Source organism: Heptranchias perlo, chromosome 29 (genome assembly GCF_035084215.1).
Source record: "Heptranchias perlo isolate sHepPer1 chromosome 29, sHepPer1.hap1, whole genome shotgun sequence".
Taxonomy (NCBI): Eukaryota; Metazoa; Chordata; class Chondrichthyes; order Hexanchiformes; family Hexanchidae; genus Heptranchias; species Heptranchias perlo.
The window spans coordinates 37,805,490-37,877,089 of NC_090353.1; the positions used below are offsets into that span (position 1 = coordinate 37,805,490).

The 71,600-nt window shown below is 51.4% G+C and overlaps 1 protein-coding gene across 2 annotated transcripts; it reads right to left on the reverse strand.

The window, feature by feature from the left end:
* Positions 1-12,007: 12,007 nt before the first annotated feature.
* LOC137299671 (protein S100-A1-like) lies at positions 12,008-41,819 on the reverse strand. Of its 2 annotated transcripts, none has more exons than XM_067968607.1 (3): positions 41,670-41,819; positions 30,033-30,231; positions 12,008-12,308 (listed from the first exon to the last, which is right to left on the reverse strand). In XM_067968607.1, the coding sequence occupies exons 1-3, from the start codon at positions 41,684-41,686 to the stop codon at positions 12,147-12,149; spliced, it is 378 nt and encodes a 125-aa protein (XP_067824708.1). In that variant the 5' UTR covers positions 41,687-41,819; the 3' UTR covers positions 12,008-12,146. The 2 variants fall into 2 exon arrangements, with proteins under 2 accessions (XP_067824708.1, XP_067824707.1); XM_067968606.1 differs by lacking the exon at positions 41,670-41,819 and adding an exon at positions 30,952-31,019.
* Between the last annotated feature and the right edge of the window lie 29,781 nt (positions 41,820-71,600).

The window sequence follows — 71,600 nt, forward strand, 5'->3', positions numbered from 1 at the left end:
CCCCCTCCACTCTCACCCCCCTCCCCCTCCACTCTCACCCCCCTCCCCCTCCACTCTCACCCCCCTCCCCCTCCACTCTCACCCCCCTCCCCCTCCACTCTCACCCCCCTCCCCCTCCACTCTCACCCCCCTCCCCCTCCACTCTCACCCCCCTCCCCCTCCACTCTCACCCCCCTCCCCCTCCACTCTCACCCCCCTCCCCTCCACTCTCACCCCCCTCCCCCTCCACTCTCACCCCCCTCCCCTCCACTCTCACCCCCCTCCCCCTCCACTCTCACCCCCCTCCCCCTCCACTCTCACCCCCTCCCCCTCCACTCTCACCCCCCTCCCCCATCCTCTCTCACCCCCCTCCCCCATCCTCTCTCACCCCCCTCCCCCATCCTCTCTCACCCCCTCCCCCATCCTCTCTCACCCCCCTCCCCATCCTCTCTCACCCCCCCTCCTCTCTCACCCACCCTCTCTCACCCACCCTCCCCCTCCTCTCTCTCACCCCCCCTCCCCCTCCTCTCTCTCACCCCCCCTCCCCCTCCTCTCTCTCACCCCATCCATCCCCATTCCACCCCATCCCTCCCCATTCCACCCCATCCCTCCCTCTCACCCACCCTCCCTCCCTCTCACCCACCCTCCCCTACCCTCTCTCTAAACCCCCTCCTCTCCCTCTAAACCCCCTCCCCCACCCTCCCTCTCACCCCCTCCCCCACCCTCCCTCTCACCCCCCCTCTCACCCCCTCCCCCACCCTCCCTCTCACCCCCTCCCCCACCCTCCCTCTCACCCCCTCCCCCACCCTCCCTCTCACCCCCTCCCCCACCCTCCCTCTCACCCCCTCCCCCACCCTCCCTCTCACCCCCTCCCCACCCTCCCTCTCACCCCCTCCCCCACCCTCCCTCTCACCCCCTCCCCCACCCTCCCTCTCACCCCCTCCCCCACCCTCCCCCTCCCCCTCCTCTCTCTCCCCCTCCTCTCTCTCCCCCTCCTCTCTCCCCCCCTCCTCTCTCTCCCCATCCTCTCTCTCCCCATCCTCTCGCCCCCCATCCTCTCGCCCCCCCCATCCTCTCTCGCCCCCCCCATCCTCTCGCCCCCCCCATCCTCTCTCGCCCCCCCCATCCTCTCTCGCCCCCCCCATCCTCTCTCGCCCCCCCCATCCTCTCGCCCCCCCCATCCTCTCTCGCCCCCCCCATCCTCTCGCCCCCCCCATCCTCTCGCCCCCCCCATCCTCTCTCGCCCCCCCCATCCTCTCTCGCCCCCCCCATCCTCTCGCCCCCCCCATCCTCTCTCGCCCCCCCCCATCCTCTCTCGCCCCCCCCCCATCCTCTCTCGCCCCCCCCCATCCTCTCTCGCCCCCCCCCCATCCTCTCTCGCCCCCCCCCCTCCTCTCTCGCCCCCCCCCATCCTCTCTCGCCCCCCCCCATCCTCTCTCGCCCCCCCCCATCCTCTCTCGCCCCCCCCCATCCTCTCTCGCCCCCCCCCTCCTCTCTCGCCCCCCCCCTCCTCTCTCGCCCCCCTCCTCCTCCTCTCACCCTCCTCCTCCTCTCTCACCCCCTCTCCTCCTCCTCCTCTCCTCCTCCTCCTCTCCCCCTCCCCCTCCCCCTCCCCCCCCTCCCCCTCCCCCCCTCCCCCCCCTCCTCTCCTCTCCCCCCCTCCCCCTCCCCCTCCCCCTCCCCCCCTCCTCTCCTCTCCCCCCCCTCCTCTCCTCTCCCCCCCTCCCCCCCCTCCTCTCCCCCCCTCCCCCCCTCCTCTCCCCCCCCTCCCCCCCTCCTCTCCTCTCCCCCCCTCCTCTCCTCTCCCCCCCCTCCTCCTCTCCTCTCCCCCCCCTCCTCCTCTCCTCTCCCCCCCCTCCTCCTCTCCTCTCCCCCCCCTCCTCCTCTCCTCTCCCCCCCCTCCTCCTCTCCTCTCCCCCCCCTCCTCCTCTCCTCTCCCCCCCCTCCCCCTCCTCTCCCCCTCCCCCCCCCTCCTCTCCCCCTCCCCCCCCTCCTCTCCCTCTCCCCCCCCTCCTCTCCCCCTCCCCCCCCTCCTCTCCCCCTCCCCCCCCTCCTCTCCCCCTCCCCTCCCCCCCCCCTCCCCCTCCTCTCCCCCCTCCCCTCCCCCTCCCCTCCCCCTCCCCCCCCTCCTCCCCTCTCCCCTCCTCTCCCCCTCCCCCCCCTCCTCTCCCCCTCCCCCCCCTCCTCTCCTCCCCCCTCCCCCCCCTCCCCCTCCCCCCCCCCCCCTCCCCCTCCCCCTCCCCCCCCCCCCCTCCCCCTCCCCCCCCTCCCCCTCCCTCCCTCCCTCCTCTCCCCCCTCCTCCCTCCCTCCCTCCCTCCCTCCCTCCCTCCTCTCCCCCTCCTCCCTCCCTCCTCTCCCCCTCCTCCTCTCCTCTCCCCCTCCCTCCTCTCCCCCTCCCTCCTCTCCTCTCCCCCTCCCTCCTCTCCTCTCCCCCCTCCCTCCTCTCATATATTTAAAAGGGAATTGAATAAATACTTGAAAAAGAAAAATTTGCAGGGCTCTGGGGAAAAAGCAGGGGAGTGCGACTAATTGGACAGCTCTTTCAAAGAGCCGGCACAGGCACGATGGGCAGAATGGCCTCCTGCGCTGTGAGATTCTATGAGAGGGTCAGACGGCTCCTATTTACCCTTCTCATCGCCAGCTGAAACTGCCCCACCTCATCCACTGAATATTCCCGAGTCTCCCATTAAAGGCTCAGCCAAGTAACCGCAGACTTTCCCCGTGTTCTTACATCGATTAAAAATGGCAGCTGCGACTCGATCAGGAGGCGGAGTTCCTCGCGGTTCAGGGTCGACGCGTCATGGTCTTTAGTGGCAGCTGCTTCTTTAAACACCTTTAGCAGGGCGGCCAAAGCAGCGTTCACGTGTGAGAGGTCAGAGGACATGGTGGGAGGTCGCAGCTGTTTCACAGGATTGGGAGAGAAAGAATTGAGACAGTGAACACACATAAAAGCAGACGATCCAGCGCCGGTCAGAAACCCCCGGGAAACAGAGGAGGTCAAAAGGGCGGAGAGAGAGAGAGAGAGAGAGAGAAGTTAAAATAAACTAGCACAGACAGGAACTGAGCAGACAGCAGCGCAAACTAGCCTCAGGAAATAAAAGATTTCGATTAAAATAGTTAATAGCCAAGGAAAAGAACAAGCTAATCAGCCAATGGAAGCCTCATCCTCTGGTCCCCCAACCCCTCCTGGAATTCCCATTCCCACTTTACTCACCTGAAAGGTGTTCAGGAGATGAGAAACTTGAAAGCAGCTGCTGGGAGCTGGAATATATACATGATGTCGTACAGTCATTGCACCACCCACCTCCTGTCAATCACATCACATTGTCCCACAGATTGGTTCGTTAGTCTCACAGCCAGGATTTAATGGCTGGATTTGGGGCCAGTTTGGAAGGGATTTGTTGTCAGTGAGTCAGAATCTGCCATTCATCAGGAACCAGATCACCAGACCCAACCCTCTGTCTCCCACACACTGACTCAACCTGTTCTACCTCTCTGGCCCTCTTCCCTTCCCTGACACTCGACAGCACTTTAAAACAACACCTGATCCACGTTTACTGATTTACCTCAATACTGATTCTGTTCAGCCTTGGTGCAGTCCTGCTGCGTGGGCCTGGGGCCTTCTTGGAGTTGGCGACTTGTGAAAGTCTCTGCCGGGTTGGTTGTGGAAAGCAGGAAGTGTTCACATTTCTGTAACACATTTCATGACCGCAGGACGTCCCAAAGTGCTTCCCAGCCACTGAATTACTCTCGAAGTGTAGACACAGTTGCACACAGCAAGATCCCACAAACTACAAGTGAATGTCTAACCAATTTATCTGTTTTAATGATGTTGGTTGACAGAGGAATGTTGGCCCAGGATATCGTGAGAACTCCCCTGCTCTTCCAATGCGATCTTTTAACATTCAGCTAAACAAGCAGATGGCCCCTCTGCCAGTGCAGCGCTCCCTCAGCACTGCCCCTCCGACAGTGCAGCGCTCCCTCAGTACTGACCCTCTGCCAGTGCAGCACTCCCTCAGCACTGCCCCTCTGCCAGTGCAGCACTCCCTCAGTACTGCCCCTCTGCCAGTGCAGCACTCCCTCAGTACTGATCCTCCGACAGTGCAGCGCTCCCTCAGTACTGACCCTCTGCCAGTGCAGCACTCCCTCAGCACTGCCCCTCTGCCAGTGCAGCGCTCCCTCAGCACTGCCCCTCTGCCAGTGCAGCACTCCCTCAGCACTGCCCCTCTGCCAGTGCAGCACTCCCTCAGTACTGCCCCTCTGCCAGTGCAGCACTCCCTCAGTACTGATCCTCCGACAGTGCAGCGCTCCCTCAGTACTGACCCTCTGCCAGTGCAGCACTCCCTCAGCACTGCCCCTCTGCCAGTGCAGCGCTCCCTCAGCACTGCCCCTCTGCCAGTGCAGCACTCCCTCAGTACTGACCCTCCGACAGTGCAGCGCTCCCTCAGTACTGACCCTCTGCCAGTGCAGCACTCCCTCAGCACTGCCCCTCTGCCAGTGCAGCACTCCCTCAGTACTGACCCTCCGACAGTGCAGCGCTCCCTCAGTACTGACCCTCTGCCAGTGCAGCACTCCCTCAGCACTGCCCCTCTGCCAGTGCAGCACTCCCTCAGTACTGCCCCTCTGCCAGTGCAGCACTCCCTCAGTACTGACCCTCTGCCAGTGCAGCGCTCCCTCAGCACTGCCCCTCTGCCAGTGCAGCACTCCCTCAGTACTGCCCCTCTGCCAGTGCAGCGCTCCCTCAGTACTGACCCTCCGACAGTGCAGCGCTCCCTCAGTACTGACCCTCTGACAGTGCGGCGCTCCCTCAGTACTGACCCTCCGACAGTGCGGCGCTCCCTCAGTACTGACCCTCCGACAGTGTGGCGCTCCCTCAGTACTGACCCTCCGACAGTGTGGCGCTCCCTCAGTACTGACCCTCCGACAGTGCGGCGCTTCCTCAGTACTGCACTGGAGTGTCAGCCTGGATTATGGGTTCAATGGAGTGGGTTCAGTCAGTCCCTGGGACTCGTCATCCCAGAGGCCACTTAATTTGGACTTGCTGAAGATACAGATTCAGTTGAAAGGAGCTGTGAAATATGTTTGTCTTTAGCGGGAGGTGCAGAGTGAGATGATGGTCCTTGTTAATCTGAGTGGGTTTTGTTCTGCTGGGATTGACGGTGTGATTCCCACAGCCTGTTCCAATATTGGACGTTCTCTGACTAATGGTGCGTTAGTGCACCGGGTGTGAATCAGATCTCGACTGGCAGGATGAAAGTGGCCGTGTGTTTCTGCGAGGAGTCGGAGAAAATCTCAACTCAGGTCTCAGTGAACTTGGGCCCACAGCACAAAACTGACCCCTTGTGGAAATCCTCAGCCTGGCTGTGATTGGTGCGTTCTTCAGGCAGGGTAGGGGGCTGTCCATAAATATTCCCATATTCGTAGAAAACCTAAGTTTCCATGGCCCTCGCCCCTCTCTATCTCTGTAACCTCCTCCAGCCCTACAACCCTCTGAGATCTCTGCGCTCCTCCAATTCTGGCCTCTTGCTCGTCCCCGATTTCCATCACTCCGCCATTGGCGGCCGTGCCTTCAGCTGCCTGGGCCCTAAGCTCTGGAATTCCCTCCCTAAACCTCTCCGCCTCTCTCTCCTCCTTTAAGGCGCTTCTTAAAACCTACCTCTTTGACCAAGTTTTTGGTCACCTGTCCTAATATCTCCTTATGTGGCTCGGTGTCAAATTTTATTTGATAATCGCTCCTGTGAAGCACCTTGGGAGGTTTTCTTATGTTAAAGGCGCTATATAAATGCAAGTTGTTGCTGTATATAAAAGCAAGTTGTTGTCGTTATCATTGAACTTCAATCAATTAGAAAACACCAAATTAACAAATGAAATCAGAAAAACCAGGCAGTGTGATTATCACCTTTATTGAAGCTACAGGAAGAATGTCCAGAGTTTGTGGATTTAAGGAGAGGATTCTCCACTCACCTGCTCACTCCCTAACCCCAAACCCCGTACTCAGGCCTCGACTGGCTGGTTCATTTCACTCTTCACAACTTTCCCTGTTTTTTGAGAAGCTCAATAAAGAAGTCGTTGCAGGCAATGGTGAGTGCTGTCACCAGGTGAACAAACTCCTGGAAATCCACCTGCCCATCACAGTTCACGTCCAGGTCTCTCAGGATGACATCCACGGAATTGGGATCTTTCTGACTCTGTGGGAAGAGAACAGATTAAATAAAACCTACACATCGTAAATTCTCCGCTTTCTGCCATTCAGCAGTTATTTAGAGGGAAATCGCTCCACACAGGATTGACTGTCCTGGGAAGGTGTCGTCTCCAGTGTAGAAAGGGAACGTGAGCTGTCCATTGTTCTCAATCCAAAGGTTGTCCATCAGCGGCCAATATTCAGATACTTGGTTTGGTAAAATCACAAATACAAACATCGCCTGTTCAAATTAAGCTGTTAAAGAAAGCAGTTGATTTATAAACTGTCTTTCACCACCTCAGGATGTCCCAAAGAGCTTTACAGCCAGTGAAGTACTTTTGAAGTGTAGTCACTGTTGTAATGTAGGAAACACGGCAGCCAATTTGCACACAGCAAGATCCCACAAACAGCAATGTGGTAATGACCGGATAAATTTTTTTTTCATGATGTTGTTTGAGGGATAAATATTGGCCCAGGACACTGGGGAGAACTCCCCTGCTCTTCTTCGAATAGTGGCCGTGGGCTCTTTTACAGCCACCTGAGAGGACAGATGGGGCCTCGGTTTAATGTCTCATCCAAAAGTTGTCTCCTCCGCCAGTGCAGCGCTCCCTCAGCACTGCCCCTCCGACAGTGCAGCGCTCCCTCAGCACTGCCCCTCCGACAGTGCAGCGCTCCCTCAGCACTGCCCCTCCGACAGTGCGGCGCTCCCTCAGCACTGCCCCTCCGCCAGTGCAGCGCTCCCTCAGCACTGCCCCTCCGACAGTGCCGCGCTCCCTCAGCACTGCCCCTCCGACAGTGCAGCGCTCCCTCAGCACTGCCCCTCCGACAGTGCAGCGCTCCCTCAGCACTGCACTGGAGTGTCAGCCTGGATTATGGGTTCAATTGAGTGGGGCTTGAACCCACAAACTCCTGACTCGGAGGGAGATTTACGCACTGAGCCAAACTTCCCATATTTGTGATGGCGGTTCTTATTTTAGATTTTATTCCACCCATCGCTTGTAAGTAAGCTCAGCTCTTGAAGATGATTAAACCCCACAAGGCCCATCACTGTTTGATTACAGCCTGTGTTTCTATCCCAGGGAGAGCTCACACACCTCACTGATCTCGGGCCCTGCTTCAGGCAATGAGGGGGGTCACAGGATGAAGTTTATCATTTTCCTAACAGGAACTGCTGACGTGTTTGTGAGTGTGCGTGTGTCTCTGTGTGTCTGCGTGTGTCTCTGTGTGTCTCTGGATGTGTTTTTCTGAGTGTGTCTGTGTAACTCTGGGTGTAACTCTGTTTCTGTGTGTGTGACACGACTTGATGTTGATGCTCCCCCAGCCTGTTGGGTTCAGATACAGGAGAGACCAGGAGAAAATTGGGATCGAACATCTGGCAGGTGAAATCCTGTCATTTGAAACCTCGTTCCAGTTTGCCCAAACTAGGCCTGACACCCAACGCAGCCGAGCACAAAGAGGCTCAGTGTCCCACCTACCCGCTACATCCCTCCCCCCCACCTACCCACTACATCCCTCCCCCCCCACCTACCCACTACATCCCTCCCCCCCACCTACCCGCTACATCCCTCCACCCCACCTACCCACTACATCCCTCCACCCCACCTACCCACTACATCCCTCCCCCCCCACCTACCCGCTACATCCCTCCCCCCCACCTACCCACTACATCCCTCAATCCCTTCTCTCTCCAGAATCACATCCAATGTCCCCTTGACCCCATCACACTCACCGTTTCAATGACCCTCCCTGGTAACTTACTCCCCTCAATTCCCCTTTGGGTAAAGATGCTCCATCCGTCTTCCCATCTTCCTGCTAACTTCTGCCTTTTAAATGCGTGTCCTTCTCGGGGGCGATGGTGACCCGGCCTCAGACTGAGGCCTTTGCAGGTCCCTCTAGTTGCTATTTTGAGGGGGGGTGATGGGAGGTGGCACTTTGAACGGATTCTCCATCGAAGCCCAGTCTGAGGTTAGTTCTGAGACTTTGACTGAAGACAAATTGCCTTTTTGTGACCAGGTTTGGTTCAAAGCTGCTAACGAGACTTGTGTAAATATCTATTGTTCCGAGATAATCACTCCGTATACTGAGTTGGAGGCAAATATTTGCCAGAAGACAAGAGTGCAAAGAGCTGAGCTCCACATGGTCAGGCCGGGTGTATCCTGTATTGAGTTGCAGGAATGGGTGGAACTTCAGAGAAAGGCACTGAATTCAACTCATTCACTCCGAAGATTCAGGTTTCTAATCGGTAAGCGACCGTTCCACAGAAAGTTTCACCTGTCACAAATCGCCCGCATTTGGTCAATGATCAGGAGCCGGGACCCCGGGGAACTGAAACCAACAGTAACACTCCAGCTGAGATCAGCTCAGACTCCAACCGGAAGGCAGCACTGACCTGGTCTGTGTGCCTCGGTCCCGCACTGACCTGGTCTGTGTGCCTCGGTCCCGCACTGCCCTGGTCTGTGTGCCTCGGTCCCGCACTGACCTGGTCTGTGTGCATCGGTCCCGCACTGACCTGGTCTGTGTGCCTCGGCCCCACACTGACCTGGTCTGTGTGCCTCGGTCCCGCACTGACCTGGTCTGTGTGCCTCGGTCCCGCACTGACCTGGTCTGTGTGCCTCGGTCCCGCACTGACCTGGTCTGTGTGCCTCGGTCCCGCACTGACCTGGTCTGTGTGCCTCGGTCCCGCACTGACCTGGTCTGTGTGCCTCGGTCCCGCACTGACCTGGTCTGTGTGCCTCGGTCCCGCACTGCCCTGGTCTGTGTGCCTCGGTCCCGCACTGACCTGGTCTGTGTGCCTCGGTCCCGCACCGAGCAGTAGATTTCTCTCCCCTTTGTGCAAAAACTAGTTTCCTGAAGCGGTGCCTGGAATCACAGGACTCGCTGTCACTGAAGATTCCCTCCCTGGATTGTGGGCAGTGGAGCCGCAGAGAAGGTTTGTTCCACCGTCCAGCGACACTGGTCCATCGACAGCTGCCCCAAGATCTGCTCGATGCCATTCAGCGTTTCACAGCCTCGACCTGATTGCTGCAAAGGGGACCCTCAGCTTGTGTTCCCCGTGCTTGTTATGGGAGAGACCCCTGGCCCCTCCAACCCTCAAGTATTCCCACCGAGAGTCGTTTGTTTGAGATAAATTACTTTTGAGTGGATGATGTGTAATTACATAGAATTACATAGAACGTACAGCACAGAAACAGGCCATTCGGCCCAACAGGTCTATGCCAGTGTTTATGCTCCACACGAGCCTCCTCCCTCCCTACTTCATCTCACCCTATCAGCATATCCTTCTATTCCTTTCTCCCTCATGTGTTTATCCAGCTTCCCCTTAAATACATCGATGTTATTCACCTCAACTAATTCTTGTGGGAGTGAGTTCCACATTCTCACCACTCTCTGGGTAAAGAAGTTTCTCCTGAATTCCCGATTGGATTTATTAGTGACTATCTTATATTTATGGCCCCTAGTTCTGGTCTCCCCCACAAGTGGAAACATCTTCTCTACATCTACCCTATCAAACTCCTTCATAATTTTAAAGACCTTTATCAGGTCACCCCTCAGTCTTCTCATTTCTAGAGTTTAAGTATTAACACCCGCAAACCAACCGAGAATCTGGGAGCCCAGATTGCAACGTTACAAAAGCATTTCGCGGCCACGTCTAACGCTCTTGCTCAACTCTCGAATCCTGAAGCAATAAGTGACTGGAAGCCCAGCCCCCGGATCGAGGGATCTGGATTGCAACACGTTGCCGGCAGGTTTCAGCTCGTTTGCTTTTCACAAATATAAAATTACCATGTTTAGAACATTCCCAAAAGCTGCAGCAAGCAGGGAGGGTGTGTCTGTGTCTCCGTCTCCGTCTGTGTCTGTACAGCTCACATATCTACACAGCACCTGGTACATTCCCCAGACAGCTGGTTCCTTTTTGTGGGGGTAATTATTGAACTAAAGGCGGGTACTGTAGTGCAGTGATTCTGTTACTGGACTAATAATCCAGAGAACCTGAGTTCAAATCCAGGACAGTTTGAGAATTTGAATTAAGTTTAAAAAATGTGGAAAGAAAAGTCAGGTCTCAGTAAAAGTGAGTGTGAAGCTGTCGGATTGTCGTAAAAACCCAACTGGTTCACTGATATCCTTTAGGGAAGGAAACCTGCCGTCCTTACCCGTTCTGGGCCTATAGGTGACTCCAGTCCCAATGTGGTTGACTCTTAACTGCCCTCTGAAGTGGCCCAGCGATGCCCAGTTGTATCAAACCTTCTTGGAAACAAAGGGATGGGCAATAAATGCCGGCCTCGCCAGCGATGCCCACATCCCGAGAATGAATTTTAAAAACCCTAAATTTCTGGGGTTCAGTCAGTCCCTGGGACTCGTCATCCCAGAGGCCACTTAATTTGGACTTGCTGAAGATACAGATTCAGTTGAAAGGAGCTGTGAAATATGTTTGTCTTTAGCGGGAGGTGCAGAGTGAGATGATGGTCCTTGTTAATCTGAGTGGGTTTTGTTCTGCTGGGATTGACGGTGTGATTCCCACAGCCTGTCCCAATATTGGACGTTCTCTGACTAATGGTGCGTTAGTGCACCGGGTGTGAATCAGATCTCGACTGGCAGGATGAAAGTGGCCGTGTGTTTCTGCGAGGAGTCGGAGAAAATCTCAACTCAGGTCTCAGTGAACTTGGGCCCACAGCACAAAACTGACCCCTTGTGGAAATCCTCAGACTGGCCGTGATTGGTGCGTTCTTCAGGCAGGGTAGGGGGCTGTGACCGTGTCACACCATAAATATTCCTGCTCTTCTTCAAATAGTGCCCTAGCATCTTTTACATCCACCTGAGAGTGCGGCACTCCCTCAGTACTGACCCTCCGACAGTGTGGCGCTCCCTCAGTACTGACCCTCCGACAGTGCGGCGCTTCCTCAGTACTGCACTGGAGTGTCAGCCTGGATTATGGGTTCAATGGAGTGGGTTCAGTCAGTCCCTGGGACTCGTCATCCCAGAGGCCACTTAATTTGGACTTGCTGAAGATACAGATTCAGTTGAAAGGAGCTGTGAAATATGTTTGTCTTTAGCGGGAGGTGCAGAGTGAGATGATGGTCCTTGTTAATCTGAGTGCGTTTTGTTCTGCTGGGATTGACGGTGTGATTCCCACAGCCTGTCCCAATATTGGACGTTCTCTGACTAATGGTGCGTTAGTGCACCGGGTGTGAATCAGATCTCGACTGGCAGGATGAAAGTGGCCGTGTGTTTCTGCGAGGAGTCGGAGAAAATCTCAACTCAGGTCTCAGTGAACTTGGGCCCACAGCACAAAACTGACCCCTTGTGGAAATCCTCAGACTGGCCGTGATTGGTGCGTTCTTCAGGCAGGGTAGGGGGCTGTCCATAAATATTCCCATATTCGTAGAAAACCTAAGTTTCCATGGCGCTCGCCCCTCCCTATCTCTGTAACCTCCTCCAGCCCTACAACCCTCTGAGATCTCTGCATTCCTCCAATTCTGGCCTCTTGCTCATCCCCGATTTCCATCGCTCCACCATTGGCGGCCGTGCCTTCAGCTGCCTGGGCCCTAAGCTCTGGAATTCCCTCCCTAAACCTCTCCGCCTCTCTCTCCTCCTTTAAGGCGCTTCTTAAAACCTACCTCTTTGACCAAGTTTTTGGTCACCTGTCCTAATATCTCCTTATGTGGCTCGGTGTTAAATTTTATTTGATAATCGCTCCTGTGAAGCACCGTGGGAGGTTTTCTTATGTTAAAGGCGCTATATAAATGCAAGTTGTTGCTGTATATAAAAGCAAGTTGTTGTCGTTATCATTGAACTTCAATCAATTAGAAAACACCAAATTAACAAATGAAATCAGAAAAACCAGGCAGTGTGATTATCACCTTTATTGAAGCTACAGGAAGAATGTCCAGAGTTTGTGGATTTAAGGAGAGGATTCTCCACTCACCTGCTCACTCCCTAACCCCAAACCCCGTACTCAGGCCTCGACTGGCTGGTTCATTTCACTCTTCACAACTTTCCCTGTTTTTTGAGAAGCTCAATAAAGAAGTCGTTGCAGGCAATGGTGAGTGCTGTCACCAGGTGAACAAACTCCTGGAAATCCACCTGCCCATCACAGTTCACGTCCAGGTCTCTCAGGATGACATCCACGGAATTGGGATCTTTCTGACTCTGTGGGAAGAGAACAGATTAAATAAAACCTACACATCGTAAATTCTCCGCTTTCTGCCATTCAGCAGTTATTGAGAGGGAAATCGCTCCACACAGGATTGACTGTCCTGGGAAGGTGTCGTCTCCAGTGTAGAAAGGGAACGTGAGCTGTCCATTGTTCTCAATCCAAAGGTTGTCCATCAGCGGCCAATATTCAGATACTTGGTTTGGTAAAATCACAAATACAAACATCGCCTGTTCAAATTAAGCTGTTAAAGAAAGCAGTTGATTTATAAACTGTCTTTCACCACCTCAGGATGTCCCAAAGAGCTTTACAGCCAGTGAAGTACTTTTGAAGTGTAGTCACTGTTGTAATGTAGGAAACACGGCAGCCAATTTGCACACAGCAAGATCCCACAAACAGCAATGTGGTAATGACCGGATAAATTTTTTTTTCATGATGTTGTTTGAGGGATAAATATTGGCCCAGGACACTGGGGAGAACTCCCCTGCTCTTCTTCGAATAGTGGCCGTGGGCTCTTTTACAGCCACCTGAGAGGACAGATGGGGCCTCGGTTTAATGTCTCATCCAAAAGTTGTCTCCTCCGACAGTGCAGCGCTCCCTCAGCACTGCCCCTCCGACAGTGCAGCGCTCCCTCAGCACTGCCCCTCCGACAGTGCGGCGCTCCCTCAGCATTGCCCCTCCGACAGTGCGGCGCTCCCTCAGCACTGCCCCTCCGACAGTGCGGCGCTCCCTCAGCACTGCCCCTCCGACAGTGCGGCGCTCCCTCAGCACTGCCCCTCCGACAGTGCGGCGCTCCCTCAGCACTGCCCCTCCGACAGTGCGGCACTCCCTCAGCACTGCCCCTCCGACAGTGCAGCGCTCCCTCAGCACTGCCCCTCCGACAGTGCAGCACTCCCTCAGTACTGACCCTCCGACAGTGCAGCGCTCCCTCAGCACTGCCCCTCCGACAGTGCAGCGCTCCCTCAGCACTGCCCCTCCGACAGTGCAGCGCTCCCTCAGCACTGCCCCTCTGACAGTGCAGCACTCCCTCAGTACTGCCCCTCCGACAGTGCAGCGCTCCCTCAGCACTGCCCCTCCGACAGTGCAGCGCTCCCTCAGTACTGACCCTCCGACAGTGCAGCGCTCCCTCAGCACTGCCCCTCCGACAGTGCAGCACTCCCTCAGTACTGCCCCTCCGACAGTGCAGCACTCCCTCAGCACTGCCCCTCCGACAGTGCAGCGCTCCCTCAGCACTGCACTGGAGTGTCAGCCTGGATTATGGGTTCAATGGAGTGGGGCTTGAACCCACAAACTCCTGACTCGGAGGGAGATTTACGCACTGAGCCAAACTTCCCATATCTGTGATGGCGGTTCTTATTTTAGATTTTATTCCACCCATCGCTTGTAAGTAAGCTCAGCTCTTGAAGATGATTAAACCCCACAAGGCCCATCACTGTTTGATTACAGCCTGTGTTTCTATCCCAGGGAGAGCTCACACACCTCACTGATCTCGGGCCCTGCTTCAGGCAATGAGGGGGGTCACAGGATGAAGTTTATCATTTTCCTAACAGGAACTGCTGACGTGTTTGTGAGTGTGCGTGTGTCTCTGTGTGTCTGTGTGTGTCTCTGTGTGTCTCTGGATGTGTTTTTCTGAGTGTGTCTGTGTAACTCTGGGTGTAACTCTGTTTCTGTGTGTGTGACACGACTTGATGTTGATGCTCCCCCAGCCTGTTGGGTTCAGATACAGGAGAGACCAGGAGAAAATTGGGATCGAACATCTGGCAGGTGAAATCCTGTCATTTGAAACCTCGTTCCAGTTTGCCCAAACTAGGCCTGACACCCAACGCAGCCGAGCACAAAGAGGCTCAGTGTCCCACCTACCCGCTACATCCCTCCCCCCCACCTACCCACTACATCCCTCCCCCCCACCTACCCACTACATCCCTCCCCCCCCACCTACCCACTACATCCCTCCCCCCCACCTACCCACTACATCCCTCCCCCCCACCTACCCACTACATCCCTCCCCCCCACCTACCCACTACATCCCTCCCCCCCCACCTACCCACTACATCCCTCCCCCCCCACCTACCCGCTACATCCCTCCCCCCCACCTACCCACTACATCCCTCCACCCCACCTACCCACTACATCCCTCCCCCCCCACCTACCCACTACATCCCTCCCCCCCACCTACCCGCTACATCCCTCCCCCCCACCTACCCACTACATCCCTCCCCCCCCACCTACCCGCTACATCCCTCCCCCCCACCTACCCACTACATCCCTCCCCCCCACCTACCCACTACATCCCTCAATCCCTTCTCTCTCCAGAATCACATCCAATGTCCCCTTGACCCCATCACACTCACCGTTTCAATGACCCTCCCTGGTAACTTACTCCCCTCAATTCCCCTTTGGGTAAAGATGCTCCATCCGTCTTCCCATCTTCCTGCTAACTTCTGCCTTTTAAATGCGTGTCCTTCTCGGGGGCGATGGTGACCCGGCCTCAGACTGAGGCCTTTGCAGGTCCCTCTAGTTGCTATTTTGAGGGGGGGTGATGGGAGGTGGCACTTTGAACGGATTCTCCATCGAAGCCCAGTCTGAGGTTAGTTCTGAGACTTTGACTGAAGACAAATTGCCTTTTTGTGACCAGGTTTGGTTCAAAGCTGCTAACGAGACTTGTGTAAATATCTATTGTTCCGAGATAATCACTCCGTATACTGAGTTGGAGGCAAATATTTGCCAGAAGACAAGAGTGCAAAGAGCTGAGCTCCACATGGTCAGGCCGGGTGTATCCTGTATTGAGTTGCAGGAATGGGTGGAACTTCAGAGAAAGGCACTGAATTCAACTCATTCACTCCGAAGATTCAGGTTTCTAATCGGTAAGCGACCGTTCCACAGAAAGTTTCACCTGTCACAAATCGCCCGCATTTGGTCAATGATCAGGAGCCGGGACCCTAGGGAACTGAAACCAACAGTAACACTCCAGCTGAGATCAGCTCAGACTCCAACCGGAAGGCAGCACTGACCTGGTCTGTGTGCCTCGGTCCCGCACTGACCTGGTCTGTGTGCCTCGGTCCCGCACTGACCTGGTCTGTGTGCCTCGGTCCCGCACTGACCTGGTCTGTGTGCCTCGGTCCCGCACTGACCTGGTCTGTGTGCCTCGGTCCCGCACCGAGCAGTAGATTTCTCTACCCTTTGTGCAAAAACTAGTTTCCTGAAGCAGTGCCCGGAATCACAGGACTCGCTGTCACTGAAGATTCCCTCCCTGGATTGTGGGCAGTGGAGCCGCAGAGAAGGTTTGTTCCACCGTCCAGCGACACTGGTCCATCGACAGCTGCCCCAAGATCTGCTCGTTTTGTGAGAGGAAAATCATGTCTCACGAATTTGATTGAGTTTTTTGAAGGGGTAACCAAGAAGATAGATGAGGGCTGTGCAGTAGACGTGGTCTACATGGACTTCAGCAAAGCCTTTGACAAGGTACCGCATGGTAGGTTGTTACATAAGGTTAAATCTCACGGGATCCAAGGTGAGGTAGCCAATTGGATACAACATTGGCTTGAAGACAGAAGACAGAGGGTGGTTGTAGAGGGTTGTTTTTCAGACTGGAGGCCTGTGACCAGCGGTGTGCCTCAGGGATCGGTGCTGGGTCCGCTGTTATTTGTTATTTATATTAATGATTTGGATGAGAATTTAGGAGGCATGGTTAGTAAGTTTGCAGATGACACCAAGATTGGTGGCATTGTGGACAGTGAAGAAGGTTATCTAGGATTGCAACGGGATCTTGATAAATTGGGCCAGTGGGCCGATGAATGGCAGATGGAGTTTAATTTAGATAAATGTGAGGTGATGCATTTTGGTAGATCGAATCGGGCCAGGACCTACTCCGTTAATGGTAGGGCGTTGGGGAGAGTTATAGAACAAAGAGATCTAGGAGTACAGGTTCATAGCTCCTTGAAAGTGGAGTCACAGGTGGATAGGGTGGTGAAGAAGGCATTCAGCATGCTTGGTTTCATTGGTCAGAACATTGAATACAGGAGTTGGGATGTCTTGTTGAAGTTGTACAAGACATTAGTTAGGCCACACTTGGAATACTGTGTACAGTTCTGGTCACCCTATTATAGAAAGGATATTATTAAACTAGAAAGAGTGCAGAAAAGATTTACTAGGATGCTACCGGGACTTGATGGTTTGACTTATAGGGAGAGGTTGGATAGGCTGAGACTTTTTTCCCTGGAGAGTAGGAGGTTTTGGGGTGATCTTATAGAAGTCTATAAAATAATGAGGGGCATAGATAAGGTCGATAGTCAAAATCTTTTCCCAAAGGTAGGGGAGTCTATAACGAGGGGACATAGATTTAAGTTGAGAGGGGAGAGATACAAAAGGGTCCAGAGGGGCAATTGTTTCACTCAAAGGGTGGTGAGTGTCTGGAACGAGCTGCCAGAGGCAGTAGTAGAGGCGGGTACAATTTTGTCTTTTAAAAAGCATTTGGACAGTTACATGGGTAAGATGGGTATAGAGGGATATGGGCCAAGTGCAGGCAATTGGGACTAGCTTAGTGGTATAAACTGGGCGACATGGACATGTTGGGCCGAAGGGCCTGTTTCCATGTTGTAAACTTCTATGATTGTATGATTCTATGATTCTATGATGCCATTCAGCGTTTCACAGCCTCGACCTGATTGCTGCAAAGGGGACCCTCAGCTTGTGTTCCCCGTGCTTGTTATGGGAGAGACCCCTGGTCCCTCCAACCCTCAAGTATTCCCACCGAGAGTCGTTTGTTTGGGATAAATTACTTTTGAGTGGATGATGTGTAATTACATAGAATTACATAGAACGTACAGCACAGAAACAGGCCATTCGGCCCAACAGGTCTATGCCGGTGTTTATGCTCCACACGAGCCTGCTCCCTCCCTACTTCATCTCACCCTATCAGCATATCCTTCTATTCCTTTCTCCCTCATGTGTTTATCCAGCTTCCCCTTAAATACATCGATGTTATTCACCTCAACTAATTCTTGTGGGAGTGAGTTCCACATTCTCACCACTCTCTGGGTAAAGAAGTTTCTCCTGAATTCCCGATTGGATTTATTAGTGACTATCTTATATTTATGGCCCCTAGTTCTGGTCTCCCCCACAAGTGGAAACATCTTCTCTACATCTACCCTATCAAACTCCTTCATAATTTTAAAGACCTTTATCTGGTCACCCCTCAGTCTTCTCATTTCTAGAGTTTAAGTATTAACACCCGCAAACCAACCGAGAATCTGGGAGCCCAGATTGCAACGTTACAAAAGCATTTCGCGGCCACGTCTAACGCTCTTGCTCAACTCTCGAATCCTGAAGCAATAAGTGACTGGAAGCCCAGCCCCCGGATCGAGGGATCTGGATTGCAACACGTTGCCGGCAGGTTTCAGCTCGTTTGCTTTTCACAAATATAAAATTACCATGTTTAGAACATTCCCAAAAGCTGCAGCAAGCAGGGAGGGTGTGTCTGTGTCTCCGTCTCCGTCTGTGTCTGTACAGCTCACATATCTACACAGCACCTGGTACATTCCCCAGACAGCTGGTTCCTTTTTGTGGGGGTAATTATTGAACCAAAGGCGGGTACTGTAGTGCAGTGATTCTGTTACTGGACTAATAATCCAGAGAACCTGAGTTCAAATCCAGGACAGTTTGAGAATTTGAATTAAGTTTAAAAAATGTGGAAAGAAAAGTCAGGTCTCAGTAAAAGTGAGTGTGAAGCTGTCGGATTGTCGTAAAAACCCAACTGGTTCACTGATATCCTTTAGGGAAGGAAACCTGCCGTCCTTACCCGTTCTGGGCCTATAGGTGACTCCAGTCCCAACGTGGTTGACTCTTAACTGCCATCTGAAGTGGCCCAGCGATGCCCAGTTGTATCAAACCTTCTTGGGAACAAAGGGATGGGCAATAAATGCCGGCCTCGCCAGCGATGCCCACATCCCGAGAATGAATTTTAAAAACCCTAAATTTCTGGGGTTCAGTCAGTCCCTGGGACTCGTCATCCCAGAGGCCACTTAATTTGGACTTGCTGAAGATACAGATTCAGTTGAAAGGAGCTGTGAAATATGTTTGTCTTTAGCGGGAGGTGCAGAGTGAGATGATGGTCCTTGTTAATCTGAGTGGGTTTTGTTCTGCTGGGATTGACGGTGTGATTCCCACAGCCTGTCCCAATATTGGACGTTCTCTGACTAATGGTGCGTTAGTGCACCGGGTGTGAATCAGATCTCGACTGGCAGGATGAAAGTGGCCGTGTGTTTCTGCGAGGAGTCGGAGAAAATCTCAACTCAGGTCTCAGTGAACTTGGGCCCACAGCACAAAACTGACCCCTTGTGGAAATCCTCAGACTGGCCGTGATTGGTGCGTTCTTCAGGCAGGGTAGGGGGCTGTGACCGTGTCACACCATAAATATTCCTGCTCTTCTTCAAATAGTGCCCTAGCATCTTTTACATCCACCTGAGAGTGCGGCACTCCCTCAGTACTGACCCTCCGACAGTGCGGCGCTCCCTCAGTACTGACCCTCCGACAGTGCGGCGCTCCCTCAGTACTGACCCTCCGACAGTGCGGCGCTCCCTCAGTTCTGACCCTCCGACAGTGCGGCGCTCCCTCAGTACTGACCCTCCGACAGTGCGGCGCTCCCTCAGTACCGACCCTCCGACAGTGCGGCGCTCCCTCAGTACTGACCCTCCGACAGTGCGGCGCTCCCTCAGTACTGACCCTCCGACAGTGCGGCGCTCCCTCAGTACTGACCCTCCGACAGTGCAGCGCTCCCTCAGTACTGACCCTCCAACAGTGCGGCGCTCCCTCAGTACTGACCCTCCGACAGTGCGGCGCTCCCTCAGTACTGACCCTCCGACAGCACGGTGCTCCCTCAGTACTGACCCTCCGACAGGGCGGTGCTCCCTCAGTACTGACCCTCCGACAGCGCGGTGCTCCCTCAGTACTGACCCTCCGACAGTGCAGCCCTCCCTCAGTACTGACCCTCCGACAGTGCAGCCCTCCCTCAGTACTGACCCTCCGACAGTGCTGCACTCCCTCAGTACTGACCCTCCGACAGTGCAGCCCTCCCCCAGTACTGACCCTCCGACAGTGCAGCCCTCCCTCAGTACTGACCCTCCGACAGTGCTGCACTCCCTCAGTACTGACCCTCCGACAGTGCTGCACTCCCTCAGTACTGACCCTCCGACAGTGCGGCACTCCCTCAGTACTGACCCTCCGACAGTGCTGCACTCCCTCAGTACTGACCCTCCGACAGTGCGGCCCTCCCTCAGTACTGCAGTGGGAGTGTGGGTCTGGATTTTGTGCTCATGTCCCTGGAGCAGGACTTGAACCCACGACCTTCTGACTCAGAGGTGAGAGTGTGAGCCACGGCTGCCACCCAATCAGTTGCATACAGATTTCGGAGATAGACGGAGACATTAATGTCGGAGTTAATTGGAGGATGAGTATTGTGGTGGGAATGCTGGTCAGAGGAGAGCTGTAACTCTGCCGCTGTGAGATTGGTCAGTAAACGTACACCAGGGTGACGAGAGGGACAGTCTAACTCGACTGAGCCCTGTTGTGGATTGTGCCGTGTTTAATGTGTAATCAGCTTCATAGTTCAGCTCCACATTCAGTTTCAGACCCTGTGCTGGTGACACCAGGTCTTCCCAGCCAGTGAATCCCTGCCCACATCACCACCAGTCTCTCTCCCCCAACCTTCCCCATCTAGTCCCAGTGCAACTCGTGGGAAGGAGATAGAGGAGCAAATTTGCAGGGAAATTACAGAGAGGTGCAAGAACTATAGAGTAGTGATAATGGGGGACTTCAACTATCCTAATATAGACTGGGATAGTAATAGTGAAAAGGGCAAAGAGAGGGAGGAATTTCTGAAGTGTGTTCAGGAGAACTTTCTCGATCAGTATGTTTCTGGCCCAACGAGGAAGGAGGCAATGCTGGATCTGGTTCTGGGGAATGAGGTGGGTCAAGTGGAGCAAGTGTCAGTGGGGGAACATTTAGGGAACAGCGATCATAATATCATAAGGTTTAGATTAGTTATAGAAAAGGACCAGCAGCACTTTAAAGTATAAATACTTGATTACAGGAGGGCCAATTTCGGCGGGTCTGGCCCGGGTAAATTAGAATCAAAGATTGGCAGGCAAAACAATAATTGATCATTGGGCGGCCTTTAAAGAGGAGATGGTTTGGGTACAGTCCAGGTACATTCCCATGAGGGAGAAAGGAGGGCAACTAAAGCCAGAGCTCCCTGGGTGATGAAAGAGATAGAGAATAAGATGAAGCAGAAAAGGGGGCGTATGATAGATGTCAGGTTGAGAACACAAGTGAGAACCAGGCTGAATATAGAAAGTTCAGAGGAGAAGTGAAAAAGGAAATAAGAGGGGCAAAGAGAGAGTCTGAGAACAGACTGGGGGCCAATATAAAAGGGAATCCAAACGTCTTCTACAGGCAAATAAACAGTAAATATGCAAGTAATCAGGGTACAGTAGCATAGTGGTTATGTTACTGGACTAGTAATCCAGGGGCCTAGCCGAATAATCCAAAGTCATGAGTTTAAATCCCACCATGGCAGCTGGGGAATTTAAATTCAATTAATTAAATAAAATCTGGAATTTAAAAAAAACTAGTATCAGTAATGGTGGCCATGAAACTACCGGATTGTTGTAAAAAACCATCTGGTTCACGAATGCCCCTTAGGGAAGGAAACCTGCCGTCCTTACCCAGTCTGGGCCTATATGTGACTCCAGACCCACAACAATGTGGCTGATTCTTAATCGCCCTCTGAAATGGCCTAGCAAAACCACTCAGTTGTCAAGAAGGCGGCTCACCACCACCCTCTCAAGGACAATAAATGCTGGCCTTGCCAGTGACGCCCACATCCCATAGACAAATAAAAAAAACAGGTAGTAAGAGGAGGGGTGGGGCTGATTAGGGACCATAAAGGAGATCTACTCATGGAGGCAGAGGGGATGGCCGAGGTACTAAATGAGGACTTTGCATCTGTCTTTACCAAGGAAGAAGATGCTGCCAGAGTCACAGTAAAAGGGGAGGCAGTTGAGATACTGGATGGGGTGAAAATTTATAAAGAGGAGGTACTAGAAAGGCTGGCTGTACTTAATGTAGATCAGTCACCCGGTCCGGATGGGATGCATCCTCAGGTGCTGAGGGAAGTAAGGGTGGAAATTGCGGAGCTGCTGGCCATAATCTTCCAAACATTCTTAGATACATGGGTGGTGCCAGAGGACTGGAGAATTGCAAATGTTACACCCTTGTTCAAAAAAGGTGTAAGGATAAACCCAGCAACTACAGGCCAGTCAGTTTAATCTCGGTGGTGGGGAAACTTTTAGAAATGATAATCCGGGACAGAATTAACTGTCACTTGGACAAGGGTGGATTGATTAGGGAAAGCCAGCACGGATTTGTTAAAGGCAAATCGTGGTTAACGTGATTGACTTTTTTGATGAGGTAACAGAGAGGGTCGATGCGATTGATGTGGTGTATATGGACTTTCAAAAGGCGTTTGATAAAGTGCCACATAATAGACTTGTCAGCAAAATTGAAGCCCATGGAATAAAGGGCAGTGGCAGCATGGATACAGAATTGCCTGAGAGACAGAAAACAGAGAGTAGTGATGAACGGTTGTTTTTTGGACTGGAGGGAGGTGTACAGTGGTGTTCCCCAGGGGTCGGTGCTGGGACCACTGCTTTTCTTGATATATATTAATGACTTATACACCCAAATTCAAAATTTGCAGATATCACAAAACTTGGAAGTGTAGTAAACAGTGAGGAGGATAGTGATAGACTTCAAGAGGATATAGACAGGCTGGTGAAATGGGCGGACACATGGCAGAAGAAATTTAATGCAGAGAAGTGGGAAGTGATACATTTTGACAGGAAGAATAAGGAGAGGCAATATAAACTAAAGGGTACAATTCTAAAAGGGGTGCAGGAACAGAGAGATCTGGGGGTATATGTGCACAAATCATTAAAGGAGGCAGGGCAGGTTGTGAAAGTAGTTAAAAAAGCATACGGGATCCTGGGCTTTATAAATAGAGGCATAGAGTACAAAAGCAAGGAAGTTATGATGACCCTTTATAAAACACTGGTTCGGCCACAACTGGAGAATTGTGTTAAATTCTGGGCACCGCACTTTAGGAAAGATGTAAAGGCCTTAGAGAGGGTGCAGAAAAGATTTACTAAAATGGTTCCAGGGATGAGGGACTTCAGTTACGTGGAGAGACTGGAGATTCTGGGGTTAATCTCCTTAGAGCAGAGAAGGTAGTCATGATGTGGAGATGCCGGTGATGGACTGGGGTTGACAATTGTAAACAATTTTACAACACCAAGTTATAGTCCAGCAATTTTATTTTAAATTCACAAGCTTTCGGTGAATTTAAAATAAAATTGCTGGACTATAACTTGGTGTTGTAAAATTGTTTACAATAGAGCAGAGAAGGTTGCGAGGAGTTTTGATAGAGGTGTTCAAAATCATAAAGGGTTTAGATAAAATAAATAAAGAGAAACTGTTCCCATTGGTGGAAGGGTCAAGAACCAGAGGACACAGATTTAAGGTGATTGGCAAAAGAACCAAAGGCGACATGAGGAAAAACTTTTTTCCACAGCGAATAGTTATGATCTGGAATGCACTGCCTGAAAGGGTGATGGAGGCAGATTCAATCATGGCCATCAAAAATTGGATAAATACTTGAAGGGAAAAAATTTGGAGGGCTACGGGGAAAGGGCGGGGGATGGGATTAACTGGATTGCTCTTACAGAGAGCTGGCACGGGCTCAGTGGGCCGAATGGCCTCCTTCTGTGCTGTAATGATTCTATGATTCTAATTGGTAATTAATGGAGCTCACAGACTTGGCTTAAGCCTGGGGTACGAGTTCCACAGATACTGACTCGCACCCGAGTCTCACCTTGCTGTCGAGGGTGAAATCCTTAATCCCACCAATATCAGCACAGTGGGATCGAGGAGGTGGGTGTCAGATGCTCTGGACTCGGAGGCTAATGCCGACATCACAGCCCACCCAGGAATCGGGGTCGTGAACCCTCCCGGGCTCTGCTGCTCGTAACCCTGGGGGAAATGCCTTCACATTCACACTTCCACCCTGTGCTTCCCCTCCTCGGGCTGCTTCCAGGGCGGGGGGTGGGGTTCCCATCTGTAATTAGGGGATTTAAAACAATTGAAATGTTTTTTAAAAAAAACATACGGTAGCAAACAGATCAGGTGACGAATCGGGGAGAGGAAGCAGGAGACAATGAAGGAGTTGGAGAGTGAGTGAGAACAGTAGGAGGGAAGAGCAGTGGGGGTGGGGGAGAGAAGATCATTGGACTAGAATAGACTTTCCAATCAAACGCTGGCAAGCGGGAGGGGCCCCTGAAATGCCCGGATTGGGCACCGATAATCTCATCAGCGCCCGACTGTAATCTTAACCCCAGGCGTGGGAGGAAGGGGATCCATCGTGGGTTCCCTAATCCTCCCTCCCCCCTCTCCCCGCTCAACCCCCCTCCCCCCCTCTCCCCCACTCTCCGCTCAACGCCCCCCTCCCCGCTCAACTCCCCCTCCCTGCTCAACCCCCCTCCCCCTCCCCGCTCAACTCCCCCTCCCTGCTCAACCCCCCTCCCCCTCCCCGCTCAACCCCCCCTCCCCCTCCCCACTCAACCCCCTTTCTCTGCTCAACGCCCCCCTCCCTGCTCAACGCCCCCTCCCACCTCAACCCCCCCCCCGCTCAACCCCCACTCCCCCACCCCGCTCAACCCCCCCTCCCCCTCCCCGCTCAACGCCCCCATCCCCCTCCCCGCTCAACGCCCCCCTCCCCCTCCCCGCTCAACCCCCCTCTCTCTGCTCAACGCCCCCCTCCCCCCCTCCCTGCTCAACGCCCCCTCCCCCGCTCAATCCCTCCTCCCCCTCCCCGCTCAACCCCCCCTCCCCCTCCCCGCTCAACCCCCTCTCTCTGCTCAACGCCCCCTCCCCCGCTCAACCCCCCCTCCCCCTCCTCGCTGAACCCCCCTCCCCCTCCCCGCTGAACCCCCCTCCCCCTCCCCGCTCAACCCCCCTCCCCCTCCCCGCTCAACGCCCCCCTCCCCCTCCCCCGCTCAACGCCCCCCTCCCCCGCTCAATCCCCCCTCCCCCTCCCCCGCTCAATCCCCCCTCCCCCTCCCCGCTCAATCCCCCCTCCCCCTCCCCCGCTCAATCCCCCCTCCCCCTCCCCGCTCAATCCCCCCTCCCCCTCCCCGCTCAACCCCCTCTCTCTGCTCAACGCCCCCTCCCCCCTCAACGCCCCCTCCCCCGCTCAACCCCCTCTCTCTGCTCAACGCCCCCTCCCCCCCTCCCCGCTCAACGCCCCTTCCCCCGCTCAACCCCCCCCCGCTCAACCCCCCCTCCCCCTCCCCGCTCAACCCCCCCTCCCCCTCCCCGCTCAACCCCCCCTCCCCCTCCCCGCTCAACTCCCCCTCCCCCTCCCCGCTCAACACCCCCCTCCCCCTCCCCGCTCAACGCCCCCCTCCCCGCTCAACTCCCCCTCCCCCTCCCCGCTCTCTACCCCCCCCCCTCCCCACCCCCCTCCCCACCCCCCTCCCCACCCCCCCTCTCCACCCCCCCTCTCCACCCCCCCTCTCCACCCCCCCTCTCCACCCCCCCTCTCCACCCCCCCTCTCCGTTCTAACAAAACTGCGTTTGACAGGTTCCATTGATGACTCCTTCCTGCGAGAATCCAGCTCCCAGACTGTAAATCACCTCAAACATTCATTAAAATCTCATCTAGTAAATTATCTCACATTTTTGGAGGAGTTTTCACCCATAACTCCGCCTCGGGACAGTAACGGAGTAACGATGAGTGTTGGTCCACAGGCCACAGTGCGATTGGTGTAAACAGTGAACCTGGGAGCACAATGTACATTTACCCTCATCGAATAATGTCACCGCCGGTAAACGGGGTCTCGTATTGACAGAGAATAATTCCACCCTTTACAGGTCATTATTCACCTGAATCTGGTGAACAATGTTTCACAGAACAGACACGTCCTGAGATTTCACCGTTCCCCCCTGGTGAACCTGGAGAGACCTGGGCCCATTCCCAGAGTCAGCAGTCAGTCGGCCCCCTGGTCCCAGATCCCTGGTATTTAGCAGGTCAGATTAACAAAGTGATTCCTCCCACTCTCCAGTGGGAGTTCATCCCATGGGGACAACATGGAAACACAATTAAAACAATTACTTCAAACAACCAGTCAACATGGCAGGAATGAGTCAGACTTTTAGCGAAAGGTGAGACTCTGATTTCCCCCCTCCCCCGTCCTCTCCCGTCCCCTCCCCCCTCCCCTCCCCTCCCCATCACTTCCCTGAATGGGAGGGTGATCACAGCTCGGTTCTGCTGCCTGGGGATCAGGAACGACCCCTGGTCTCAGAGCCAAACAAGGGGCAGAGCTCCACAGCCCACACAACATTCACAGAGGATTGTGGGAGAATCGGGGCCCGGACCTCGTCAAACCATGAACCCCGATTCTAATTCGGGACGAGGGAGGGGATCGGGGCAGGAGGAGGGGGGAGAAGGTCCCACGAGGGGGCCAGTGTGAGTCTCAGGCCCACTGTAACTCCTAATGATCCAATATTTCCCCTCCACCTGATCCCAGCGGGAATGAAGAGGAGGCCGGTGGACGGGAGTGGGATTTCGGGCGGCTGGACCTGAGGGAACGGAATCCGGCACAGGGTAAGTGATCGGGTGAAGGGGAGGGGTCTGTGACCCCACTAGGATTTACTCCCAAACCCTCTATTGAAATCAACGGAGAGTAAATTCGCGCAGGGTTTAAATCAGGCGCTGACCCTGTGCCCCCGGGCGGTTTAGGTTAAAATTGGGCCCTACGTTTTCGAAAGTGTACATTTTAAAAATAGTGTAAAGTTCCTTTTTTGAAAAGAAAGAATCCTTCGATGTACTTTACCCGAAATTTTGAGCCTTAAACTTGTGAAAGTTGGTGCTTTAAGTGAGTTTTTTCAATAGCTCCAGACCTGCAGGGTCTCATTACATCGAATTTACAGCACAGAAACAGGCCATTCGGCCCAACAGGTCCATGCTGGTGTTTATGCTCCACACGAGCCTCCTCCCTCCCTACTTCATCTCACCCAATCAGCATATCCTTCTATTCCTTTCTCCCTCATGTGTTTATCCAGCTTCTCCTTAAATGTATCTACACTATTCACCTCAACTACTCCTTGTGGGAGCGAGTTCCACATTCTCACCACTCTCTGAGTAAAGAAGTTTCTCCTGAATTCCCGATTGGATTTATTAGTGACTATCTTATATTTATGGCCCCTAGTTTTGGTCTCCCCCACAAGTAGAAACATCTTCTCTACATCTACCCCGTCAAACCCTTTCATAATCTTAAAGATCACCTCTCAGTTCTGGTATCAGCCTTGTGAATCTTTTTTGCACCTTCTCCAGTGCCTCCATATCCTTTTTATAAAATGGAGACCAGAACTGTGCACAGTTCTCCAAGTGTGGTCTAACTAAGGTCCTATACAAGCTGTTCCAGTACAGCTACAACACTGGCATCTACCCGACAATGTGGAAAATTGCCCGGGTGTATCCTGTCCACAAAAAGCAGGACAATCCAATCCAGCCAATTACCGCCCCATCAGTCTACTCTCAATCATCAGCAAAGTGATGGAAGGTGTTGTCGACAGTGCTATCAAGCGGCACTTACTCACCAATAACCTGCTCACCGATGCTCAGTTTGGGTTCCGCCAGGACCACTCGGCTCCAGACCTCATTACAGCCTTGGTCCAAACATGGACAAAAGAGCTGAATTCCAGAGGTGAGGTGAGAGTGACTGCCCTTGACATCAAGGCAGCATTTGACCGAGTGTGGCACCAAGGAGCCAGAGTAAAATTGAAGTCAATGGGAATCAGGGGGAAAACTCTCCAGTGGCTGGAGTCATACCCAGCACAAAGGAAGATGGTAGTGGTTGTTGGAGGCCAATCATATCAGCCCCAGGACATTGCTGCAGGAGTTCCTCAGGGCAGTGTTCCAGGCCCAACCATCTTCAGCTGCTTCATCAATGACCTTCCCTCCATCATAAGGTCAGAAATGGGGATGTTCGCTGATGACTGTACAGTGTTCAGTTGCATTCGCAACCCCTCAAATAATGAAGCAGTCCGAGCCCACATGCAGCAAGACCTGGACAACATCCAGGCTGATAAGTGGCAAGTAACATTCGTGCCAGATAAGTGCCAGGCAATGACCATCTCCAACAAGAGAGAGTCTAACCACCTCCCCTTGACATTCAACGGCATTACCATCGCCGAATCCCCCACCATCAACATCCTGGGGGTCACCATTGACCAGAAACTTAACTGGACCAGCCATATAAATACTGTGGCTGCAAGAGCAGGTCAGAGGCTGGGTATTCTGCGGCGAGTGACTCACCTCCTGACTCCCCAAAGCCTTTCCACCATCTACAAGGCACAAGTCAGGAGTGTGATGGAATACTCTCCACTTGCTTGGATGAGTGCAGCTCCAACAACACTCAAGAAGCTCGACACCATCCAGGACAAAGCAGCCCGCTTGATTGGCACCCCATCCACCACCCTAAACATTCACTCCCTTCACCACCGGCGCACAGTGGCTGCAGTGTGCACCATCCACAGGATGCACTGCAGCAACTCGCCAAGGCTTCTTCGACAGCACCTCCCAAACCCACGACCTCTACCACCTAGAAGGACAAGAGCAGCAGGTACATGGGAACAACACCACCTGCATGTTCCCCTCCAAGTCACACACCATCCCGACTTGGAAATATATCGCCGTTCCTTCATCGTCGCTGGGTCAAAATCCTGGAACTCCCTTCCTAACAGCACTGGGGGAGAACCGTCACCACACGGACTGCAGCGGTTCAAGGCAGCGGCTCACCACCACCTTCTCAAGGGCAATTAGTGATGGGCAATAAATGCCGGCCTCGCCAGCGACGCCCACATCCCAAGAACGAATAAAAAAAATGTAATTTCTCTGCTTTTCAATTCTTTCCAGAAATGAACCCCAGTGCTTGGTTTCCCTTTTTTATGGCCTTATTAACCTGCGTCACTACTTTTAGTGATTTGTGAATCTCTACCCCCAGATCCCTCTGCTCCTCTACCCCATTTTGGGGCATTTTATTTTTCAGCCGGTGACTGCAGAGAGCTCACCCAGTCTAAACCCCCTCTCCCCGTACCCTTTAATATCCCACCCAGTCTAATCCCCCTCTCCCCCTCACTCCGCGTACCCTTTAATATCCCACCCAGTCGAATCCCACCCTGACCCTCGCTCCCCGTACCCTTTAATATCCCACCCAGTCTAATCCCTCACTCCCCCTCGCTCCCCGTACCCTTTAATATCCCACCCAGTCTAATCCCACTCTCCCCCTCACTCCCCGTACCCTTTAATATCCCACCCAGTCTAATCCCACTCTCCCCCTCACTCCCCGTACCCTTTAATATCCCACCCAGTCTAATCCCACTCGCTTTTCATGTTTAAGAAGGATGGAATGCAGTTCTCGTGTTGGATTGAACAGCTGTAACTGGTATAAAGGAACCCTTCACATGACACTGCCAGCAACGTGTGGACAATGGAAATGTTCCTGTGAAGGAGCCTCTCCAACTCTCTGTTGCTCCAGCCAAGAAGAAGGAAAGGTGATTGGCTGAGGCCTCTGTTGATGCTGATTCTTTTCCCCTATGAGAGCAGGGTCTCTGCTCAGTGCTGTTCCCCGATAGGACAGTGGGATTCAGCACTGGCTCACCAGACAAGTGGGAGCCCAGTCCCACGGAGAGACTCATCCAGGCTGACACTTCACTGCAATACTGAGGGAGTGCTGCACTGTTGGAGGGTCAGTACTGAGGGAGCGCCGCACTGTCGGAGGGTCAGTACTGAGGGAGGGCCGCACTGTCGGAGGGTCAGCACTGAGGGAGCGCCGCACTGTCGGAGGGTCAGCACTGAGGGAGCGCCGCACTGTCGGAGGGTCAGCACTGAGGGAGCGCCGCACTGTCGGAGGGTCAGCACTGAGGGAGCGCCGCACTGTCGGAGGGTCAGCACTGAGGGAGCGCCGCACTGTCGGAGGGTCAGCACTGAGGGAGCGCCGCACTGTCGGAGGGGTTCTCCCCGGTGTCCTGGGGCCAATATTTATCCCTCAACCAACATCACTAAAAAACTGATTATCGGGTCATTTATCTCATTGCTGTTTGTGGGATCTTGCTGTGCGTAAATTGGCTGCCGTGTTTCCTACATTACAACAGTGACTACACTTCAGCTGTACTTTATTGGCTGTAATGCACTCTGGGATGTCCTGAGGTTGTGAAATGCAAATCTTTCTTCCTCTAATCCTGCCCCAAGTTTCCTGGTTGATCATTCCTGCAACTCACTCCATCTCCTCCTAAAAACAGGAGTTTGGACCCAATCGGTGTCTCTCTGGACAACCAATGGGAACCCACTCTGCACCTCAAACAGGCCACAGAACCTCCTCCTCCCTCAACTCTTCCACCCTCCAAATCAGTTCAAAAAGTAACTGCCCTCCATCCCACTCCAACTCTGGGTTTCCAGCTGTGAATTCCAACCATTACCGTCAAAGATCCAAACTCAGCACTGGATACAGAGTCTCTCCACAGCTGGATACCTGCAGCTGGATTCACTGCACCAGTTTGCAGATTCTCAGTTTTACAAAATCCGAACGCAACATTTTATAGGAAATTACCTTCAAGAAGGCTCCGAGCTCCCCCATCAGCAGGTCCTTGAGCTCCGCCTTGGTCAGCGTGTATTTATTCCCCTCCTTCCCCGAGTATTTGTAGAAAACTTTGATGATTGAATCCATGGCGCCTTCCAGTTGGGAGATCATGGTGGGAAAAGGGGGGTCAGTGCGGTCAGAGGGGGGACTGAGGGCGAAGAGAATTTGGCTGAAAGTTCAATGTGAGAGAAAAGCAGAGATTTTTCACCATCGCACAAATCAAGATTCCGAATAAAAGCAACACTCACCCCCCAAACTCCCCCCCTCAAACTCCCCAACCCCCCGACCCCCCAAACCCCGGGATTCACAGCTTCAAACCCCCAACACCCCCAAACTCCCCCCCAACCCCCTGACCCCCCCCAAACTCCCCAACCCCCCGACCCCCCCCCCAAACCCCGGGATTCACAGCTTCAAACCCCCAACACCCCCAAACTCTCCCCTAACCCCCCAAACTCCCCCCCAACCCCCTGACCCCCCCCAAACTCCCCAACCCCCTGACCCCCCCCAAACCCCGGGATTCACAGCTTCAAACCCCCAACACCCCCAAACTCTCCCCTAACCCCCCCAAACCTTCCCCCAAACTCCCCCCCGAACCCTCAAACTCCCCCAACTCCCCAAACTCCCCTCCAAACCCCTAACCCCCTCCAAACTCCCCCCACAACTCCCCAAACTAACCCCCAAACTCCCCCCGAACCCCGCGATTCACAGCTTCAAACCCCCATCGCACAAACTCCGGCACCAATTCATCACTCCGACAATTTCCAGTTACTTTCTCCCCTCAACAAAGTCCTTAACATCGAAATAAAGAATAATAATAATAATAATAATAATAATAATAAACAGTTTGCCGGGGGGGGGGGGCCGCTGTTCCCGACCCTCCGCCACTCACCGATCAGCAGTTTCCCGCGGACCGAGAGCCCGGTTAACGGGACCTGTCATTTATACCGAGCACCTGTCAATCACCGCGCCCCGCCCCGCCCCTCGCACACCATTGGCTGAGCGGCCCGCCGCTCCCGTCAATCACAGCAGGCAGACCCCGTTATTGGTGGAACAATGGGACCCGCCCCCTCGCCCAGGACCCGGCAAATCATTAACCAATTATGACGCCTCCAGCTCCCGGGGGAATCCCTGCTCCCGGGGGAATCCCTGCTCCCCGGGAATCCCTGCTCCCCGGGAATCCCTGCTCTCTGGGGGAATCCCTGCTCTCTGGGGGAATCCCTGCTCCCCGGGAATCCCTGCTCTCTGGGGGAATCCCTGCTCCCCGGGAATCCCTGCTCTCTGGGGGAATCCCTGCTCTCTGGGGGAATCCCTGCTCCCCGGGAATCCCTGCTCTCTGGGGGAATCCCTGCTCCCCGGGAATCCCTGCTCTCTGGGGGAATCCCTGCTCCCCGGGAATCCCTGCTCCCGGGGGAATCCCTGCTCCCCGGGAATCCCTGCTCTCTGGGGGAATCCCTGCTCTCTGGGGGAATCCCTGCTCCCCGGGAATCCCTGCTCTCTGGGGGAATCCCTGCTCCCCGGGAATCCCTGCTCTCTGGGGGAATCCCTGCTCTCTGGGGGAATCCCTGCTCCCCGGGAATCCCTGCTCTCTGGGGGAATCCCTGCTCTCTGGGGGAATCCCTGCTCCCCGGGAATCCCTGCTCTCTGGGGGAATCCCTGCTCTCTGGGGGAATCCCTGCTCTCTGGGGGAATCCCTGCTCTCTGGGGGAATCCCTGCTCCCCGGGAATCCCTGCTCTCTGGGGGAATCCCTGCTCTCTGGGGGAATCCCTGCTCCCCGTGAATCCCTGCTCTCTGGGGGAATCGCTGCTCCCTGGGGGAATCCCTGCTCCCCGGGAATCCCTGCTCTCTGGGGGAATCGCTGCTCCCCGGGAATCCCTGCTCTCTGGGGGAATCCCTGCTCTCTGGGGGAATCGCTGCTCCCCGGGAATCCCTGCTCTCTGGGGGAATCCCTGCTCTCTGGGGGAATCCCTGCTCTCTGGGGGAATCCCTGCTCCCCGGGAATCCCTGCTCTCTGGGGGAATCGCTGCTCCCCGGGAATCCCTGCTCTCTGGGGGAATCCCTGCTCTCTGGGGGAATCGCTGCTCCCCGGGAATCCCTGCTCTCTGGGGGAATCGCTGCTCCCCGGGAATCCCTGCTCTCTGGGGGAATCCCTGCTCTCTGGGGGAATCCCTGCTCCCCGGGAATCCCTGCTCTCTGGGGGAATCCCTGCTCCCCGGGAATCCCTGCTCCCTGGGGGAATCCCTGCTCCCCGGGAATCCCTGCTCTCTGGGGGAATCGCTGCTCCCCGGGAATCCCTGCTCTCTGGGGGAATCCCTGCTCCCCGGGAATCCCTGCTCTCTGGGGGAATCGCTGCTCCCCGGGAATCCCTGCTCTCTGGGGGTATCCCTGCTCTCTGGGGGAATCCCTGCTCCCCGGGAATCCCTGCTCTCTGGGGGAATCCCTGCTCTCTGGGGGAATCCCTGCTCCCCGGGAATCCCTGCTCTCTGGGGGAATCGCTGCTCCCCGGGAATCCCTGCTCTCTGGGGGTATCCCTGCTCTCTGGGGGAATCCCTGCTCCCCGGGAATCCCTGCTCTCTGGGGGAATCCCTGCTCCCCGGGAATCCCTGCTCTCTGGGGGAATCCCTGCTCCCCGGGAATCCCTGCTCTCTGGGGGAATCGCTGCTCCCCGGGAATCCCTGCTCTCTGGGGGAATCGCTGCTCCCCGGGAATCCCTGCTTAACCCTGCTCCCAAGAGGGCATCTCTGCTCCGGTGGAATCTCTGCTCCCCGGGGAAATCCCGGGGATATCCCTGCTTCCTGGGGGGATCCCTGTTCCCCGGGGGAATCCCTGCTCCCGGGGGAATCCCTGCTCTCTGGGGGAAACCCTGCTCCCCAGGGAATCCCTGCTTAACCCTGCTCCCAAGAGGGCATCCCTGCTCCCCGGGGAAATCCCTGCTCCTCGGGGAATCCCAGGGGTATCCCTGCTCCCCAGGGGGAATCCCTGCTCCCCAGAGGGAATCCCTGCTCCCCGGGGGAATCCTGGCGGATCCCTGCTCCCTGGGGGAATCCCGGGGCAATCTCAAGAGAATCCCTGCTCCCCAGGGAATCCCAGGGGAATCTCTGCTCCCCAGGGGAATCCCTCCTCCCCAGGGAATCCCGGGGGAATCTCTGCTCCCTGGAGGGATCCCTGCTCCCTGGGGGAATCCCTGCACCCCAGGGAATCCCAAGGGAATCCCTGCTCCCCGGGGTAACCCCTGCTCTCTGGGGGAAATCCCTGCTCCTCGGTGGAATCTCTGCTCCCGGAGGAATCCCTCCTCCCCGGGGCAATCCCTGCTCCGTGGGGAAATCCTGGGGAATCTCTGCTCTCTGAGGGAATCCCGGGGAAATCCCAGGAGAATCCCTGCTCCCTGGGGGAATCCCTGCTCCGTGGGACATCCTGGGAGAATCCCTGCTCCCCGGGGGAATCCCTGCGTAATCCTGCTCCCCGGAGGAATCCCTGCTTAACCTGCTTCCCAGGGGGAATCCCAGCTTAAACCCTCTCCCCTGGGGGAATCCCTGCTTAAAGTCTGTCCCCTGGGGGAATCCCTGCTTAAAGTCTGTCCCCTGGGGGCCCCCATTGGTGCTTGGCTCTGTTCTCAGAATGAGGGGATTCTCTTGGGATGATGGTGGGGATTTCACAGAACAAACTCACTATATGTTCTTCAAATCAGGAGCTCCAGCCACCTGTAAACTCTTCCTATGGACTGTTCAATGTTAACTGTGTCCACACCCTACATTACAACAGTGACTGTACTTCAATGGCTGAGGCGTTCTGGGAGATTTTTGTTGGGTGAGGGTATTAAGGTGGGTAAATGGAGTTAAGAGACAGATCAGATCAGACATGATCTAATTGAATGGCGGAACAGGCTCGAGGGGCTGAATGGCCTCCTCCTGTTCCTAATGCTACGTGTCCTTGACCCGTGTCCTTGACCCGTGTCCTTGACCCGTGTCCTTGACCCGTGTCCTTGTGGTTGGAAACAAAATGGAATCAGTCAATAAGTTAATGGGAGTTCAGAAATTAAAGATTTTCAAATTTATCCATGTGACTTAAAAATACAAAATGTTTTGTTAGTGTTTAATATTTAAGAAAGACACAGAACATGCGTTTATATTGAACCTCTCACATCCCCAGGATGTCCCAATGGGGGTTGCCAACCCTCCAGGATTGACCTGGAGTCTCCAGGAATTAAAGGTGAATCTCCCAGACGCTGTTGGGAGCAAATCTGAAAAAACATCTCGGGGCTTTAAAAATAATTGTACATATTTTTTCATTATAGTATCACAGTATCATAGCAAGGTACAGCACAGGGGAGGCCATTCGCCCATCGTGCCTGTGCCGACTCTTTGAAAGAGCTCTCCAATTAGTCCCATTCCCCTGCTCTTTCCCCATAGTCCTGCAAATTTTTCCCTTTCAAGTATTTATCCAATTCCCTTATGAAAGTTATTATTGAATCTGCTTCCACCGCCCTTTCAGGCAGCGCATTCCAGATCAGAACAACTCGCTGCGTAAAAAAAATGTTTCCTCATCTCCCCTCTGGCTCTTTTGCCGATCACCTTAAATCTGTGTCCTCTGGTGAACATACACAAATCTTTGAAGTTTGCAGGACAAGTTCAGAAGGCTGTTAAAAAATCATACGGGATCCTGGGCTTTATTAATAGAAGCAGAGAGTACAAAAACAAGGAAGTTATGCTAAACCTTTATAAAACACTGGTTAGGCCTCAGCTGGTGTATTGTGTCCAATTCTGGGCACCGCACTTTAGGAAGGATGTGAAGGCCTTAGAGAGGGTGCAGAGGAGATTTACTAGATTTGTGTATTTTCACCCCCAGGTCTCTCTGTTCCTGCACCCCCTTTAAAATTGTACCATTTAGTTTATTTTGCCTCTCCTCATTCTTCCAAAATGTATCACTTCACACTTCTCTGCTTTAAATTGCATTTGCCATGTGTCTGCCCATTTCACCAGTCTGTCTCTGTCCTCCTGAAGTCTGTTACTATCCTCCACATTGTTTACTACATTTCCAAGTTTTGTGTCACCTGCAAATTTTGAAATTATACCCTCTATACCCAAGTCCAGGTCATTAATATATATCAAAAAAGCAGTGGTCCTAATACTGACCCCTGAGGAACACCACTGTAAACTTCCCTCCAGTCTGAAAAACAACCGTTCACCACTACTCTCTGCTTTCTATCCCTGAGCCAATTTTGTATCCACGCTGTCACTGTCCCTTTAATCCCATGGGCTTTAATTTTGCTACAAGTCTATTATGTGGCACTTTATGAAACACCTTTTTTGAAAGTCCATATACACAACATCAACCACACTGCCCTCATCAACCCTCTCCGTTACTTCATCAAAGAACTCAATCAAGTTAGTCAAACACGATTGGCCTTGAACAAATCCGTGCTGACTTTCATTTATTAGTCCAGACTTTTCCAAGTGCCAATTAATTTTGTCCCGGATTATTGTCTCTAATTTGCCGGTTTATCCTTCTCCCCTTTTTTGAAGGGCGGTGTAATATTCACAATCCTCCAGTCCTCTGGCACTGTCCTCATATCTAAGGAGGATTGGAAGATTGTGGCCAGAGCCTCCGCAATTTCCACCCTTACTTCCCTCAGTAACCGAGGATGCTTCCCATCTGGACCAGGTGACTTTTCTACTTTAATTTTTGTTTGAATACTTTCCTTTAATAAGAACTTAAGAAATAGGAGCAGGAGTAGGCCATCCGGCCCCTCGAGCCTGCTCCGCCATTCAATGAAATCATGGCTGATCTTCTACCTCAACCCCATTTTCCTGCACTATCCCCATATCATTTGATGCCTTTAATATCTAGAAATCTATCGATCTCTGTTTTGAATGTGCTCAATGACTGAGCCTCCACAGCCCTCTGGGGCAGAGAATTCGAAAGATTCACCCTCTGAGTGAAGAAATTTCTCCTCATCTCAGTCCTAAATGGCCGACCCCTTATTCTGAGACTGTGACCCCTGGTTCTAGACTCCCCAGCAAGGGGAAACATCCTCCCTGCATCTACCCTGTCGAGCCCTGTAAGAATTTTGTATGTTTCAATGAGATCACCTCTCATTCTTCTAAATTCTAGAGAATATAGTCTACTCAATCGCTCCTCATACGACAATCCCACCATCCCAGGAATCAGTCTGGTGAACCTTCGTTGCACTCCCTCAATGGCAAGTATATCCTTTCTTGGGTAAGGAGACCAAAATTGTACACAATACTCCAGGTGCGGTCTCACCAAGGCCCTGTATAATTGCAGTAAGACATCTTTACTCCTGTACTCAAATCCTCTTGTAATAAAGGCCAACATACCATTTGCCTTCCTAATTGCTTGCTGCACCTGCATGTTAGCTTTCAGTGACTCATGTACAAGGTCACCCAGGTCCCTTTGAACATCAACATTTCCCAATCTCTCACCATTTAAAAAATACTCTGCATTTCGATTTTTCCCACCAAAGTGGATAACTTCACATTTTTCCACATTATATTCCATCTGCCATGTTCTTGCCCACTCACTTAGCCTGTCTATATCCCCTTGAAGCCTCTTTGCATCCTCCTCACAACTCACATTCCCACCTAGTTTTGTGTCATCAGCAAACTTGGAAATATTACATTTGGTTCCCTCATCCAAATCATTGATATATATTGTGAATAGCTGGGGCCCAAGCACTGATCTCTGCGGTCGGCCTAGATTATAGGCTCAAGGCCTGTAGTGGGGCTCAAACCCACAAACTCCTGACTCAGAAGTGAGCCAAGCCGACATATTCTGTGTGAAATGCCACAGGAGATTGACTATCGGATAATAATTTGTGTGAATCTTATTTATCCACAAAAAGCACAATTGCAGTGTTTCTGTACTTTTTGGCTGCGTGTAGTTTGTGTCAGTGCACAGGAAGGTTGTTAAAGTCAAGCTGCCTCCCTGCGAGGGGAGACAATGGGGAGGAAAGTTGGTTTGCGTTGCGCCGTTTTTTGGGCGTAAACTTGGTGCAAAGTTGCCCAATCTGGCTGTGGGACGTTCCGCTCCTGATCTGCTCCTGATCTGCTCCCTGTCTGCTCCCAATCTGCTCCTGATCTGCTCCCTGTCTGCTCCCAATCTGCTCCTGTTTTGCTCCCGATCTGGCCGTGGGACGTTCCGCTTCCAATCTGCTCCCTGTCTGCTCCTGATCTGCTTCTGTTTTGCTCCTGATCTGCTCCCAATGTGCTCCAATCTGTTCCCTGTCTGCTCCCGATCTGCTACTGTTTTGCTCCTGATCTGCTCCCGTTTTGCTCCTGATCTGCTCCCATTTTGCTCCCGATCTGCTCCCAATCTGCTCTGCTTGGGATTCTTCAGCAGCCGCCAACCCTTTTTTAACAAAGGAAACGGTTCCTGTGGAGCCAGAAGGAGCAGGACTGCTCCCCCCGTAACTTGCTCCAATCCCCCCTCCCGAGATTTACCTGAGGGCCACTGCCGTGAGGCAGGAGGCCCGACAGTGAACTCTTCACTTGTGGTGCGAGTGGAGGGGCAACCAGTGCTGGCAGCTCACCCCAGTGATGCTGAGGAGGTGCCAGGAACATTTTCCACCATTTCTCAGGGCCTCTGGATTCGGGAGGACTGAGTCTGGGCCTGAAAACAGGGCCCCGACCAAACTCTACCCCAACATCTTCATGGCTGGAGACCAGTCCAAAAAGGTCACACAGTTTCTGGTCATCTCACTTTATACACAAATGATTAACGCTGCCATTGCATGTTTCAGTGTGAATTGTATCCTTGAGTCAGAGTATATGGCAAACAGAAAATATAAAGCCATGTTAAGGCTCCAGCCAACACCGTGCCCTTTAAGTAGCAACAGGTCTGAAGAGACCTGGAGACCAAATAATTCAGCAGGGGCCCAGAACCAAAATATTGTTTCATTGGTGTTATTGGAAAGTCCTGTGTGAGGGAGGGAACTTTTTATTTTTGCATTTTTCTTAATTGGAAGGCAGCCTCAGGAGGTTTGAATGATTTCTGTTAATTGTAGTGGGGCCTCGGGGGTTAATTACTGAACTTGTGTCTAAATGGGGCAGGAAGGAACTCTCACCTTTTGAAGGTATCACCGATCCAGGACAATTTTCAGGGCTGGGTCATTATTTGCTCTGGCACTTGCAGGAATCTCCCTGCTGTCTGGGATCGCTCACTGTTACCACGAATTGCTGGGGGTAGCTCAGTAGCGTAAGGTTTCAGGACCCTGATCTTCTTGCCTCTCCCCCAAAACCTTTGCAGTGACCCCCCCCCCCCACCAGAAGGGGAGACCTTGGTCATCCCCTTAATTCAGTGACCCAGTGATGTGTTTAAAATAGCTACCCACAGGAGTTATACAATGAGACAGGGTTAAACTTCTCTCTGAGGGATTCAAGAAAAATCCACAAACGCTGGAAATCCCGAAATAAAAATAGAAAAGTCTGAAAATACACAACATCTAAAAAGAGAGAAGATAGAGTCAGGTTCCAGGTGGGGACCTGGAACAAAGAGAACACTTAGACCACTGACCACTGACCACAGAGAGCGGGCTGGGAATCCCAATGGGCAGCACGTTAGTCCAGTGAGTGGTTGAACCCTGCACATCTGGAAGGTCCCATTCCTGGTTGGTGCTGAATTAATGGATATCAGGCTGGGCTACAGTACAGGGACTATTCCCTGGGCCAGGAGGGGGAAATCAGCCAAGATTCCTGCTTCTCATCACAATCCTACTTGCCCAAAACATGTCTGTGGAGATGTAAAGTGGAACAGGATTATGTTTGACTGTAATGTTACCATCATCTTATCCATTGGGGGGTGTGTGGGATGGGATGGGGCAGGTGATATAATGGGTAGGGGTGTGTGGGATAGGATGGGGCAGGAGATATAATGGGTAGGGGTGTGTGGGATAGGATGGGGCAGGAGATATAATGGGTAGGGGTGTGTGGGATAGGATGGGGCAGGAGATATAATGGGTAGGGGTGTGTGGGACAGGATGGGGCGGGTGATATAATGGGTAGGGGTGTGTGGGATAGGATGGGGCAGGAGATATAATGGGTAGGGGTGTGTGGGATAGGATGGGGCAGGAGATATAATGGGTAGGGGTGTGTGGGATGGGATGGGGCGGGTGATATAATGGGTAGGGGTGTGTGGGATAGGATGGGGCAGGAGTGGGACAGCATTGGGTTATAGGTGGAATGGGGGCAGAGTAGATAGAATCATAGAAAATTTACAGCACAGAGGGAGGCCATTTGGCCCATCATGTCCTCGCCGGATGAGAAACGAGCCACCCAGCCTAATCCCACTTTCCTGCATTTGGTCCGTAGCCCTGCAGGTTACGGCTCTTCAGGGGCACATCCAGGTATTTTTTAAATGAGTTGAGGGTTTCTGCCTCTACCACCCTCTCAGGCAGTGAGTTCCAGACCCCCACCACCCTCTGGGTGAACATTTTTTCCTCATTTCCCCTCTAATCCTTCTACCAATCACTTTAAATCTATGCCCCCTGGTTATTGACCTCTCTGCTAAGGGAAATAGGTCCTTCCTATCCACTCTATCTGGGCCCCTCATGATTTTATACCTCAATTAAATCACCCCTCAGCCTCCTCTGTTCCAAGGAAAACAACCCCAGCCTATCCAATCTGTCATCATAGCTAAAATTCTCCAGTCCTGGCAACATCCTCATAAATCTCCTCTGCACCCTCTCTAGTGCAATCACATCCTTCCTGTAATGTGGTGACCAGAACTGTACACAGTGCTCAAGCTGTGGCCTAACCAGTGTTTTATACAGTTCTAGCATAACCTCCCTGCTCTTATATTCTATGCCTCAGCTAATAAAGGAAAGTATCCCATATGCCTTCTTAACCACCTTATCTACCTGTCCTGCTACCTTCAGGGATCTGTGGACATGCACTCCAAGGTCCCTCACTTCCTCTACACCTCTCAGTATCCTCCCATTTATTGTGTATTTCCTTGCCTTGTTTGCTCTCCCCAAATGCATTACCTCACACTTCTCCGGATTGAATTCCATTTGCCACTTTTCTGCCCACCTGACCAGTCCATTGATACCTTCCTGCAGTCTACAGCTTTCCTCCTCACTATCAACCACACAGCCTATCTGTGTGTCATCCGCAAATTTCTTAATCTTGCCCCCTACATTTAAGTCCAAATCGTTAATGTATACCACAAAAAGCAAAGGACCGAGCCAATTTTGGATCCAATTTGCCACATTCCCTTGGATCTCATGGGCCTTTACTTTTTTGACCAATCTTCCATGTGGGACCTTGTCAAAAGCCTTGCTAAAATCCATGTACATTACATCAATTACGCTACCCTCATCGATCCTCATTGTCACCTCCTCGAAAAATTCAATCAAGTTAGTCAGACACGACCTCCCCATAACAAATCCGTGCTGACTGTCCTTGATTACAACATTAGCAGTCCTCCAATCCTCCGGCACCACGCCTGTATCCAGTGAAGTTTGGAAAATGATGGTCAGAGCCTCCGTTATTTCCTCCCTGGCTTCTTTTAACAGCCTGGGATACATTTCATCCGGCCCTGGTGATTTATCCACTTTCAAAGATGCGAATCTCCTTAATACTTCTTCTCTCACTATGTTTATCCCATCCAATATTTCACACTCCTCCTCCTTAACTTCAATCCCTGCATCATCCCTCTCCTTTGTGAAGACAGATGCAAAGTATTCATTAAGAACCATCCCCACATCTTCCGCCTGCACACATAGTTTACCTAGATCTGAAATGATAAGTGGCAAGTAACATTTGCACCAGACAAGTGCCAGGCAATGACCATCTCCAACAAGAGAGAATCTAACCACCTCCCCTTGACATTCAAGGGCATTACCATCGCCGAATCCCCCACCATCAACATCCTGGGGGTCACCATTGACCAGAAACTTAACTGGACCAGCCACATAAATACTGTGGCTACAAGAGCAGGTCAGAGGCTGGGTATTCTGCGGCGAGTGACTCACCTCCTGACTCCCCAAAGCCTTTCCACCATCTACAAGGCACAAGTCAGGAGTGTGATGGAATACTCTCCACTTGTCTGGATGAGTGCAGCTCCAACAACACTCAAGAAGCTCGACACCATCCAGGACAAAGCAGCCCGCTTGATTGGCACCCCATCCACCACCCTAAACTTTCACTCCCTTCACCACCGGCGCACTGTGGCTGCAGTGTGTACCATCCACAGGATGCACTGCAGCAACTCGCCAAGGCTTCTTCGACAGCACCTCCCAAACCCGTGACCTCTACCACCTAGAAGGACAAGGGCAGCAGGCACATGGGAACAACACCACCTGCACATTCCCCTCCAAGTCACACACCATCCCGACTTGGAAATATATCGCCGTTCCTTCATCGTCGCTGGGTCAAAATCCTGGAACTCCCTTCCTAACAGCACTGTGGGAGAACCTTCACCACACGGACTGCAGCGGTTCAAGAAGGCGGCTCACCACCACCTTCTCAAGGGCAATTAGGGATGGACAATAAATGCCGGCCTCGCCAGCAACACCCACATCCCATGAACGAATAAAAAAAAAGATATCTGTGCAGCGTAGCCCACACAGGTGAAACCGCCTGAATCCTGACCTGACGGACAAGCACATGTCCAGCAGGGGTCACTGGATTGGACAAAGAGGCCCGGCCAATTTTCCACTCTTTAACTCAGAGGCACTGAAGACCAATCCTGTGTTTCCTGGCTCCTCTCCGGGTTTCTCAGCTCAGTGCCGAGCAATGCTGGAACTCGGGCTCCCCGGGCTTGTGAAAGCCTCAGTGGGACACACTGCCCAAACCAGCGTCCTGCCTATTGTTCCGTGCTCTGGATCTTCTCGTTGGCTCTGTCAGATTTCTGCCCTGCACCGAGCTGACAGAATGAAACAAAACCATCAAATTCCACACATTCAAACAGCTTTGTCGACATATTTCCCACGGCATTATTTCAAAGAAGAACAGGGGAGTTCCTGGTGTCCTGGGCCAATAAAAATAGATGGTCTGGTCATTATCCCATTGCTGTTTGTGGGATCTTGCTGTGCACAAATTGGCTGCCGAATTTTCTACATTACAACAGTGTCCACACTTCAGCTGTACTCCATTGGCTGTGAAGCACTTTGGGACATCCTGAGCTGGAGAAAGGCAATATATAAATGCAAATTCTTTCTTTCTTATTATTGGAACACAGGTTCCGAAGGTCCATGTAGTGAATCGTCACTTTGCACCAGTGAAAGACGAGCTGCTCCTCGCAATGTTCTGCAGAGCCATTGGAGCAGTGATTGGTGCAAATCCGGTGTAAAAGGGGAGCAGTGTGCCCGGGGTGACTGGAAATTGGAGTGCAGGCATCGAAAAGTCAGTTGTGGCTGACGATTGCAACAATGGGTAAGGAAGGAAAATTGCTTCCTCACTCAGTTCACTGTCGGCGGCTGGACTGGGCGTCTCCTGCGTCTCTTCAAGAATGTTGACCACAGGAGCAGCTGTGACACGTCACCCAAGGAGGGAGAAAGTCACAGAGAGGAATGGCCCACAATATCAATCAGTCAGACACTGATCTGATGTGGACGATGTTACAGAGTGGGGACTGGAGTGAGGGATTTGAAAGGGGGGGAAGGAGTGAAGGATGTGATGTAAAAGGCATGATGTAAAAGGCATGATGTGGAGAAAACATTTGCCTGAGGAAGGAGAAAATCTCCGAAAGCTTGTGAATTTAAAATAAAATTGCTGGACTATAACTTGGTGTTGTAAAATTGTTTACAAATGTAAAAGGCAGACAGTGTTAAACAGAAGTGAAGGTTTCAGTGATGAGATTTTCCCTAATGCCTCATAGAAGCCTCTTCGTACTGCTCACCCTGGCAATCAGAGTGCGTTCCCTTTATCCCCACTCTCTGGTGTGTGTTGTCTGTATGGTCTATTTGGGAGTGAGGGTGGGGGTAATATCTGATGAGCTGCATTCTCCTTAAACACTGTCTGAGTCTCCTTTCCACAATCCTCGTGGATTGGAGTGAGATCAGTGAGATGGTTTTGAAATGTGGGCTGATTTTCCACTTTCCATTACTTCAGCCACAGGCTGGATCAGGGAGGGCGGGGGCTCCTGCGTGGGAGTGAGCTGCAGTATTTAAATCCTCCATCTGCAGTGTAAACACTGCACTCTCATTGAATGTTTACCTAATTAAGTTGCACATCTGTAAGGGATTGAGTCAGTAATGGACCCCGCATGCACGCACTGGATACAGAAAAATACCAAAAGGGAATTGCTTGCAGGGAAACTTCATATAAAAACATCAAGGGGAAACGTAATCCCCTCCTCCAGTCTCATTTATCGTCTCAGTATCCTCTGGGAGCAAGAGCAGTTACTGACGCCCACTGTTTACAGGCCGTGGCACACCTGTGCAGGTAAAGATGTCTCACATCTTCCTTCTCCCTGCCCTACATTAATACATTCACCCCTTTCCTGCCCTCCTCTCCTGCAGGAATACCGATGGGTTCTGGAGGTTCCATCTGCCTGAGTGACCAGTTTGTACAGGAGACCCACAGCTGGACATTCAGACCTGGCCCCGAGTCCAATCCTGTCCTTACCCATAGGACAGTGATCATGAGGACGAACCCTGACTCACTTTAATCTCCATGACCCACAGCACTGAAGGCAATTGAATCAGAGACAGAGGGCCCGATTTTACCAGGGGTGCGGGTTCTCGGCGGGTGGTCCTTCGGGCGCGTGAAAAACGAGTGCGTCCCGCGCGCGATCGCAGGATAATTGAGGTAATTAGTCGGCAGTTACGGGTTCTCCGCTTCTCAGCTGCGCGCCGGTGGGCTGTGCATGCGCAGTGACGTCTGAGCGATGGTGGAGCTCTATTTAAAGGGGCAGTCCACCAAAGCCCCTCCAGCCACAACCAAGAGGTATCGCAATATGGATCAACCCAGGGGTAAGGCTGCTCCACGCTTCACAGACCACGCCCTCCAGGTGCTGCTGGACGGGGTCAGGAGGAGGAGGGAGACGCTGTTCCCCAGTGACAGAAGGAGGTGCCCTGGCTCCGCCACCAAGAGGGCATGGGCAGAGGTGGCGGCGGAGGTCAGCAGCAGGGGCAACACCACCCGAACTTGGATACAGTGTCGCAAGAGATTCAATGACCTCACCAGGTCCGGGAAAGTGAGTACACTAACGCACTCTGCCTCACTCCGTCTCCCACATCACCTCAAACACCTCACAACCCCATCTCCACTGACAGCACTGCGCTCCCGCATCAATCCTCACAGCCACTCAACTATCATCCTCACCGTGCCCGCTCGTACTCACCGTCCCTGTCCCCACTCGACCACTACCACACACCCCAATCCCCATACAATGGGATGGCCATGTGGCACACGCATCCTCCCATCCATCTGCCACACGCTCAACCCACTCACACCAATGCTTGAAGCGTCTCACAATGCAATCATCACTCAATTACGCTTTTGTGTTTTGCCATCACAGGAGAAGAGATGCAAGAACGCCCGGGAAAGGGCCCGCACCGGAGGGGGCCCGCCACACGAGGTGGCTCTGACGGACGCCGAGGTGGAGGCGTTGGAGATTAGCCGCACGGTACATTGCCTGTCCGTGGCGGATAGCGAGGCTGGGTCTGCAGAAACGTCCGGTAAGGGAAAGCTGACACTCAGCACTCGTGATCACGAATGATCGTAGCATCACATGGCATCTGCCGCACCACAACATTTGGCCACATGCCTGATATTGCCCTCTGTTGTCTTACAGGACCGTCTGCAAGCGCCGTGTCCGTTGAGGGCGATTCCTCAGAGGACATGCCGGTCTCTGAGGGTCCATCGTCACATATGAGCCAACCATCCACCAGCGCAGATACACACACCTCGGTGAGTCCCCCCCCTCAATTAGTTGGGATTGCACATGGTGAGTCACTGCGCACACGTCAGCATGAGCAGACCCTGGTGGCAGGGTCAGCCGCGGAGGGTCCGCGTCGGTGGGAGCACTCTTCTCCAGGCTCTGCTCAGCCGGACCCAGATGCTGAACCCAGGGGGCCACCTGTCAAAAGGAGAGTCGTCGAGGGGCACCAGCACATTGCCGAGGTACTGGGAGAGGTGCCACGCGCACTCTCCACAATCGCACGGAGGATGGAGGAGTTCAAATCCTGCATGAGGGGAATGGTGGCACAGGTGCAGGAGGGTATCGCCGAGATAGTGTCGCAGGGACGTGAAGGCATCTCTGAGATAGTGTCGCGGGTAGGTGTGGGAACGTCTGCGGTGGAGGACAGGCTAGCCTCCCTCGAGCGTCACGCACAGCTCAACATTGAGTCCATCCAGGCCCTGACAACGGCTGTTCGGATTCAGGGTGAGCAACATTCTGCCGCCATAAACAGGTTGACAGATACATTGGAGGTGGCCTTGCAAGGTCTCACCCACGTCATCCAAACTGCCGTCCAGCAGGGTGCAAGGGGTGATGTGGGCCTAGGCCATGAGAGGGAAGATGGTGAACGGGGTCATGGAAGTGGGGACGCTACTCAAGGTGCCCCCACGTCTCACCCGTTGCCCCCCTCTCAACCAGTGCCCGCAATAGTCCATCCTCTCCAGGTGGCCGAGTCTGCCCCTGCACAGGTGCAGGAGAGCAGTCTGTGGAGGTGCCCTCATGGGCACCGAAACCCAGGGGGCGTCGGCCCAAAGCATCTACCCGGTCAGGGCACGAACAGGAGCAACCTGCCACCACCTCTGCTGGAGCCACAGGGGTAGCACCACGTAGGGGTACCCGGAAACGTAAAGCCAAGGTTTTGTGAACACACAGGGAATGCACCAGGGTGTCTGACAAATTGTTATCTTTTTATTTCTAGTCCTTGAATGGACATACACAATAAACACAATTGTTCTCACCAATGCTGCCACCTCTTGTCCATTATTCTGCAGCTTGTGCAATAGGTCCCTTCCGTGCGCCTCATCATGACGACGAACACCCGGTCCCACCCATTGAGCATAATCCAGTGGGTGCAGGTGTACAGGCACCACTCTTCTGTGGAGGGAGCCTGTATGGACCCTCGTCTGTGCACGTTATGACATGTGAACGCCTCAGACAGTGTGATGTTAGGAGAACCGTTGGCATATGAGTGCCTCCCTGGCCTGACGAGCACGCAGGTGAGCCGGTGTTCGGCCCATAGGTCGTTCCTCCTCCTCTCGCTCGTACTCCTCCTCGTCCTCCTCCTCCTCCTCCTCCTCATCGTCGTCCTCAATGTGGGTGGCGGGTGTGCATGGGGCCTCCTCCAGCGGCACCCCTCTCTGTAGTGCCATGTTATGCAGGGCACAGCAGACAACTATAATTCGTCCCACTCTGAGTGGTGTGTATTGGAGCGCTCCCCCAGAACGATCAAGGCACCTGAAGCGCATCTTGAGCAGCCCTATAGCCTGCTCAATTGTAGACCTGGTAGCAATGTGGCTGTCATTATATCGACACTGCGGCTCGGTGATGGGGTTCCTCAGAGGTGTCATAAGCCACGTGTGCAGGGGGTATCCCTTGTTGCCGAGGAGCCAGCCGTTGCCAGTGTTGGGTGCGTGGAAGAGGGGCGGGACGGTGGACTCCCTGAGGACGAAGGCATCGTGGCAGCTGCCGGGGTATCTGGCGCACACGTGTAGGAATCTCTGGCGGTGGTCACAAATGAGCTGGGCGTTCATGGAGTGATACCCCTTCCTGTTGATAAACAGCCCTGGCTCATGCGGAGGTGCCCGTATTGCGATGTGGGCGCAATTGATTACACCCTGCACCCGTGGGAAGCCGGCCACAGCATGGAATCCAACCGCCCTCTCCGTCTGGCTGCGCTCATCCATGGCGAAGTTGATGTAGGTCGAGGCCCTGCGGAACAACCCATCGGTGACCTGCCTTATGCACTTGTGTGCAGACGACTGACAGACCCCGGTGATGTCCCCCGTGGCACCCTGGAAGGATCCGGAGGCAAAGAAGTTGAGGGCAGTGGTGACTTTGACGGCGATGGGTAAGAAGATGCTGCTCGGTCCATCAGGGAGCAGCTCGTCATTGAGGAGGCTGCAGATGTCGGCGACTACCTGGCGAGTGACTCTGAGCCTCCGTGTGCACTGCTGCTCGGAGAGGTCCATGAAGCTGAGCCTCGGTCTGTAGACCCTGTGCGGAGGATAGTGCCCTCTGCGACGCATCTCTCTCTGCGGTTGCCCTCCCTCCTGCTGTGCAGGTGGATGTGCCGCAGCTCCGTGTTGTGGGGCTCCACGTGTCTGAGGCGGACGGCGTGGACTGCGAGGCTGCTGGGGCTGGTGATGCTGTTCGTCCTCCGAGGATGTCAAGGCGGCCCCCATCTGGCAGGTGTAGGTCTGAGGGGTTGTGCACGGTAGAAAAGTGTGTCCTCGCACAGGGGTTGCAGTTCCACGGCGGTGAATCTTCTTGCCAGGAGGAGGGTGGTGGAGGGCAGGCGTTGCCCAATGTGACGGAGTGTCCCCCTGCGTTGGTGAAGGGTCTCTCCCCACCCCCACCTGTGGAATGCACCTTGGCAGCTGCCACAGGCTGCTGGCTGCAACACGTCCGTTTGGAGTGAGAGTGTTTCCTCCAGTATGGGAAACAGTCTCAGTTCAAGGTAAAATCCCACCCTTCCTAATAAAACAGCTCAATCAGGTCAGTTAATGACCTGAAATAGCTAAATAAATACTCTCAAGTGGAACCCCGCTGGCTTTAATTGCCTGCGGGATTCCCACCAGCGGGGGCTGCACGCGCACACTGGCGCGTCAGCGTGGAACCCGGAAGTGGGCGGGATCGAGGCGGGATCCGGTCGGGGTCCTCCATTTCGCGATTTTCGAGGCCCTCCCGCCGAGAACGCACCCGAGAGCGGGTGCTAAAATCGGGCCCAGAGAGTCTGATAGTAACTGGAGAGGGTGTCACTATGTGAAATTTCTACCTGTACAATATCACATAGTAACACCCTCCCCAGTTACTGTACAGTGGGGGAGCATTTGGGGAACAGTGATCATAATATCATTACGTTTAGAATAGTTATGGAAAAGGACAAGGAACAATGAAGCGTAAAAATAGTTAACTGGAGGAGGGCAAAATTCAGTGAGTTAAAATGGGATCAAAAATTGGTCGGCAAAACAGTAATTGAATAATGGGAGGCCTACAAGGAGGAGGTGGTTCAGGGTCAGAGCAGACACATCCCCACGAGGGGAAATGAAGGGCATCCAAATCTAGAGCTCCCTGGATGACTAAAGATATAGAGATCAAAATGAAACAGAAAAAGGAGGCTTATAACAAAGTAAGGTTCATCATACTGTAGAAATCCAAGCTAAATACAGAAAGTACAGAGGAGATCTAAAAAAGGAAATAGAGGGGTAAAGAGAGGGTATGAGAATAGATTAGTGGCTAATATAAAAAGGAACCCAAAGGACTTTTATAAAGACATAAATAGTAAAAGGGTAGTCAAAGGAAGGGTGGGGCCAATTGGGAACAAACAAAGTGATCTACTTGTGGAGCAGAGGCGTGGCTGAGGTCCTAAATGAACATTTCACATCGGCCTTCACTGAAGGGGATGCCGCCAATGTCGCAGTAAAGACCACAATCCATCAATCCTCCTTAGATATGGGGGCGGTGCCAGGGGATTGGAGGATTGCAAATGTCACACCCCTGTTCAAAGAAGAGGAGAGAGATAAACCCAACAATTCCAGGCCAGTCAGTCTAACATCGGTGGTGGGGAAACTTTTAGAAACAATAATCCAGGATAAAATTAATTGGCACTCGGAAAAGTCTGGGTTAATAAATGAAAGTCAGCACGGATTTGTTAAAGGAAAATCATGTTTTACCAACTTGATTGAGTTCTTTGATGAAGTAACGGAGAGGGTTGATGAGGGCAGTGTGGTTGATGTTGTGTATATGGACTTTCAAAAAAGGCGTTTGATAAAGTGCCACATAATAGACTTGTTAGTAAAATTGAAGCCCATGGGATTAAAGGGACAGTGACAGCGTGGATACAGAATTGGCTAAAGGACAGAAAGCAGAGAGTAGTGGTGAACGGTTGTTTTTCAGACTGGAGGGAAGTTTACAGTGGTGTTCCCCAGGGGTCAGTATTAGGACCACTGCTCTTTTTGATGTATATTAATGATCTGGATTTGGGTATAGAGGGTATAATTTCAAAATTTGCATTTGACATGAAACTTGGAAATGTAGTAAACAATGTGGAGGATAGTAACAGACTTCAGGAGGACAGAGACAGACTGGTGAAATTTAATGCAGAGAAGTGTGAAGTGATACATTTTGGAAGAATGAGGAGAGACAATATAAACTAAATGGTACAATTTTAAAGGGGGTGCAGGAACAGAGAGACCTGGGGGTGAAAATACACAAGTCTAGTAAATCTCCTCTGCACCCTCTCCAAGGCCTTAACATCCTTATAGAATCATAGAAGTTTACAACATGGAAACAGGCCCTTCGGCCCAACATGTCCATGTCGCCCAGTTTATACCACAAAGCTAGTCCCAGTTGCCTGCACTTGGCCCATATCCCTCTATACCCATCTTACCCATGTAACTGTCCAAATGCTTTTTAAAAGAAAAAATTGTACCCGCCTCTACTACTGCCTCTGGCAGCTCGTTCCAGACACTCACCACCCTTTGAGTGAAACAATTGCCCCTCTGGACCCTTTTGTATCTCTCCCCTCTCACCTTAAATCTATGCCCCCTCGTCATAGACTCCCCCACCTTTGGGAAAAGATTTTGACTATCTACCTTATCTATGCCCCTCATTATTTTATAGACTTCTATAAGATCACCCCTAAACCTCCTACTCTCCAGGGAAAAAAGTCTCAGTCTATCCAACCTCTCCCTATAAGTCAAACTATCAAGTCCCGGTAGCATCCTAGTAAATCTTTTCTGCACTCTTTCTAGTTTAATAATATCCTTTCTATAATAGGGTGACCAGAACTGTACACAGTATTCCAAGTGTGGCCTTACTAATGTCTTGTACGACTTCAACAAGACATCCCAACTCCTGTATTCAATGTTCTGACCAATGAAACCAAGCATGCTGAATGCCTTCTTCACCACCCTATCCACCTGTGACTCCACTTTCAAGGAGCTATGAACCTGTACTCCTAGATCTCTTTGTTCTATAACTCTCCCCAACACCCTACCATTAACGGAGTAGGTCCTGGCCCGATTCGATCTACCAAAATGCATCACCTCACATTTATCTAAATTAAACTCCATCTGCCATTCATCAGCCCACTGGCCCAATTGATCAAGATCCCGTTGCAATCCTAGATAACCTTCTTCACTGTCCACAATGCCACCAATCTTGGTGTCATCTGCAAACTTACTAACCATGCCTCCTAAATTCTCATCCAAATCATTAATATAAATAACAAATAACAGCGGACCCAGCACCGATCCCTGAGGCACACCGCTGGTCACAGGCCTCCAATTTGAAAAACAACCCTCGACAACCACCCTCTGTCTTCTGTCGTCAAGCCAATTTTGTATCCAATTGGCTACCTCACCTTGGATCCCATGAGATTTAACCTTATGTAACAACCTACCATGCGGTACCTTGTCAAAGGCTTTGCTAAAGTCCATGTAGACCACGTCTACTGCACAGCCCTCATCTATCTTCTTGGTTACCCCTTCAAAAAACTCAATCAAATTTGTGAGACATGATTTTCCTCTCACAAAACCATGCTGACTGTTCCTAATTAGTCCCTGCCTCTCCAAATGCCTGTAGATCCTGTCTCTCAGAATACCCTCTAACAACTTACCCACTACAGATGTCAGGCTCACCGGTCTGTAGTTCCCAGGCTTTTCCCTGCCGCCCTTCTTAAACAAAGGCACAACATTTGCCACCCTCCAATCTTCAGGCACCTCACTTGTAGCTGTTGATGATAAAGTGTGATGCCCAGAATTAAACACAATACTCCAGCTGAGGCCTAACCAGAGTTTTATAAAGGTTTAGCATAACTTCCTTGCTTTTGTACTCTATGCCTCTATTAATAAAGCCCAGGATCCCGTATGATTTTTTAACAGCCTTCTGAACTTGTCCTGCAACCTTCAAAGATTTGTGTATGTTCACCAGAGGAAACAGATTTAAGGTGATCGGCAAAAGAGCCAGAGGGGAGATGAGGAAACATTTTTTTTACGCAGCGAGTTGTGATGATCTGGAATGCGCTGCCTGAAAGGGCGGTGGAAGCAGATTCAATAATAACTTTCATAAGGGAATTGGATAAATACTTGAAGGGGAAAAATTTACAGGACTATGGGGAAAGAGCAGGAGAATGGGACTAATTGGACAGCTCTTTCAAAGAGTCGGCACAGGCACGATGGGCGAATGGCCTCCCCTGTGCTGTACCTTGCTATGATACTGTGATACTATAATGAAAAAAAATGTACAATTATTTTTAAAGCCCCGAGATGTTTTTCCAGATTTGCTCCCAACGGCGTCTGGGAGATTCACCTTTAATTCCTGGAGACTCCAGGTCAATCCTGGAGGGTTGGCAACCCCCATTGGGACATCCTGGGGATGTGAGAGGTTCAATATAAACGCATGTTCTGTGTCTTTCTTAAATATTAAACACTAACAAAACATTTTGTATTTTTAAGTCACATGGATAAATTTGAAAAACCTGCAATATCCGGGCCCAGTGACGTCCCACTTTGCTGCACTTCCCCGGGTCCAGTGAGAATCCTGGAGTTTGTTGGCCACATGCTTTGAACCAGAAGCTGATTCTTACACTGTCAAACATGGAGCGGCTTCAAACCGGCCTCACTCCCTGCCCATCGGCACAATCTTAAACACAGGACTCGTCTGCTGATGGTTTTCTGGCATAAAGTCAGCCCAGGTAATTTTATTCAACCTCCTTTGAAGTTATATTGAACCAAAAGGCACACACAAGTGCATCTCATATAATTACATTAGATCGCCGGCCATTCACAACTTATCAATTACTTGGAATGTTTGTCCACTGAAGTGAAGTTTGGAGACTCCCGCTGGCTGATCAAATCAAAGTGAGCGAGATGTCACAAAGTGCTTCTTACGAACACTGGCCTAGAAATTCGTTGGCGCCCAAGTGCACAATATGGCGGCGGTATTCACGAGCACAGTCCGCGCCGGGCGCCATATTGGTAAAGGCTCCAATAAAGGCGTCCGGGGCCCTTACCTGAAACTGAGGTTAGGCTCTTTGCTTGTGCAAATAGGGGGCCTGATCCTCGTTTGAGGCCTCCTTCCCCAAATTGAGTTACTCAGGAAAACATGGTGTACACATTGCCTAACAAGTGGCCCTTAAAGGGACCGCCACCAAAAGGAAAGCAGTCCTGAAGACAGATGCCGACCCCACATGACCCCTGCCAATCGCCCCCTCTCCCCATCCCCCTCCTGCTCCCTCCCTCCCACCCTCTCCCCTCCCCCTTCCCTCCCTTCAGTCCCCCCCCTCCCATTCACTCCCTCCCTCCCTCCCACACCCCCGTCCCTCCCTCCCCTCCTGATCGCCCCCTCCCTCCTGAGAGGGAGGCCCCAGACCAGCCAAAATGAATTTCTATCCCAATGAATGTGAAGGGACTTCTTTCTGTGCCGTCTTGCCTCGGCTGGTCTCATGCTGTCTGCTCTCTGTTTAAAGTAATAAGAAATATATTAAAGATTCAACCCAGAGAACAATCCATTCTGTGCCACGGAAATAATCTCATTAATGTGCTTTGGATTCTTGGTTAAATCACCTGTTTACGGGGAAATTCTTCAAACTTTTATTTCCTCCCACATTTTCCCGCAGTGGGATTGTGAAATTGGGCCAATCACTGGCGTTGTAACTGGAGGCAGAATCTTAATCTCTGGATCAATTCCATTAATGAATGTATTTATCGTCAATCTCTGGGGGAGGGGGGTGGAGTTCGGTGATGGGATTGGGGAGATCGAGGAACCGAGGGGGGAGATCGAGGAATGGAGGGGGAGATCGAGGAATCGAGGGGGAGATCGAGGAATCGAGGGGGGAGATCGAGGAATCAAGGGGGAGATCGAGGAATGGAGGGGGGAGATCGAGGAATGGAGGGGGGAGATCGAGGAACCGAGGGGGGAGATCGAGGAATGGAGGGGGAGATCGAGGAATCGAGGGGGAGATCGAGGAATCGAGGGGGAGATCGAGGAATGGAGGGGGGAGATCGAGGAATGGAGGGGGGAGATCGAGGAACCGAGGGGGGAGATCGAGGAATGGAGGGGGAGATCGAGGAATCGAGGAGGAGATCGAGGAATCGAGGGGGAGATCAAGGAATCGAGGGGGGAGATCGAGGAATCGAGGGGGAGATCGAGGAATCGAGGGGAGAGATCGAGGAATGGAGGGGGGAGATCGAGGAATGGAGGGGGGAGATCGAGGAATCGAGGGGGGAGATCGAGGAATCGAGGGGGAGATCGAGGAATCGAGGGGGAGATCGAGGAATGGAGGGGGGAGTCTCCCGGTTGAGGTGAAGGATATTGTCAGCACATGGCCAGTGTTGGAGACTGAGGGAGGGTTTACAGAGGAGTCGAGACAGTCCGTCATTAAAAGGAGGCTGGAAAATTCATACTGGAGAGAAGGAAACATTTTTAATAGAAACTTTCTGACTGAGAAAACTTTACTGCAAAGTTCAGCAGAGTTCACCTCACCTTTATCCTCAATCTGAGACTCGCTGCCACCACCTGGTGCTCTGTTGTGGAACTGCAGTGGGCACATCCAATAATGAACCTCAGGAAGCAGGTCTCCCATCGCCCCGGGGCGGGGCAGGGGGGGGGCAGGAGTTTCCCACAGCTGGTCCCCGGGGTCCGTCACCGTAACTTCACCGAAAGTGCAGCACTACTTCCAAATGTAGTGAGAATAACTGAAACATGACCAGGACTGGCAGTTAAATATTGCAGGTTATAACATATTTAGAAAGGTTATAACATATTTCCACACCGTTCACCTGAGGAAGGAGGAAGCCTCCGAAAGCTTGTGGAATTTAAAATAAATTTGTTGGACTATAACTTGGTGTTGTAAAATTGTTTACAATATTTAGAAAGGACAGGGAAGGAAGGCGAGGAGGGGCAGTTGTACTAATTAGAGACAATATAATGGCAGTAGAATAAAAGCGGCAGGACTGGCACTTGCACACTTACCCGTGTCACCGCCAGTCAGCATGGGCACTTGCACACTTACCCGTGTCACCGCCAGGCAGCATGGGCACTTGCACACTTACCCGTGTCACCGCCAGGCAGCATGGGCACTTGCACACTTACCCGTGTCACCGCCAGTCAGCATGGGCACTTGCACACTTACCCACGTCACCGCCAGGCAGCATGGGCACTTGCACACTTACCCGTGTCACCGCCAGGCAGCATGGGCACTTGCACACTTACCTGTGTCACCGCCAGGCAGCATGGGCACTTGCACACTTACCCGTGTCACTGTGAGTCAGGGCCTGCCAATGGGAAACAGGTGATCCAAACACTCCTTCGGTGGCCCGACTCTTGGTGACACTTGGTGTCATTCTCCGCTCTCCGTCAGTGTTGAACACTGTCTATTCCCAATGGGGTAAAGAACAGCCCCCAATGTGGTGCTCACCCACTGGAGGAGGGTGATGGAGAGGTTTGTCATCAGGTGTGGGCTTATTACCCCAGCTGCCATTAGGGTTCCCCTCGGCCTCAGGCCAGCATGTCTGATAATTCTTCCTGCTGTCTGCAAAATCCCGTCGCTGAACCTTCTCTCTCCAGTTGCAGTAAAGAGTTAATAGTTTGAGAAGCTCAGCCTCAGGCCTGTGTTTCCTGTTCATTCCTTCACTCTCATTGAGGTTTTATGATCTGGGCTTGGTGGAAACTAACCATCGAGCAGATACTTCAATAAACTCCAGGCAGCCTGAACATAACCAGTTACCCAGAGGCCGCACACAAAAAGGGGTTCGGGGAGGGGGCTGCACACTGGCTGAAGGAATAGGTTTGAAGTTGGGGAGAGATATATTGTGGGGAGGGGTTTAGGGAGGGAGGTCCAGAGGGCAGGGGCGAGAGAGGTACTGTCCCCAGTCCGGAGTAGTGAGGCTGGCCACCTGTGCTGGACAAGTCAAGGATGGAAGTAATGACGTGACCTGGACGATCTTAGAGGGAGGGGGTGTGTGCTGGGATTAATAGGAGGGAGTTACAGAGGGAGGGCGAGATCAGGGAGGGCAATGTTATGAAAGGGTTTTGTATCTGAAGACAGATTTTGAAATTAGTGCATTCTGTGGTGGGAGGCCTGTGATTGGTGGGTGATTGAGACCCAGGACAAGGTGGGATACGGATGGAGGAGTCAATCCTGGGGGGTGAACTCCAGCAATGGCGGTGAGTGAAGGACAGGCGGGGGGCGTGTGAGGGACAGGCGACAGGCGCGTGAAGGACAGGCGACAGGCGCGTGAAGGACAGGCGGTGGGTGCGTGTGAGGGACAGGTGGCAAGCACGTGAGGGACAGGCGGCGGGCGCCTGAGGGACAGGCGGCGGGTGCGTGTGAGGGACAGGCGGTGGGCGCGTGAGGGACAGGCGGTGGGCGCGTGAGGGACAGGCGGCGGGCGCTGAAGGACAGGCGACAGGCGCCAGAAGGACAGGCGGTGGGTGCGTGTGAGGGACAGGTGGCAAGCACGTGAGGGACAGGCGGCGGGCGCCTGAGGGACAGGCGGCGGGTGCGTGTGAGGGACAGGCGGTGGGCGCGTGAGGGACAGGCGGTGGGAGCTGAAGGACAGGCGGCGGGCGCGTGTGGGACAGGCGGCGGGCGCCTGAGGGACAGGCGGCGGGTGCGTGTGAGGGACAGGCGGCGGGTGCCTGAGGGACAGGCGGCGGGCGCTGAAGGACAGGCGGCGGGCGCCTGAGGGACAGGCGGCGGGCGCCTGAGGGACAGGCGGCGGGTGTGTGTGAGGGACAGACGGCGGTCACCTGAGGGACAGGCGGCGGGCGCTGAAGGACAGGCGGCGGGCGCGTGAGGGACAGGCGGTGGGCGCCTGAGGGACAGGCGGCGGGTGCGTGTGAGGGACAGGCGGCGGGCGCCTGAGGGACAGGCGGCGGGCGCTGAAGGACAGGCGGCGGGCGCGTGAGGGACAGGCGGTGGGCGCGTGAGGGACAGGCGGTGGGCGCGTGAGGGACAGGCGGCGGGCGCTGAAGGACAGGCGGCGGGCGCGTGTGGGACAGGCGACGGGCGCGTGTGGGACAGGCGACGGGCGCGTGAGGGACAGGTGGCGGGCGCTGAAAGACAGGCGGCGGGCATATTTTCCAAAAGACTGTCTAAAGCGCAGCAGGATGCAGAGGGTAAACCCCTGTGCCAGTGAGCTCAGTATCTGCTCTGAGCAAAGAGAAGGCTGGGACACTGAGACCAATCACAATGCCCCTCGTACAATCCCAGCAGAAATCGGCACAGACCAAGGCTGGAAGCTGGGCTGTTCTCCTTCGTCCATCTCCGATCTGATAGGACTCCCCGACTTGTAGATGAAGATGTCCCACTGGGTGAATTAGTGTCTGTTGCCAGGACTATTATACAGCAGTGTTACTTCCTGTAGTCGGTCACAGTGTAAACTGTGGTCATTTTGCAGCAGTGACTGGACAGATCTACTTGCACCCAGTGATGGACTGACCTCTCTCCCCCATTTCCCCGCCAAACACAGCGTCTGGGGTGAAAGTGCCACAAGGTGCTGGACCAAAAGGCCTTTCACTCAGTCGTGTCAAACCGCTACAAAGAATAGTGCAGCGGTTCAAGAGGGCCGCCCACCACCACCGTCCCAGGGCAACTAGGGACGGCAGTAGATGCCGGCCTTGCCACATCCCCAGGATGAATACCGTTACGGTCTATTCCTCGAGTCTGACACTGGGCAGCACGGTTTGTTCTCGAGGTTGTGAACAGAGTGGACACAGATTGAAAAGCTGAGATCAGGATGGATGTCTCCGTGTGACGGCGTAAACATGATGATCAGATCTGTCACCTGTTTAGAAGGAACAGCAACTTTCACCCAATGCCCGGTGAAAGGGGGAGGGGATTCTCCCGAGCTCTGGCTGTTAGTTCGGAGCGGGGTTGGTGGGTACTCCGCACAACACCATTGATTCCCTTTCCAGCAGTTCGGGGGAATCCCCTGCGATGATTCCGGGCGCTGGCCTGATTTTGCTGCTGCTGCTCCCTAGACCCTTCTGTGCACTGAGAGAGGAGTCTAGGAGCAATTTATATTGAAATGTAAATGAAGTAATATGCTGATAGGGTGAGACGAAGTAGGGAGGGAGGAGGCTCGTGCGGAGCGCAAACACCAGCATAGACCAGTTGGGCCGAATGGCCTGTTTCTGTGCTGTAAAATGATATGTAATTCTATGTAATTATGTCCATCAGTGTTGGTGTGAACAGTAACCAATTAAAGATACTGGGCCAGAAATCGCTCCCCTCGGGCTGCCCTATTGTAATGGGATCTCTCTCTCTCTCCGCCGGCAAACCGAGGAAGCAAGTTCACGAGTACGCACTAAAACCCGGAAATCATGAACTTTCTCCCGTTGGTGTGCTGGCGGTTTGACAGCTGTGAATTAAAGGGCCATCGTACTCTGCAATCACTGAAATCACTCAAAAATCACAAACTTCCCCATTTGCTCAGCTGGAACGAAAATACTTACATCACCAAAAGGCACGCTGAGAAATACCAGCTCCACACTACTGATTAAAAGCACAATGACTCCTAATGACTGTAAAAGAAATAAAAATTAAATTTTAAAAATGTGGTTTGTCATATTACTCTTAGTTTGATATTTTTTGATAACAAAAATATTTTAAAATTAAAAATTTAAATACTTTTTAAACTTCTGACTGTTTCATTAAATTAAATTAAATCATTTGCTTGTCTTTTTATAAGAAGATATGTTAAATTTTTATTTACACTGACATATAGAAATTTACTTTAAATGAATGATTTCTACTTTATAAGGTCTACAGGAGAGATAGGGAAAATGGAAGAGGGGGAGGAGTAGCCTTAATGATTAGAGATGAAATCACTTCAATGATAAAGGGGGATATAACGAGAGGTAAGCAGACAACAGAGACCTTATGGGTTGAATTGAGAAATAGGAAAGGATCTAAGACTATAGTGGGAGTTGTGTATAGGAGCCCTGGCAACAGCTCTGAACTGCTAGATTGTATAAATGCAGAGATTAGCGAAGTGTGTAAGAAAGGCATAGTGGTCTTAATGGGGGACTTTAACCTTAACATAGATTGGGAAAAGCAGACTAGCAACTGTCAGAAAGGTAGTGAATTTCTTGAGTGTGTCCGGGATAGTTTTCTACAGCAGTATGTCCAAGAGGCAACAAGGGGGCAAGCCATACTAGATTTAGTAATGAGTAATGAACCAGATTTAGTTAACGGCTTAACTGTGCGTGAACATCTATCCAATAGCGATCATAACATGATCGAGTTCAATGTCGTGTTTGAAAGGGAAAAAAGTGAGTCAGCTGCTAAGATTCTAGACTTGGGCAAGGCCGACTTCGATGGGATGAGACAGAGACTGTCCACAGTAAACTGGGCAAACCTGTTAATGGGTAAAACGACTGATGATCAGTGGGAAATGTTTAAAGAAACATTTAACATGATACAGAACCGGTTTATACCCCTGAGGGGCAAGAACTCTACTTGCCAAAAAAAAAGCCATGGACAACTAAAGAGGTAAGGGACAGTATAAGACATAAGGAAAGGGCATACAAAAAGGCAAAAAATGGCACAGATCCTGGCGAATGGGAAAGATACAAAGATCAACAAAGGGTCACAAAACAGATAGTAAGAGCTACAAAAAGAGAGTATGAAAAGAAACTTGCAAGGGATATCAAAACCAATATGAAGAACTTTTATAGTTATATTAGGAAAAAGTTCTCTAGATTCAGGAACTGTCCCTCCAGATTGGAAAATTGCACATGTCACTCCGCTTTTTAAGAAAGGAGAGAGAGGGAAACCAGAGAATTATAGACCAGTTAGCCTAACATCTGTTGTGGGGAAAATGCTGGAGTCTATAATTAAGGATAGGGTGACTGAACACCTCGAGAATTTTCAGTTAATCAGAGAGAGCCAGCATGGATTTGTGAAAGGTAGGTCGTGCCTGACAAACCTGATTGAATTTTTTGAAGAGGTGACTAAAGTAGTGGACAGGGGAATGTCAATGGATGTTATTTATATGGACTTCCAGAAGGCATTTGATAAGGTCCCACATAAGAGACTGTTAGCTAAGATAGAAGCCCATGGAATCGAGGGAAAAGTACGGACTTGGTTAGGAAGTTGGCTGAGCGAAAGGCGACAGAGAGTAGGGATAATGGGAAGGTACTCACATTGGCAGGATGTGACTAGTGGAGTCCCGCAGGGATCTGTCTTGGGGCCTCAATTATTCTCAATATTTATTAACGACTTAGATGAAGGCATAGAAAGTCTCATATCTAAGTTTGCCGATGACACAAAGATTGGTGGCATTGTAAGCAGTGTAGATGAAAACATAAAATTACAAAGGGATATTGATAGATTAGGTGAATGGACAAAACTGTGGCAAATGGAATTCAGTGTAGGAAAATGTGAGGTCATCCACTTTGGATCAAAAAAGGATAGAATAGGGTACTTTCTAAATGGTAAAAAGTTAAAAACAGTGGATGTCCAAAGGGACTTAGGGGTTCAGGTACATAGATCATTGAAGTGTCATGAACAGGTGCAGAAAATAATCAATAAGGCTAATGGAATGCTGGCCTTCATATCGAGAGGACTGGAGTACAAGGGGGCAGAAGTTATGCTGCAGCTATACAAAACCCTGGTTAGACCGCACCTGGAGTACTGTGAGCAGTTCTGGGCACCGCACCTTCGGAAGGACATATTAGCCTTGGAGGGAGTGCAGCGTAGGTTTACTAGAATGATACCCGGACTTCAAGGGTTAAGTTACGAGGAGCGATTACACAAATTGGGGTTGTATTCTCTGGAGTTTCAAAGGTTAAGGGGTGATCTGATCGAAGTTTAAGATATTAAGGGGAACAGATAGGGTGGATGGAGAGAAACTATTTCCGCTGGTTGGGGATTCTAGGAGTAGGGGGCACAGTCTAAAAATTAGAGCCAGACCTTTCAAGAGTGAGATTAGAAAACATTTCTACACTCAAAGGGTGGTAGAAGTTTGGAACTCTCTTCCGCAAATGGCAATTGATACTAGCTCAATTGCTAAATTTAAATCTGAGATAGATAGCTTTTTGTCAACCAAAGGTATTAAGGGATATGGGCCAAAGGCAGGTATATGGAGTTAGATCACAGATCAGCCATGATCTTATCAAATGGCGGAGCAGGCACGAGGGGCTGAATGGCCTCCTCCTGTTCCTATGTTCCTACTTGCCTGCTGGTGAGTGGGACTTCCATTCCCACGGACATTCCCGGTGCGAATCGACCCAGCACTGTTCAGGGGCTGGGCTCATGTCGCAATGTTTTTCAAAGCTTTAAAATCACGCAAGTCGACGTCACTGATCCGTGCTAAGTAAATTCGTACTTTTCATTCACAGGCGATTGTTGCCTCGCCAATGTGAGCAATTTCCAGCCCAACATTAAACAGCCAACTGTTCTGACGACAGGTCATTGACCTGAAACATTCACTCTTGTTTCTCTCTCCAAGCTGCTGCCTGACCTGCTGAGAGTTTCCAGCATTTTCTGTTTCTATTTCAGATTTCCAGCATCCCCTGTATTTTGCTTTTGATTACACAGCTGTTGCTCATTACAGCGACACTCCCTCGGGCCGTTTGCCGTGGACTTTGTCTCAAGACTGACGTTTAAAACACTTTCCCTCAGCCCAGCACAGTGGGTCAGAGGTCACCTCAGGTGGTATGGGACCCTTGAGCCCTGGAATCAGTTCCGTGGTAACAAGAACTGTTGGGTTGTTAGTGCGAGGAGCAACCTCCTTTAATATATTTTAACAATATGCATGTAAAAACAAACCGCTCCGCCATTTAATGAGATCATGGCTGATCTGATTTTTACCTCAACTCCACTTTCCCGCCCTTTCCCCATATCCTTTGACTCCCTCGCTGATCAAAGATTTGTCTAACTCAGCCTTGAGTGTATTCAATGACTCAGCCTCCACAGCTTTTTGGGGTAAAGAATTCCAAAGATTCACGACCCTCTGGGAGAAGAAATTCCTCCTCATTTCCGTCTTTAAACCCCTTATTCTGAGACTATGTCCCCTAGTTTTAGATTCCCCCATGAGGGGTAACATCCTCTCAGCATCTACCCTATCGAGTCCCCTCAGAATCTTGTATGTTTCAATAAGATCTCCTCTCATTCTTCTAAACTCCAATGAGTATAGACCCAACCTGTTCAATCTTTCCTCATAAGACAACCCTTCCATACCCGGAATCAACCTAGTGAACCTTCTCTGAACTGCCTCCAATGCAAGTATGTCCTTCCTTAAATAAGGGCACCAGAACTGTACGCAGTACTCCAGGTGTGGTCTCACCAGCACCCTGTACAGTTGTAGCATGACTTCCCTGCTTTTATACTCCATCCCCCTAGAAACAAAGGCCAATATTCCGTTTGCCTTCCGGATTACCTGCTGCACCTGTATGTTGACTTTTTGTGTTTCATGTACGAGGACACCCAGATCCCTCTGTACCGCAGCATTTTGTAGTATTTCTCCATTCAAATAATATTTTGCTTTTTTATTTTTCCTCCCAAAGTGGATGACTTCACATTTTCCCACATTATATTCCATCTGCCAAATTTTTGCCCATTCACTTAACCTGTCAATATCCCTTTGCAGACACTTTGGGCTCGATTTTCAGACGTTCGAGTGGGTGCGTCCGTGGCGGGGGGGCTCCGAAAGTCGGGGATTCCCGGGGCGGGTCCGGAGCCCGGCTCCAACCACCCACTTCCGGGTTCCCCACTGACGCGCTCACATGTGCGCGCAGCCCCCGCATGCGGGAATTAAAGCTGGCGGGATCCCACTTAAACCAATTAAGTAGATAGTTCAGGTCATTTGCAGACCTGATTTGTAGCATATTTTAGGAGGGGTGGGATTTTCAACTCAACTGAGACTGTTTCCCATACTGGGGGAAACACTCCCAGTTCAAATATACGTGTTGCAGCCGTCAGCCTGTGGCAGCTGCAAAAGTCCATTTGACAGGTGTGGGGGGGGGAGAGACCCTCACTCATTGCAGGAGGCCACTCTATCGCTTTGGACAAAGTTTGGCCTCCACCACCCTCCTCCTGACAATCAAATTCACCAACTTGCACACTTACCCCGGTGTCCAGACACATTTACCTACCTTGCGGACTCCCTCAAACGTACATCTTCCGGATGGGGGCCGCCATAGCTGCAGTCATGACCTCCTCGGAGGACGAACAGCTTCACCAGCCTCGCTGGCCACGCCGTCCACCTCTGACACGAGGATCTCCACAACAGAGTGCTGTGACACATCCACCTGCACAGCAGGAGGGAGGGCAACCGCAGAGAGAGATGCGTCGCAGAGGGCACTACCCTCGCCACAGGGTCTACAGACCGAGGCTCAGCTTCCTGGACCTCTCTGAGCAGCAGTGCACACGGAGGCTCAGAGTCACTCAACATGTAGTCGTGGACATCTGCAGCCTCCTTCGTGCCGAGCTGCTCCCACCTTCTTACCTGTCGCTGTCAAAGTCACCACTGCCCTCAGCAACTTCTCCTCCGCATCCTTCCAGGGTGCCACCGGGGACATCGCCGACGTCTCTCAGTCGTCTGCACAAAAGAGCCCTGCAAATACACCTACACCCACTCTGCAGTGACACAATGGGTGGCATCAGTTGTGGGTCTTCATTGTGATCCTCAGGAAAGGGCATTATTGCACAAACCAGACAAGATTTGCAAAGATGTGGCAGTAGTGGTGACAATATAATATGTAATGTGAATTGATCAGAAATCAAACATAAGTAAAAACCATGACAAACCCTCAAACACCCTGTGCATCCCCTTCATGCTCACGACACGTTTGTCTTACGCTGCCTACTGCACATATGTGATGCATGCCCTGTGGCTGCAGCACAGGTAGTGGCAGGTTGAGTGAGGCTGGCCATGAAAGAGATGCACGAGAGGGTGAGTATGAGATAGAGCCATAAGATTGTATGAGGATTGGGTTGAGTGGTAGTGGTGGGATGAGTACTGGCGAGGTGAGTAAGTGCAGGTAAGATGAGGATGAGGTTTGAGTGGGTGTGAGGGGTGATGTGTTGGCAGCACAGAAGGAGATGTGAGGTGGGGGCGGTGATGTGGCAGACAGAGTGTAGGGGAATGAGTAAGTGTACTCACTTTGGCTGACCTACTGAGGTCATTGGAGCGCCTCCTGCACTGTATGCAGGTGGGTGATGTGTTGGTGGCGCTGGTGACCTCCTCTGCCACCTCGAGCCAGGCCTTCATGGTGGCAGAGGCAGGCCACTTCCTCCCGCCCGCTGGGGGGAGGATCTCTGTCCTCCCCCTCCTCCTCACCCCATCCAGTAGGACCTGGAGTGCAGCATCATTAAACCTGGGAGCAGCCTTCCCCCTGGGCTGCTCTATGTTGTAATTTTGGCTCCTTTCTGCAGCATCAGTCAGTGGAGGACTGCCCCTTTAAATAGGGCTCCTCCAGCTGACAGCCTATGATGCGGGAGCGCAGTCCACCCGCTGTGCAGCTTAGCAGAGCGAAACCCGGAAGCCAAGGTAAGTGGCTCCAATTAGGCTGCGATCGCGTGCGGAGCACCCCGAATTCACTGGGCGCGTTACCCACCCACCCACCTGACCCCCCGCTGCTAACCCGCCTCCCTCCTAAAATTGAGACCTTTGTGTCCTCATCACAACTTGCTTTTCCACCTATCTTTGCATCATCAGCAAATTTGGCCACAAGACACTCTGTTCCTTCATCCAAGTCATTGATATATATTGTAAATAGTTGAGGCCCCAGCACTGAGCCCTGCGGCACCCCACTAGTTACAGACTGCCATTTTGAAAATGACCCTTTTATCCCAACTCTTTGTTTTCTGTCAGTTAGTCAATCCTCTATCCATGCCAGTATATTACCCCCAACACCATGAGCTCTTATCTTGTGCAGTAACCTTTTATGTGGCACCTTATCGAAAGCCTTTTGGAAATCCAAATATACTGCATCCATTGGTTCCCCTTTATCCACCCTGCCCGTTACTTCCTCAAAGAACTCTAATAAATTTGTCTGACATGATTTCCCCTTCATAAAACCATGTTGACTCTCCTTGATTGTATTATGAGTCTCCGTAATAATGGATTCCAGCATTTTCTCAATGATGTTAGGCTAACTGGTCTATAGTTACCTGCTTTCTGTCTCACTCTCTTCTTGAATAGGGGTGTTACGTTTGCGGTTTTCCAATCCGCTGGGACCTTTCCAGAATCTGGTGAATTCTGGAAGATTACAACCAATGCATCCACTATCTCTGTAGCCACTTCCTTTAAGACCCTCAGATGCAAGCCATCAGGTCCAGGGGACTTGTCAGCCTTTAGACCCATTAGTTTACCCAGTACTTTTTCTCTAGTGATAGTGATTGTTTTTAGTTCCTCCCTCCCCTTTGCCCCTTGATTTTCTACTATTATTAGTATGTTATTAGTGTCTTCTACTGTGAAGACAGATACAAAATATCTGTTCAATTCCTCTGCCATTTCCTTGTTTTCCATTATTATTTCCCCAGTCTCATCCTCAAGGGACCAATGTTTACTTTAGCTACCCTCTTCCTTTTTATATACTTGTAGAAGCTTTTACTGTCAGTTTTTATATTTCTTGCTAGTTTACTCTCATAATTTATTTTCTCCCTCTTTATTATTCTTTTAGTCATCCTTTGCTGGTTTTTAAAGTTTTCCCAATCTTCGGACTTACCAGTAATCTTTGCCATGTTGTATGTTTTTTCTTTTAACCTGATACCATCCTTGACTTCCTTAGTTAGCCATGGTTGGTTCACCCTTTTTGTGGAGTCTTTCCTCCTCACAGGGATATATTTTTGTTGCGAGTCATAAAATATCTTTTTAAATGTTTGCCACTGCTTATCCACCATCATACCATCTAATCTGTTTATCCAGTCCATTTTAGCCAATTCCGCCCTCATTCCTTTATAATTGCCCTTATTTAGGTTTAATACAGTAGTTTCAGACCCAAGATCCTCGCTCTCAAACTGGATGTGAAATTCTATCATGTTATGATCACTGTTTCTCAAGGGATCCTTTACTTTGAGATCATTAATTAATCGTGTTTCGTTACCCATTACCAGATCCAAAATGGCCTGTTCCCTGGTTGGTTCCCCGACGTATTGGTCTAAGAAACAGTCCCTAATACACTCTATGAACTCCTCCTCAGGGCTATTTTTGCCAATTTGATTTGTCCAATCTCTGTGAAAGTTAAAATCGCCCATGATTATTGCATTACCTTTTTTACAAGCCCCCCCTTATTTCCTGATTAATATTTTGCCCTACAGTGTAGCTACTGTTAGGGGGGCCTATATACTACTCCCACCAGTGATTTCTTTCCCTTGCTATTTCTTCCCTCCACCCAAATTGATTCGACATCTTGATCTTCTGAGCCAAGATCATTTCTCACTATTATACCAATTTCATCCTTTATTAACAGAGCTACCCCACCATCTTTACCTTTTCTCCTATCCTTCCGAAATGTTAAATAACCCTGAATATTTATCTCCCAACCTTGGTCACCTTGCAACCACGTCTCTGTAATGGCCACGAGATCATACCCATTTGTTTCTATTTGTGCCGTCAATTCATCTATCTTATTACGAATGCTGCGCGCATTCAGATAAAGAACCTTTAATTTTGTCTTTTTACCATTCTTTCCTACCCCGGCCCCGTTTGCTCGTGCACTCTTATGTTTGTACGCTCTGTCCCTTCCTGACACACTCTGTTTATCATTACCCCCATCACTTTCCTGTACTACTTCCTTGTCTTTTCTCTTTATCAATCTAAACTTCACCCCACCTGAGCCCTCCCCCCTCTATTTAGTTTAAAGCCTTCTCTACCACCCTAGTTATTCGGTTTGCCAGAACACTGGTCCCAGCATGGTTCAGGTAAAGCCCATCCCGACGGAACAGCTCCCTCTTTCCCCAGTACTGGTGCCAGTGCCCCATGAATCGAAACCCACTTCTCCCACACCAATCTTTGAGCCACGCATTCATCTCTCTGATCTGATTTACCCTGTGCCAATTACCCGTGGCTCAGGTAATAATCCGGAGATTATCACCTTTGTGGTTCTGCTTTTTAGATTTAGTCCTTCGCTGCTCAACCTCCCTCAGCAGAACCTCTTTCTTAGTCCTACCTATGTTGTTGGTACCTACGTGGACCACGACAACTGGATCCTCCCCCTCCCACTCCAAGTTTCTCTCCAGCCCTGAGGAGATGTCCTTAACCCTGGCACCGGGTCGGCAACACAGCCTTCGGGACTCTCGCTCTTGGCTGCAGAGAACAGTGTCTATCCCTCTAACTATACTGTCGCCCACTACAACCACATTCCTTTTTACTCTCCCCACTTGAATGGCCCCCTGAACCACGGTGCCGTGGCCGGTTTGCTCATCCTCCCTGCAGTCCCCGCACTCATCCACAAGGGCTGCAAGAAACATAGAAACATAGAAAATAGGAGCAAGAGTAGGCCATTCAGCCCTTCGGGCCTGCTCCGCCATTCAAAATGATCATGGATGATCGTCTAACTCAGTACCCTGTTCCCACTTTTTCCTCATATCCCTTGATCCCTTTAGCATTAAGAAATCTATCTATCTCCTTCTTGAATACATCTAATGACTTGGCCTCCACTGCCTTCTGTGGTAGAGAATTCCACAGGTTCACCACCCTCTGAGTGAAGAAATTTCTCCTCATCTCGGTTCTAAATGGCATTCCCCGTATCCTGAGACTGTGACCCCTGGTTCTGGACTCCCCAGCCATCGGGAACATCCTCCCTGCATCTAGTCTGTCTAGTCCTGTTAGAATTTTATATGTTTCGATGAGTTCATCTCTCATTCTTCTAAACTCTAGTGAATATAGGCCTGGTCGACCCAATCTCTCCTCACATGTCAGTCCTGCCATCCCAGGAATCAGTCTGGTAAGCCTTTGTTGCACTCCCTCCATGGCAAGGACATCCTTCCTCAGATAAGGAGACCAAAACTGCACACAATATTCCAGATGTGGTCTCACCAAGGCCCTGTACAACTGCAGTAAGATATCCCTGCTCCTGTACTCAAATCCTCTTGCAATGAAGGCCAACATACCATTCGCCTTCCTAACTGCTTGCTGCACCTGAATGCTCGCTTTCAGCGACTGGTGTACAAGGACACCCAGGTCTCGTTGCACCTCCCCTTTTCCCAATCTATCACCATTCAGATAATAATCTGTCTTTCTGTTTTTACAACCAAAGTGGATAACCTCACATTTATCCACGTTATACTGCATCTGCCATGTTCTTGCCCACTCACCCAACTTGTCTAAATCACATTGGAGCCTCTTTGCATCCTCCTCACAGCTCACATTCCACCCCAGCTTTGTGTCGTCTGCAAACTTGGAAATGTTACATTTAGTTCCCTCATCCAAATCATTGATATATATTGTGAATAGCTGGGGCTCAAGCACTGATCCCTGCGGTACCCCACGAGTCACTGCCTGCCACCTGGAAAAAGACCCGTTTATTTGTACTCTCTGTTTCCTGTCTGTCAACCAATTCTCAATCCATGCCAGTATATTCCCCCCAATCCCATGTGCTTTAATTTTGTGTGGGACCTTGTCAAAAGCCTTCTGAAAATCCAAATACACCACTTCCACTGGTTCTCCCCTATCTATTCTACTAATTACATCCTGAAAAAAATGCAGTAGATTTGTTAAGCATGATTTCCCTTTCGTAAACCCATTATTGTCCAATCCCGTTAATGCCCCTCCAAGTGTTCTGTTATCACATCTTTTATAATAGACTCGAGCATTTTCCCCACTACTGATGTTCGGCTAACTGGTCTGTAATTCCCTGTTTTTTCTCTCCCTCCTTTTTTAAATAGTGGGGTTACATTTGCCACCCTCCAATCTGTAGGAACTGTTCCAGAGTCTATAGAATTTTGGAAGATGATCACCAATGCATCCACTATTTCCAGGGCCACTTCCTTTAGTACTCTGGGATGTAGATTATCAGGCCCTGGGGATTTGTCAGCCTTTAGCCCCATTAATTTCCCTCGCACTATTTTTTTTACTAATACTGTTTTCCTTCAGTTCCTCCCTCTCACTAGACCCTTGGTTCCCTAACATTTCCGGGAGGTTATTTGTGTCCTCCTTTGTGAAGACAGAACCAAAGTATGTGTTTAATTGTTCTGCCATTTCTTTGTTCCCCATTATAATTTCCCCCATTTCTGACTGTAAGGGACCTACATTTGTCTTCACTAATCCTTTTCTCTTGACATATTTATAGAAGCTTTTACAGTCAGTTTTTATGTTCCCTGCTGGTTTACTCTCAAACTCTATTTTTCCCCTTTTAATCAATCTCTTTGTCCTCCTTTGCTGAAGTCTGAACTGCTCCCAATCCTCAGGCTTGCTGCTTTTTCTGGCAATTTTATATGTCTCCTCTTTGGATCTAATACTATCCTTAATTTATTTTGTAAGCCACGGTTGAGCCACTTTTCCTGTTTTATTTTTGCGCCAGACAGGAATGAATAATAGTTGTAATTCCTGCACACGTTCTTTAAATATTAGCCATTGCCTATCCACCGTCATCCCTTTTAGTAAAGTTCTCCAATCTATCATAGCCGCCTCGCACCTCATACTTTCGTAATTTCCTTTATTTAGATTCAGGATCCTAGTTTCGGATTCAACTACTTCACTCTCCATCTTAATGAGGAATTCTATCATGTTGTGGTCACTCTTCCCTAAGGGACCCCCAACAACAAGATTGTTAATTAATCCTTTCTCATTGCACAATACCCAGTCTAGGATCGCCTGTTCTCGAGTTGGTTCCTCAACGTATTGGTCTAGAAAACCATCACATACACACTCCAGGAATTCCTCCCCACAGTATTATTGCTAATTTGGTTTGACCAATCTATATGTAGATTAAAATCTCCCATGATTATAGTTGTACCCTTCTTGCATGCGTCTCTAATTTCCTGTTTAATGCCCTCCCTACATCTCCACTACTGTTTGGGGGCCTATAGACAACCCCCACCAACGTTTTCTGCCCCTTGGTGTTTCTTAGCTCCACCCATACAGATTCCACATTGTGATAGCTGCTACTCCGTGCGTTAGCAAAACGCTTCTGAATTTATGCTCACTAGAATGCCACTCACCTGAGTCAGCCCCAGCTGACAGTAGATTACCAGTTCTAACCAGTCACCTAATTAACTAGGTGACCAACTACCACTTCAGGCTGCTTGTTTACCACTAACTGAAAACTGCAAGTTAAGATTAATGTCAGTTAAATGCTTGATGTCAAACTTAGTCAAATTTTAGATAAAGATCAACCCTTAAAAATCCCCTCACTCACCAAATTCCCAATTATAGACTCTGTCGAAACCAGACTCTGTTGATTGCTGCTACTCTGTGCTCCCTCACCCCCGTGCTCACTGACCTACATTGGCTTCCAGTCCAGGAGCACCTCAATTTTAAAATTCTCATCCTCGTGTGCAAATCCCTCCATGGCCTCGCCCGTCCCTATCTCTGTGACCTCCACCAGCCCTTCAACCCTCTGAGATCTCTGCGCTCCTCCAATTCTGGCCTCTTCTGCATCCCCCACTTCCTTTGCTCCACCATTGGCGGCCGTGCCTTCAAGTGTCTAGGCCCTAAGCTCTGGAATTCCCTCCCTGAACATCTCCATCTCTCTCTCCTCCTACAAGACCTTCCATAAAACCTACCTCTTTGACCAAACTTTTGGTCACCTGTCCGAATGACTCCCTCTTTGGCTCAGTGTTAAATTTTGTTTGACTACGGTACTGTGAAGCACCCTGGGAGTATTTCCTTCATTAAAGGTGCTACATAAATGCAAGTTGTTGCTGTACCTGCCCTGGGAGTGTTTGATGGGACAGTGTAGAGGGAGCTTTACTCTGTATCTAACCCTGTACCTGCCCTGGGAGTGTTTGATGGGACAGTGTAGAGGGAGCTTTACTCTGTATCTAACCCTGTACCTGCCCTGGGAATGTTTGATGGGTCAGTGTAGAGGGAGCTTTACTCTGTATCTAACCCTGTACCTGCCCTGGGAGTGTTTGATGGGACAGTGTAGAGGGAGCTTTACTCTGTATCTAACCCGTGCTGTACCTGCCCTGGGAGTGTTTGATGGGACAGTGTAGAGGGAGCTTTACTCTGTATCTAACCCTGTACCTGCCCTGGGAGTGTTTGATGGGACAGTGTAGAGGGAGCTTTACTCTGTATCTAACCCTGTACCTGCCCTGGGAGTGTTTGATGGGACAGTGTAGAGGGAGCTTTACTCTGTATCTAACCCTGTACCCGCCCTGGGAATGTTTGATGGGTCAGTGTAGAGGGAGCTTTACTCTGTATCTAACCCTGTACCTGCCCTGGGAGTGTTTGATGGGACAGTGTAGAGGGAGCTTTACTCTGTATCTAACCCGTGCTGTACCTGCCCTGGGAGTGTTTGATGGGACAGTGTAGAGGGAGCTTTACTCTGTATCTAACCCGTGCTGTACCTGCCCTGGGAGTGTTTGATGGGACAGTGTAGAGGGAGCTTTACTCTGTATCTAACCCTGTACCTGCCCTGGGAGAGTTTGATGGGACAGTGTAGAGGGAGCTTTACTCTGGGAGAGTTTGATGGGACAGTGTAGAGGGAGCTTCACTCTGGGAGAGTTTGATGGGACAGTGTAGAGGGAGATTTATGCCTGTTCAATGCTGACAATGGATCTAATCTTTGACCTTAATAAGCACAAAAATGCACCAAAGTGAGTTCATTGGGAATGAAATAAACGTTGAGAGTTTCTTTGTGGCAGTTTCTTACTATGGGCTCGGTACTGCCCAGTGATGACCCATGGTCTGATTCACTCTGAAGGGTTGGGCTGTGTTTGCCTTGTGTTGTCTTGGTCCTGCCCTTTCTATGAATTTCTCCAAGACTAACTTTGCATAACGTTCAAGTTCCATGATTGTTGCTATGGAAATAGAAAATGTAAACTTTTCAATCAGTTGAAGTGATTGAGTTGGTATTTACAGAAGCCGTATCTTGTGTTTGCTCAGGGCTGGGATGTTGGATCAAAAAGTTACTTCCTTGTTCTAGACAGTGATGCAAAGTTTTATTCTGCGGTCTTCAAGTGAAAATCAGATCTCACAACTTAGTCCTTAATTCTACCCAGAGTGTTTCCACTGCCTGATCACCCTGACTGAATCCCTTCTTTCTACTGCTGGAATTAGAATCATAGAAACATAGAAAATAGAAGCAGGAGTAGGCCATTCGGCCCTTCGAGCCTGCTCCGTCATTCAATATGATCATGGCTGATCCTCTATCTCAATACCATATTCCCGCTCTCTCCCCATTCCCCTTCATGCCTTTTGTGTCTAGAAATCTATCTATCTCCTTCTTAAATATATTCAGTGACTTGGCCTCCACTGCCTTCTGTGGTAGAGAATTCC

Excerpts from the sequence above, each read along its gene's own strand:
- LOC137299671 (XM_067968606.1), bottom strand. The coding sequence starts at position 31,001 with ATGACAGGTCCCGTTAACCGGGCTCTCGGTCCGCGGGAAACTGCTGAT. Across the intron at positions 30,232-30,951 it reads CCGCGGGAAACTGCTGATCG|CCAAATTCTCTTCGCCCTCA; the intron begins GTGAGTGGCGGA and ends TTGAACTTTCAG. Across the intron at positions 12,309-30,032 it reads AGCTCGGAGCCTTCTTGAAG|AGTCAGAAAGATCCCAATTC; the intron begins GTAATTTCCTAT and ends CTCTTCCCACAG.